The 60,948-nt window shown below is 38.1% G+C and overlaps 3 protein-coding genes across 4 annotated transcripts; 2 read left to right on the top strand and 1 right to left on the bottom strand.

The window, feature by feature from the left end:
• The first annotated feature begins 23,093 nt into the window (after nucleotides 1–23,093).
• chrna1 (cholinergic receptor, nicotinic, alpha 1 (muscle)) lies at nucleotides 23,094–33,861 on the top strand. The gene is made up of 10 exons (XM_026354591.1): nucleotides 23,094–23,292; nucleotides 27,487–27,629; nucleotides 29,649–29,693; nucleotides 29,936–30,045; nucleotides 30,163–30,358; nucleotides 30,564–30,801; nucleotides 31,108–31,331; nucleotides 31,427–31,541; nucleotides 31,838–31,962; nucleotides 32,424–33,861. The coding sequence occupies exons 1-10, from the start codon at nucleotides 23,241–23,243 to the stop codon at nucleotides 32,550–32,552; spliced, it is 1,377 nt and encodes a 458-aa protein (XP_026210376.1). The 5' UTR covers nucleotides 23,094–23,240; the 3' UTR covers nucleotides 32,553–33,861.
• A 258-nt stretch (nucleotides 33,862–34,119) lies between these two features.
• lnpk (lunapark, ER junction formation factor) lies at nucleotides 34,120–44,731 on the bottom strand. Of its 2 annotated transcripts, XM_026354592.1 has the most exons (16): nucleotides 44,608–44,731; nucleotides 43,546–43,614; nucleotides 42,954–42,995; nucleotides 42,456–42,506; nucleotides 42,226–42,362; nucleotides 41,942–42,000; nucleotides 41,635–41,675; nucleotides 41,251–41,334; nucleotides 41,091–41,139; nucleotides 40,819–40,935; nucleotides 40,484–40,576; nucleotides 40,087–40,192; nucleotides 39,866–39,936; nucleotides 39,525–39,695; nucleotides 38,080–38,169; nucleotides 34,120–36,964 (listed from the first exon to the last, which is right to left on the bottom strand). In XM_026354592.1, the coding sequence occupies exons 2-16, from the start codon at nucleotides 43,570–43,572 to the stop codon at nucleotides 36,789–36,791; spliced, it is 1,314 nt and encodes a 437-aa protein (XP_026210377.1). In that variant the 5' UTR covers nucleotides 43,573–43,614; nucleotides 44,608–44,731; the 3' UTR covers nucleotides 34,120–36,788. The 2 variants fall into 2 exon arrangements, with proteins under 2 accessions (XP_026210377.1, XP_026210378.1); XM_026354593.1 differs by lacking the exon at nucleotides 38,080–38,169.
• A 10,010-nt stretch (nucleotides 44,732–54,741) lies between these two features.
• LOC113158586 (homeobox protein Hox-D9b-like) lies at nucleotides 54,742–56,864 on the top strand. The gene is made up of 2 exons (XM_026354594.1): nucleotides 54,742–55,432; nucleotides 56,620–56,864. Exons 1-2 carry the CDS (start codon nucleotides 54,742–54,744, stop codon nucleotides 56,862–56,864), a joined length of 936 nt encoding a protein of 311 aa, XP_026210379.1.
• Nucleotides 56,865–60,948: the final 4,084 nt, after the last annotated feature.

Below are 60,948 nucleotides of genomic sequence, written 5' to 3'. Positions count from 1 at the left end.
TGATTGTTTTCAACCAAAATGTGTAATATGAAAGGGAGCTCTGTATTAAAACTGCTTGGTGGGAATGGTTGTGGGCTGTATTACACAAGATGGGAACATTGTTCATTATGATGAAACATGTTTGGTTCCAGACAGACCAGAAGCTGCTGAGCTGCTGGGGAAATAAAAAAAAACACAAGTCGTTTTTTTGTTTTGTTTTTTGTAAGACTTGTGACTCTTAAAAAATGCATCTTAAAAATTTAAATAATAGAGAATTGTAATAATAATTCCAGAAAACCTGGGGCTTTTTCTAAAGTGCTCGAACCTTTATTTATCCGGTAAGTACAAAAAAAAGATTTTCAGCTAATGAGCTTTGAGTTTGATGCCTCTTTAGAAATTGAATTTAGAATTGATACAGCATCACACATTACAATATTGTGACACTCAAGTGTATCAATATTTTCATACACCCTAAGTGAAAGGAGTGAGAATCCGTACGGTCCTGTGATGAATATATCCACATGGGGACAGAAAAACTGATGTCACTAAACACAGTTTACTGCTGCATCCAGATCAGAGGGAAGCCATACAGCAATGCTGTTCAAAAACTCAACAAGTTGTCAAATGCACAGAAAGTCAATGGAAACATGTCTTAGGGTCAGATGAGTCAACACTTGAACTTGTTTTCAGGAAATATGAACATCACGTTCTCTGTGACAAAGAAAAGAAAAACAACATCCAGACTGTTATCAGGGAACGGTGCAAAACCCATCCTCTGTGATGACATGGGGTGCATCAGTACCCACAGCATGGATGACTTGCATTTCTGTGAAGGTACCATGAACACAGAGGTCTATATTAGGATTTCAGTTAGGCATATGCTGCCATCATGGCAAAGACTTAGGAAGTCAATGGATATTTCATCAGGACAATGTCAGGCCTCATTCTGCATGTGCTACAACACCAAAGCTTCACAGAGACAGAATGTGTGTGACTGGACTGTCTGCAGCCCAGTCTTGTCTGCATCAATTCTGAAGAAGAGAATCAGACAGCAGTGACCACAAACTGTTGAACGGCCAAAGTCATGTATCCAGCAAGAATGGGCAAACATTGTATTCCACTTGCAATCCACCATTCCCAAGTAATTAAAAGGTGTAATTAGAAAAAATGTCCTAATCTTCCTTGGTGTGCAGCAGACATCAAACTCTAAAGTTGCTTAAACAGATAATATCATTACATTAAAATTAAGTTGGCCAGTGAAAACACTGAAAATCTTTCCCTGTATCAGGAAATTGAACAGTTTTGTGGAAATGGATTTTCTAGATTTTTATTAACAATATTAATCAAATCAGTTTGGGGAAAAAAAGTATTAATATTATTCATTTGTTGAATACATACAAGCATAGCAAAAGAGAGATTAAGTGACAAAGATATTTTGGTTACTTTTACCTAATTTAGTAGTTTGTGAGCTACAGAATAAATAATTAAATGTCTGGAAAAAAGTGACTGGTTACTGATTATTAAAATGACCAACGACTGCTGTGTGAAATTACTAAAGAGAATCGAATGAAAGCTGTGAATACAGGCGTAAAGTCGGTCCAGGAATATATCTGAGATGCTGAGCCTGAGCTGGAGTCGTTTGATGCATATTTGAAACAGTGTCAATGGATGTATTAAGATCTATAGCTAAAACAGCAGAGTCATTCATCACTTTAAGAAGAGCTGTCGCAGTGCGATCAAGAGCTGTGCAGCCAGACTAACTTTTCAAATGACTCAATTTACCTAACCACAAAGTCTTTGTGTTTTTTGATTTTGCCATTACTGGTGAATTCAGAGACATAGCCATATGTGTACATTTTGACCAGGTAATTTATCTTTCTCTGCCCTGCAAGCACTCTGAAACAAGGTTTTTATTTGGTGGCAGCCATCACTGATTTAATACAGATAAATGGCCATTTATTTATAACTTTGATTTTATTTTTACCCATTTGAATTTTCCACATTTAACTAATAATACATTTAAGGCAAAGCATTTTTAATCCAAATACAAAATAATATAAAATATGAGGCAAACGAAGACTGGACCTTGTTTCAGATCCAACATAGTAGCTTTACTGTGCTGTTCCTCTGTGCAATTTGAATAGTGAATTTGTTTATGATGGAATCGTAATTATTTTTACTAAACAGAGACACTGATTGCATGTTTCCATGTAATTCTAAATGTGATTAATGTTTTACAGTTCATGATAAACATGATTAATGCCTCAGGCACATTCAGTAACGGATTAGAACTGCGTTCTTAAACATATACAGCACAGAGATAAATGCAGTTTAATTTACTTTCACAAACATATACTATTCACAGGGGCTCATTTATATGCACATTGTATGCAATTTATCATTTCTCAGGACTTTCTCACATACAAGTTCAGAGCAAAGCTAGGTATAAAACTACAACAATATTAAATTACTAGTTGTGTAACTGGCAGCTGACATCACACTGTGGTCATAAAGTGGTGCCTGACTCCAACAGCAATTTATGAGGAGGTGTAAAATGTGAAAGATGTAAAGAGGTCACGATTGACAGTACTGACAAACTTCATATTTCTTCTCATGTGTTGCACAAATCTAAAAGAAACTGTAAACTGGCATCTCGTCCTGTTTTACATTTTCAAATGGGATTGTTACCCCTTTCTTCTCTCAAAGTCAACTTTGAGTAAATTTCATTATCAAACCAACATGCTCACTTTTAAATAAATACATAAGAATCCCTTTATGTCTTCTTCTTCTAGGAACAATCATCTGTCCATTAATATTAATAACAATTATATTACCAATTTCCAGCTGCTCAGGATACTCTCAATATTGTAAGGTACCACCATGGACAGTGGCTTCATAAAAAAAAAAAAAAAGGTGTAACTATAAAGTGGGAATGATGTGACATTTTCAGTGCACTTTTGGAAGTGAAATATTCACCCTTTAAACCATAAGTTACATAATGTGACCTTTTCTATTTGGCATAGAGTGCACTGAGTTTGTTGTTCTATCAATAACGAGAGCTGTCAGAGCTGTGTGCCTGTAAGCCTTCGCGGTACACTAATACTCTTCTGATAATGCCTGTCTTAGTCCCGTGGCCTGTCTTTTTATTTGTCTGCATCTGCTTTGTTGTTCTTCCTCTTTATCTTTCCATGCTCCCCTCTGCCTTCTGTTATAATTCAAGCCTCATGTTTGCCTCAGAAATAAATCTAAGTTTCCTAAATGAGCTTAGATGGCATTACATATGCAAACAAAAGTCTGATATTAAAAATCAGAAAGGGCTGGGGGAGGAACATTGTATTTATTTTTTAGCAATGCCCTGTTGATTCACATTTGAAAATACTGGATTTATATTTGGGGAAAATAAAGTACTTATGTTTTATGGTTCAAAATCTGAACAGATGCTCTAGTGCTGATACTCATCCTTTCAGTCCTCTGTATTCTATGCTGTTGTTCCTGATAAAAAAAAAACTTTAGGTAACTGATTGGTGGACATTTTAAATACAAAATATGATGATTACGTTCCTCCTTTACAATATAGAATTACAAAACAAGGTCTGTTATCATTTTGGTCAAAAAAAGAACATGTCTTTTCAGCATTAGGCCAATATTCTTACTCTTTATTTTTCCAAAATGAGGCAGAGCTCTGAAGCATGGCACAGGATGTTTTTTTATTGAAAACCTGTATCTATAAGAAACAACAAGTACATGATTTTTAGGACAAGGTCCTTCTCTATGCACCATTATTTCCAGCAAGGGACCTTGAAAACACTGTAACAGGCTTAAGAAATATGGCTGTAAATGAACTCTACTTTGTTTTAGGTCGGGATTCTGTGGATAAATTGTAACTTAAACCAAATTTTAAGGAATGTAGATTTGTTTCTCTAACAAATCTTACTTCATATATGGTAGAATACTGGCATATGGATTGGTAAATATGGTTCACGACTTAGTAATGAAACGCAACTCAACAGGAAATTGAATCCGAAGAAAGTAGCGCTTACCCCATTCTGATCTAGATTATGAGAAAGTGTGTGTGTGTGTGTGTGTGTGTGTGTGCACTACTGTGTGTATGTATTCATAAACTTGTGCGTGTGTGTCTAGCTGATTAGGTCTTAGTGCTAATGCATTTATAACCATTAGCCCGCGTGTTCATCGATTACAGCCAACATATGCAAAATTAACAGCAGCAGTAAGAAGAGCACGAGTGTGTGTGTGCCTGTGTATCTCCACACCAAAGTGTACAGTGTATACATGCCATGTTTGTGTGTTGTATTTTATGATTATACAGCATCAACAGCATCTCCTCTATTTCCCCCCCCCCAACACATCCGTTTGCTTGCCCATTACCTGTTTTGCTACTTTACACTGCTGGTTGTGTTTTGTGATAGATATTGTTTAGATTTTTTTGTTCTTTTTCTGGGGTCTGTCACTTTTTAAATGTCTGTCTTGTTTCACTCAGTGTCAACTGGATCAGCATTTGGTTTGGAAGGACATCACTCCAAGAAGGTTGTACAATTCTGTCCTTCACTGAGACATTATAATAATCCCTGCCTTACCAGTTGAAAACACTGCAGGCTGGCAAGTCTTTGGTAAGTCTTTTGGAAAACAGCTGCTGCTAAAATGTCAAATTCCCATCAGTTATCCACCAAAACCACCAAATTCACTTTCTGTATCAATTCGAGAAGAGTGCAGTATTCCCTGGGCAAATTACAAACACTTTGCAGCTGAACAGACTACAACACCCAGCATATCTAATATTGAGAGCTTGGAGCCTAAAGGACCAGCGGTATGAGTCTGCCTGTGTTGTGTCATTGAACAAACAGCCACTTTAGAGATTGCAACTATCAACACACAAAGCAGAAACAAAAATGTCCTTTCAGGCATTACTTAATATGGTTTACTTATTTGCACTGCTGCAATTAAATAAATAACTAAAGCAAAAAAAACATGAACACTAAAAAAAAGAAAAAAAAAAAACAATTCAATCGACAACATTTGTGACTTGAACTAAAATCGTCTTTGATGTCTTTGTATGGACAGTGTAATAAGTCCTTCTGGTTTATTCTTCTCTATTATCTTCACTGTCCTGTGATCGTCCTTTCCTCTGCCATGTGAGAATGGTCCCCTCAGTAATCTTTCTGACCAATCGTTTTAGCCACAAACAAACTCTCCACATCAGAACATAGATTACCTCAATAAGAACCAACGAAAAGCTCTGCGTCTTCTCTATCTGTCCAACAATCCTACCTAGGGCCGAGGGATTACTCAGTGAGGTATAGACAGCAGGTCAGATAAAGAAATGAAGAGAAAGAAAATTATGGCAGAAGAGGGGAGAGAGACAGAGACAGAGTGCAAATGGTACAGAGAAGACTAACAAGATATAAGACGCATGAACGGAGGGAAATCGAGTGACTGAGGGAAGAGGAAATCTGTAGAGGTAATCCCTAAGATTCAAGCCTTTGTGCTCTTCATCATGGTTGCATGGACAGGAGTATGGACAGAGGTCAAAGGATGGATGAATGGAGGATAAGTAATGGATGAGTAGAGGGAAAGAGAGAGTCGTAAAGGAAGACAGGGGCATAAAGGCAGACAGAAAAAAGGGGAATAATGTGAAAGATGGATGATACAGGTGGAGATAGGAGGTATTAAACAGTGCTTAGAGAAGTGGAGAGGGGCCAAAGGACCACTAACAGCTTTTGGTTCTCTTAAAGGATCTACTGTATCTGATGGCTCAGAGTCTGCCTTAATTCAACTTTTCTAAAAAGTTTTTCATTACCAGAGAAAGTTTGGGTCACCATATTGCAACGCTGGTTTCCTGATAGAACCCACTATTGTTTACATAGTTTCAAGACACTGTGCTATGTTTTACATGGTCTTTTTTGGTCCTCTCTAGGTTTTCTATTTAACAGTCTATAACAGTGACATATATATAATATCCACAACACTGAAAAATGTATATGTTTTTCCATTGATTAATAATGTATATTGGTTAATAATGTTACGATTACAACTTGAAAGCATGCATTGGTAACATAATAACATGTACTTTCAGTTCACGTTTATCCATGAGTCTGGTTTAGGAACATTTTTTCAAAGCCATGAATGTATGCAGCAGTAGATAAGCTGCTTTTGTTGGTATCTTCCCCTTAAACCAAGAACTTGTTTTATGCTCAACTAACCTGTTCAACACATCTATGCTGGTGAGGACAGAGAGACAACTATTTTGTATTTGCAGCTAATAAACACTTTTTCTCACATATTGTTTAAAAAAAAGAGCTCCAAAGTGGGTGCACTGCTCTGTTAGACAGCCCCAAAATTCACCTACTTGCTTTCTAAATTCTAAATTTGGTCCTGATGAATTGTGATGGGAAAACTGTGGAAAAAAAAATCTTCACAAATCTTCCCTGGCTCTCGTAACCTATTTGGACAGCCATAAAAAGACCTGATCTGAGCCACAAAGGGAGAAAAAAACTTGTTTTTTTTTCCTCTCCTAAACATAAATGCAAGCCTCGGAGCAGATGCATTTTCTCCCTTATACAAGGTGGTCTCCTGTGATTGTGATTAGCACTACTAGATGTCCCCTTTCTTGTTAGGGTTAAAATGATTTGTCCACTGGCAGATCTTTGCTCATTTACTTGTATTTGAAGTCATCCATCTATGGCTAATTAGATGGTCTCTCAGTGTGGCTGCTGCTGGAATTCCCATCAGAAGGAAAATCCCCACATAATAGGACAGAAAAGATGCTAAAAAGAGAGATTACCGGGAGGAGGAGAGGTTGTGTACACTGTGTGTGCATGCGTGCACTTGCACGGCTGAGTGTGTGGGTATGTGTGTTCTATGCCGAGGGAATTGATTCAGCTAAGCTTAGAAACCTATCCAGCTTTTGTGTGAGCGCAAGAGGGTATGTGTGTGTTTGTATGTGAAGACATCTGCAGCATGGGAGAGGAGTGAGCGACAGATTGATGGGGACAATGGAGAGAACAAATCCTGGGGAGAAGGAGGAAACAAGAGATGGGGATTCATACTGTGTTGATAAAAAGTTCACAAGAAAGAAGGACTGAATGTCTTTACTCATCTGGAGCCATCTCAGTGTAACCAGTTGCCAACTGCTCACTGTTGCATGCTGTGCCATTGCCAAGTTTTATACACATACACAGCATAGCTTAACTTTAGATTTTGTCTGGACAATCGTTGAATACCTAGAGATGGGAGTGGCGACTGACTAATTTAAGTAATTTAGATTTTTTACTTATAATTAATTAATTTGTGGTATTAAAAACTTACTTTTAAAAGATTAAATGCATTAAATACACAAAGACTGTGAGATACAGCCTAGGTGTATTAGTTAGAAACATACATCCAGCACGTGAGTGGTTGCAAGTGTGCGTGTGCAGCACGTAGGAATAAAGATGGCATGTCACTTGACAGAGTTAAAAAGTACCTAATTTGACAAGATTTCTGCAGAAAACTGGCAAACATCCCTGAAAAAGACATTTATTTAGCTGTTGACCTTGGGGATACAGCAAAGGCTTAGAGAGGCGGAAACAACATGATAAGAGCTTTTTATTCAGATAAGCCTTTCTCTCGCTGCCTGTCCTTTTCCTACTCTACATAACGTGATTTTTCAGCACTCCAATTGGAATAATAACGCTGCCTGCTTTTTGGTGAAAAACACCCCTAATTACCACAACCTTGCAGTGCAGGAAAAAGGGCAAACTACTTACTTTGACTATTTTCATGTTGAGTATCTCTTGACTTACAACAGTTGTGTGCATGAATCTGCATCCTTATATACTGAACTGATTCCCCAGGCTACAAACTGCATGTTGATCATTATAAGACTTCAGCAAGTACAAAAATGACACAGTTGGAGGTTTAGTACCTTTTGGTCATAGCAAGGTCCCTAAGATTTGATGGCTTTAATTGTGAATATTAAAATTAAGAGTAATTTAGCATTAACAGTAGCATTGGTGTTGTTCGATGATTGCCCTGCACTGCTGCATGAACAGAAACCATGCATGAGACACAGAAGTTGCAGTCTCCATCTTTACATATTGGTCTCTCCTGTGTCCACTCTCTCTTTTCTGTCCTTTATTTCTTTTCCTACTGCTGTCTGGGTCAACACACTCCACTGGTGCTAAATGATCCTCACCCCTACGGTGCGCTTCCATTGTCTGAAGCTTAGTAAAGCCTCATACTGTTCACATTGACAAGTTCAAAGCAAACCATGGCTTGAATAAACATTGACACACAATTAGCTCCCAAAGAGGCGGGATTTTTGGAAACACGATTCTGCCTAGTTTTAGAGGAACTTTGAACTGCACGTAATATCTTTTTTAATATGCAACTTGGTTGAAACAGGACTGACTTGAGTTCCTATGAGATGATCACGCTAAAACTGCATTTTGTTTCATTCACATGAGACAAAATAAGTGCTCCTGAGTTCAGACAAACTGTTCTAAACATGCCACCCACTGACTTGCTTTCTCTTCCTCCCCCTCTCTTTCTTTTTGTCTGTCTTTTCTCTGCTTGCTATCTCTCTGGATAATAATAACCTACCACACTGGGCTCATTACAGCATCAAAGAGGGTCTCCATGAAAACACTGATCACTGTGTTGGAAGCAGAGCACTCAGCTTTGATTCCTTCTAACAGCCGCATGAAAAGAAACAGCTGAGAAAAACAAGAAAGCAAGAAAAAAGAAACGTTCAGAGACTATCCTTTAACAGGATATTTGTGCTGTCTTTGAACGTGACAAATATTCGGCAAAGAACACTAATGCTAGTTTGGTTAATATGAATAAGCAACTGATTTTGATTGTTGTTTGTGATCTTTCCCCATCCTTCAGAAATACTGCACTTTGTTCTCCTCGTGCTGTGATTACAGTTTCTGCTATTTCAAGTTATTTTACTCTAATACACGGTCACAGGATCCATAGTGGAAGCTACATTAAATTGTAAAAGTGCACTGACATGTATGTTTGCATGCCAATTAATATTTTTTAAGCTTTGGAAACCCTTATCTAGACTTTTATTTCTATGTATTTATTTCCATGTTTTGTCTTCATATTACCATGTGTATCAAAATTTGGACAAAAAAAAAAAAAAGGTGTGCGATACTGGCACTAAACTGGCAATAAAACAGAAACTGTCTCTGAGAAAATGAACTGTGCCAACAAAACTGAACTCCAGAGGACCTGGAAAACCTGAAAACTAAAGGACTGAACACCACTGGCTACAGGGCATGCCTAAAAGATTAGTAAATTAGAAGAATAAATAACAGAAAAATAGACTGATTAACTTCATTCACATGGACTGATTAAAGACTGAACATTGCAGAGATAAGTTGACAAACTGTGCCTGCAAGGGAGGCAAAATGGATGACCTCCAAAGTATGGTGGACCGTGATAAACCAAGACCCGCAAAAAGTTAGTCCCAGAAAAATTAAATCATCATCATCATCTTCATCATCAAGTAACCGATTTTAACTTGTTGTCAATTCTGGCAATGCAGCCTGTAACTGAAAGGACGGACACACAATCAAGATAATAGTCTCTTAAGTTTACATGCATCTATCTTTTTGCCCTTCTAGTTCTTTCTATAACTTAGTCATATGGAGGCCCTTGATGTTAAAGAACAGCTATATTGAAATTCAGGCAGACAAGTGGAAATCAGTCTGAGTCTGAGGGTTGCAATTATCAGACTGAAATGGTTGTGAGGACAAGGACAGTAGCGTCTGGCATTGCATGCAGACACAAACAGCTAAACTGTTCTGATTGGAAAATACACATTCACCAGCATTTCCACACACACAAATAATTCAAAGTAGCTGACTAATGTATGTTTGACTTAAACCTAAACACACAAACAAAGAAAGACTAGTCTGCATCTCTGACAAAACATTTCTACACACACGTTAATTATGGCCATCTGTACCGAGAGATGAACAGTTCATGAACCTCTTTCTCTGCATGTCAAGCCTAAAACAGTCTGTGACATTTTAACCACAGGTTAACAATCGTCATAGAAAAACTGGAAGGCTGATCGTGAGCTTACCATAACATAGCTTCTTTATTATTAGCTTTGTGTAGTGAGTCAATGTGTGGCTAGACAAGTCAAATTCTGTGTGGAGGTGCTATACTCTGAAACTATTCTGAAAGACTTTCAGTAATGTTCAATTTACACTTTCTGTGTATTTACACTTTCTGTTTTTGCATTGCTAAGAACAAAGCCATTTGACTTATAGGCTTATTTGCCATTAATGTTTTTTTGGACAACAACTTCAGCACTAGGAAATGCACAAATAAGAAAATCAAAGCATAAAGAAATTACTAATCATGTTAGGAGAAGGTTGGCTTATGTCCTTACTGTAGCTCTGGATAAAAGCATCACGTAAACACCTGAAATGTCAAATGGAAATATCTGCAGCACATAACTGATTGCCCAGGCAACTAGCTATCTCCATGTCTGCATTATTATTACACCACAGGACTGTTCTATTATGCATGAGAGTGATTATACTTTAGCAGATTACAAGCTGACCCCATTGCCTTTGCTTTACCTGAAGTGTAATTTGGATTCAAGAGAGACGGGAAGGAATGTTTGTACTATCAATCTCTGTGATGTCAGGGGATTGAATGCAATAGAATGGAATAGAATGGGTCGGCTCTTAATGACGTGCTGATATCATTTTAAAAACAGAATAGGACAACAACATGATGAAAATGCTTATTTCCCTTGCTGACAACAAAACCAGTACAAATGGTACCTCCCCCCCACACACACACCATTTCATCCACATACACACCCAACAATGTTTCCAGTGGAAATGGAGTCAGCATGTGTGTGTACACTGTAGTATGATCAATTCTGAAGCTGATGTGAAAGGAATGGATTCCTACTGACTGAGTGTATCAATTGGATATGGAAATAACCACTGGTGTATCTCTCTGAACAGTCTTATATCTTTGGCCTTTGGCTTGCTCTATTCTGTGTCTTTAAAACACAAAAAGAGACCATCCAGTTTGAAATTCTTGATAAAAAGGTTGCTAGTCTGAATCTCTAGTCTTATTAGGGAAATTTAAGCCAATTATTCTGTGTTTATAAGCAAAAACAATGGCTTACGGTCTTTATTTCTGATTATATGTAGTTCGTATTGTTCATATGCTGCCTATCCTGAAGCTCAGTTGAATATGTATGCAAGTGCAATTATTGTCCACAAATTTCCTGTCCTCTTTGTGGTTCTCTTGTTCCCCAACTCTTTGGCTTTTTCTCTGTAAAATTATAGGGTGACTTATTTTTCCTCATTTGCACTTTTCCCACTTAAGCAGTCTTGAGGCTCTCAATACTCTCTTCTTGTGGTAGCCTATGCCACACAGACACTCTTTCTTTCTGTCTCTCTTCATCCAAGGTTAGGATCAAAAGGCCAGTTTCTACCTGTCCTTTTTCTCTCTCAAGTGCATCACTTTAATGTGGAATAGCCAGAGCAGCAAACACACATGCACAGAGGCACACTCACGCGCGCACAGGGCAATCAGATCAAAGGTCTGATGTCCAGCCTGCTCTCTTTGTCTGATCCAGCTTCAAACAGTCACATGTTGACAGAACAAGGCTGGGTTAGAATGTTAATCAGATATTAAAGGATGGCAACACTGCTTAATAACTTCTAAATTAAGTCAATGCAAACATGCTTACAGCAGTAGAAAATTAATCTACAGTCAATCGTATTGTGTGTGTGTAGCTGAATGTGGATGGCTATTTGTCATATCCATGACTTCTTTTCCTTTATATTCACCAATAAAGCTTCTAATAAGAGATGATGTAGTCTTTAAAACTTTTAGAACAGTCTGCACCATGTTATGCAGTTTAGTTCAGAATATACAAGCACTTTAAAAGAATTAAAATGGAAGCATTTTAAGATAGGGTATGTGTTGATTGGCAAAAGTTTAATGATCAAAGCTCAAGGGCAGATAAAGAGGTCTCACCTCACACCAGCACACTGACACAGGAGATGATAGCAGGACTGTGAGAATTATTCATCTCCCTCTTCATCTGAGGCTGGGAGATATATAAGCTGTTTAAGGTTTGTTGATATATTTTAAAACAATATATAGGAAGAGACAATGTGTATATCGATATACTTTCACACAATGCAAATGCACACTGCCAAAGGAATAGAATAGAATAGCCTTTATTGTCATTGTACATCATGTATACAAGGAAATTGGTTGTATTTGTTTTGTAAAAAGAAAATTTGTTTCGCCTGCCATGAAACCCAGTTAAATCGACTGTTCAATTTGTTTATCTACCATTAAAATAAAACAACAGCCAAAACTAAATATGAAAATACAGCAGCATGCCAACATTACTGAAAAAGTGATATAGTTCAACATTTAGTGCAGTTGATAAGAATAGAATGTTATGTAGCAGATATCTAATGTGTTGCTATCAAATATGTATGATTTGTTTTGTCCCACCCTACCTTCAGCAATACTTTCTGGTTAAACCACATTATAATTCATAGGCTCTTAACCATGGTAATGGTTTTTGCCGGTTTGCCTGGATTTAGTACAATTCACTGTTGATTCTGTTTTCCTATCTATGTTAGTTATGGAGGTACGTTGATGTACCTTCGCTTCTATGCTTTGGGGTTATGTTATATTAAGCTCATAGGTTTGTTTTGTTTTCGGTTTTTACTATCATCAACCCTGACGTCTATTGTCGGGTCTATCGAACATTTTTAAACACTTTGTTATTAAATAGTTGCAATTCAATAATCTGTGTTTCTGGATGCTTGGATCTAGAAGTTGAGTCATTTTCATGTTATGTCTAGGCATGGCCAGGACAGGGTCTAAAACATATCTCTAAAGGGCTATGAATATGCGTACTAAAGTCTGATCAGTAAACAGTGAAGCTCTCTTGAAACATGTTGGATGAACAGATGACCTGACAATCAACTGCTATCTACAGGCCTCTGTCACTGCTGATAAAAAGACCAGTCAAAAGCTGCAATTAAATATAGAATATTGATATGCTTAAAAAAAGTCACAGGTCACTATCAAGTTGTCAAATGTCCCCTAGTAATTCGGGAGTGAGAAGAGACATAATGCACAGTCATGGAAACTCCTAGTATTTCTACAACCTCTGTGTGAATGTCTGGCTAGGTGCCAGTTGTCAGGATGGCCTTGTCCACCACAGCCTGGTGTCCCCTGTCTCCCAACTAATTGTCAGGGACAGCCTGGTAATTCAGAAGGTAATGGCAGAGCAGACCCTTGCTAATGGATTCCTGCTCAGGAAATGAGACTTTGGAACCGCCATGACAATATGACTGACAGCTAGATTAGAGCACAGACAGTGAGAGGATGGGGGAGTGAGAGAGAAGAGTATGCAAACAGAGAATGTGAGAGGACAAGAGAAGGGACGGAAGAGCACAAGAAACTGCAGAAAGCTTAACTTAAAACATTTAAGTTAAAATAAAATGCTATTCTACCAGTACTCTTATGTTTTATTAACACTGAGTTGGGGAAAAAAGTGCAAGAAAGAATCACTAGGAAGTTCCAGTCAAAGTATTTGATGGGAGTGGTGGAGCAGAGGGTTGTGTAGTAAATAATGATGATTTAATGGTTGACAATGTTATGTACAGCCCTTGTAATTAATAAGGTATAATTAATTTAGAAAAACAGCTGTGAATGTCTTTAAACAAACTCATAACATTGTATTTAGTCACCACTGAAAGATTAAAACATAAGGACAAACTACACAATGAATGTTACTTACTTTATAAATGACTCTTCAATATTTCTTTTTATTTAAGGAACCACTCTGTCCATCTTAAGACACCTTAATGTGCTATGCTTTAAACTTTATCGTCGGTGCACACTTACCTCTAAAAGCTGTTTCACCGTAGCTCATATGCTTTCCACCCTAATGAGACATTTGTTTGGAACTTGTCATCGTTCCTCCTTTATAAGAGGCTTTAAGCAAACATGTTTTTTTTCCATTCTTAATATCTATGCTGACAGTCTCTGAAAGGCTGAATGCCAGTCAAATAGTTTAACTCAGCCTTCAAAGGTGAAGGTTATTAACATTCTGACATTATTTGACAACTTCAATTCCTTTGCATGGGAAGATTATTCCAGGGTTTGGATTCAGAACTACACAAAGCAGCTTCCAAGCTTTAGTCTAGGCCTGTCTCTTAATCTTTTGCATAGTGACCACCAGAATCTTCTAGTAATGACTTAGTATGACTTTATTTCAATTTACTGGTTGCACTAACCCTTTTTGGAGGAAGATTTTGAGTTAAACTTATCCCTATTCTATACTGTGACAAGATGGTATTGGATGTCATTTTGTGTGCTCCCTGCTTTAGTTCCATGTTCCTGTTTTTGATCCAAGTTGATAGCACACAGTGCAAATACATCATAGAGGATGAAAGAAAAACATGAAACACACTTTTCTTTCAGTCCTCATTGTGTTCAGTTATTATTATAAAAATATAATAACGATATGTTCATGTTTGTTAATTTAGTTTGAAGTTCCCATGACCCAGCAGATAACCTTATAACAGCCTTATAACTAATGAGAGGTATATATTCCAAACCCCCAATGAAAAAAAGGGGATTTTCTGAGGATTGCTTCACTGGGCAAACACTATTATTTCTTGGACATCATTTGAACCCAACAGATGGAATAAGCATTACAGTAAGTCACACTACAGGGGTTGAATGGTTGTAAGCCTGATTGGGGCTTGATTGCTTTCTTTCCCACAACAAAGGAAATGACATCTAGAAGCAGTTGTACATTGTACAAGGAAATAAAATACGGTTGCTGAAATCGAGGATGAAATCCTCCTTGTACAAAACCTGGGTTTTCAGGAATTTAGAAATAAACATGATCATGCACTGATTGACCATCGCCTTCTGGGTAAGCAGGATTGGTTTTGTCAATGTTACAGCCTTCACAAAGCCAGTGTAACAACCACCATGAGAAAATAATCTAGTTTTTAATTATTTGGAACATGTATCTGAATTTGTCCTCTCTATGCTCAGAATGTCTCATCTCTTTACGCATTTTCTGCATTTTTCTCTTTCCTCTTCTTCTTCTTTGCCTGCTGTCTACCCTATTTGCACCTCCTTTGCAGAACACAGGAATGAATCACGGATGAGACAAGTTTGTTGTTCTACTGTTTCTCTTTCATGCACCTTCTGGTTTTCTGCCTTTTTCCCCTCTGTTTTCTCTCCTCTCTTGTTTTCACTTTTGAAGCTCTGATAAAATTTCGTCTGTTATGGTCTTCACTCAGTTTCTGTCTCTGTCCGACTGTTGCTTTTTTAGCAATTTCTTTTTTATGACTCATTTGTCTTACTGTTTCTCTATTTTTTTCTCATCACTCCTTCATACCTTCAACGTTGTTTTTCCCTGTTCATCCCATGTTGTCTTTTATCTTGTCCTTTTCCTTCCCTCAATGTGTTTGGTGTTGCCTGTTTTCTCCCTCACTCTTTCACTTTTTCTATGCTAAGATGAAAAGATCACTCTTGTCTGCCGTTTGTTGTCTTCTCTCTCAGAGTTTTTCCTTTGGTTCTTCGCCACATGCTGCTAGTCTGACGGCTTGGGTCAAACGAACTGACCCACTGTGCATTGCTAATGTGCTCCGGGGGAATCAGTTAAATTATGCTCACTGCGGGGGTGAAGACATACATAACACTGGCATCGAACTCCTCAAGGTTATGCAGTATTTAGCCCTACAGCTTCCAGCTGTTTACAGAATATCAGGCATGTTTTGCCAAACTGACATGCACATGTCCTACGGTTTGCCTGTGTTGGCCGAGAGACTGAGTGAAGGTGAACAACACGGTTGTTAGCCTACATTGGCCTCCAGTGGTCTTAAGAAAGACACAAGATGACAGTTTGTTGGCAGGCACTGCTACAGACCTCGAAAAGGCAATTTAACACTCTGACCAGATCTAAGCCACATTCAACGAACGTACTGCATACCTGACAAGATGTCATTGTTATGTGCAATTTAGATCTGACACAGCTCAGGGATTTTGACTCTCAACAGGATGATTTTAGAAAAAACTGATGTTACTTCTTTTAATTTATTTATACACCCCTAAGGACACAGTCTAAAATAGGCAGTTATTATATAACATATTGATTCAAATACCATTTTCCTTTTGAGTATGTGAATTAGGAATCAATGACATACAAACAGAGCTTTATCAGTATTTGTAATTGTTTCTGAGCTCTGGTCGAAAAGGAAAGGTTTGATCAGCTTTCTGATCATTGCCCATAAAACTGTTGATACTTTGGTCACATGCTGACCTTGTAAATCTTACCTTTCAGACACTACAGACAGACAGACAAGAGAACTGCCAAAAGAACAGGAATAGATCAACAGACCGATAGAGGAGAGCAGACATGTGAAGCCCTTGGGAGATGTTGTGTCTAGGTGAGGTTTTACAATGTGGAACATCACAAGACATCCAAATCAACCATAAACAACACTTCTACAATTCTACCATTCTTCAGCGAAAATCTTTCTGCAACCACTCCCTGTCAGCAACCTTTTGTTTCACTGTCAGGTCTGTCTCTTTAGGGGGGAAAGGAAATGACAAGTAAAAGTTTATTTTCTAATGAATATGTGAAAAAAATGCTCAAAAACACCAAACCACACATTTTATATTTATGTTTAATTCAGTCCAAAGGGCTTTGTGCCATTATAGCCATCTTTGATGGTAATGACATTTTATATTTAGTTTCTCACTCTTAGTATTTAAATTTGGATTTTTTGAAGAATGTATGCCAATAAAACCATTTCCAAAAACTTTGCCTATGGTTTTCTGACCTTTAGTGAGGCAAGATGGAAGAGGATACCCTCCCCACTGCTCAGCTTCTGGCACCGAGGGACTTTCGAAGAGGTTGAGAATGAATGCTTTTGGTGTTTCGGTAATTGCAGAAATCAATGACTCATGTGGTACTTAGAACATTATGTCTCTCTTTTTGTCCTCTATTCCCCCGATCTCTCCTTTGACAGCATGTTAATGCCTTTGCCAAAACAGAGGTCACTACAAGGCCAGATAGGGGTATACAGTGGTTAGACTGTGTGTAGTACAGAGTTAGACTATGATACAAGCCAGATAAACCTTTCTGTTCATGCATGTAGAGTTAAACTTAAATATGTATGTAAAATATAACTTGATTTAAACTGGTTTTCTGAACTAGTAAAACCATCTTTGGGTGATCACAACCAGTTAGGTAGAAAAGCACTATATAAGTGCAGACCATTTACCATTGGTGTTTAGTTTGTTAACTGTGTTGTTGTTGTTCTGGTGATTTTAGTTCATACAAAAGTATACTAAATAAAATAGTCCAACTCCAACAATGAAAAGATGACTATGGTAATGAAAGTCAGTTAAATCAAGCCATAACTACAGATTTGAAAAAACAAATACATCCCTGATGACAGTGACACATAATATTACAGAGGTAATGAATCAGTAAATTTGTGTAATGGCTAGATAACACAACCATAACACCCAATCTCAAACACCTATCCATTCATCTTTCTACAATATTTCTCCATCTGTAGCATAAATTCTGAAGAGAAATCAGCACGTCTATGAATTAGGAATTCAATCCGTAATTGAGCTGCTTTGCTGCTGTATTTGGAGATGGAGGCCAGGCTTTAAATTCAGGGATTCTTGTTCCCTTTCACTTGCACATACATGTTTAAGAGACACTAGATACTCATTTTGTTTTTCTGTTCTTAGGTGCCATGTTTTGGTAATTCAAGGTTCGGGGTTCAAACCCCGTCACAGACATCAGGTGTGTCCTTGAGCAGACACTCCCTGCTAGCTCCCCGGGCGCTGTATGTAGCTGCCCACTGCTCCCCCAGGGGATGGGTTAAATGCAGAGGACAAATTTCATTGTAAAATGTGACATATGACAATTAAAGGCATTCTTCTTTTTGACTTAGATAATCAGTTTAAACTGGATTTGCCCATTTTCTTTTCATTGATTTAAGGTTGCACCCTTTTGGCCCTTTATGTTTCTTCAATGACCGTCTCTCATTTGCACTGTTCATATCTTCCTCTTCATATTAGTACCGCCTTATTTTGCTTAACACCTCCTTGCCCAATTGCTAATAATAAATTGTACAGATGAACCAATTACATCTAGTTGTTTATGTTGCTTCCCCATCCCACTACCAAACAGGATAGTATAAATGGTCTATTCAAAAGTTACCTCTATAAGATGTCTGCTATTTGGACATTACCAGCTAGGATTAGGCAATGCCTAACAAACTAGTGTGATTAGGAGGATCATACAGCTATTACCAGGTATATGTTACAGCGTATAATAGCAAGAATAGTTATCTACACACACCAGATATCTTATGCTCAAAAGACTACTGGTATATAAACCAAGTTCAGTGTTTCTGTATGTGTGTGATTTTTTTTTTTTTTTTAACATGTCAATGTCACAATGATGGACTCATCATGTAGGCAGTCAAACTGAATATTTATTTGTGCAAGTATGCAATCCTTGTGTTTGTGAGGATGTGTGTGTGACAGAGTGAAACAGAGACCAAAAAGTGAACAAGAGAGAGAGTGCAATCCTGTCAGGTGTACTAAGCTCAGGGCCCAATGATGAGTTCTCTACGGTGGCTGAAGAGGTCACGACCCCATTATATACAGGTCACACGCTGATGCTGAGAGTTTATGGGAGTATACGGCCTGTTGAGGTCTGATTGTGTACTGTGGATTACGTCCACTCCGTCTGTGTGTGTGTGTATGTGCGCAAGAAAACATTTTACATTCTTCTAGTCATAGTAACCGTATGAGTTGACTGAAATTATTCTGAGAATAATCTGTTCTTACAGCTGTATTACCGGTTGTTGTTCATATAGGGGCTATAATTTTACAAGCAGGAAATAAATTCCCTCTGATATGTAGCCTAAACCTTGTTTTGGTAGTTGGTGTATCGCAACTAGTTTGCTGATAAAAACCTACTGACATCAATGAGATAACCAAAACTCTAACAGTTGGTTGATAATTCTATATAGGAGTAATTTACAAGGCAGAAAGTGACCTCTTTTACACTTACAACTAGATAAGAAGTAAAACTTGCCTTCTGTGCTTCCTGGGACCCAGCCATATTACCTGTTGTTCATCAGGGAGTAAAACTTAGTAAATGTAGGTAAATTAAAAATACAATGTTCTCATCTTGATGTGAGTAAATATAGTATCTGAAGAAGAAGAAGAATCCAGGCTAATTAAAATACAAGGACTCTTATCATGTGGGGACTAAGTAATCATCTCTCACCTGGGGCTTGTTCAAGGGGACATTTGTGCTTTGAATTCCCTTCACTGAGACAATTTCTTTTAAACAGAAGTCCAGGTTTGAGTTTTGCCGCTTCAAAAAATCATCAGAGATCCCGCAGAGGAAAGGGAAGACGACAGGGTTGAAACAAATTAAATCTCTCTCCCTGTCTCTCTTCTATGTGACTCTTTCTACTTTCAAACTTTGCTGCAGTCAACAACATCATGCTGCGGAATCATCGGGTTACTGAATACGTGTTCAACAAACTCAGTTTGGTTCACTGTACTAGAATACACATAGAGATCAACAACAAACACATTCTCAGGTTCGTAACGGGTCAAGCCCCTTTAATCTGGATATATCTCTTTGTATATATCGCCACGAAGAAACCTCCCCTGACAAGTCAACCAGACTTAAATAAGAGATGTTTTGTCATGGCAAAGGCTGCAGTTCTCTTCCAGATTCATCACCGAGCTGGTCACATCTTATTTCTAAATATGTACTTGACTTGAAGGAGGGATGACATAAAGATCACAGCGCAAATCAATTCCAAATACATGTGGTTTAGTACGTCTCTCATCCAATAAACTAAGCAGAAAGCATTTGGAAGTAGTTAAGACACATTGGTAAGCAATGATACCAGACAAAAAAATGCAAGAATAAGTAAAAAAAAAAAAAAAAAAACTTTCTCTGATCATTTCCCTCCCTCAGTGAGTCCACCATGATGAAGTGTTTCTTAGCTTTCTTCTGACTTTATAGGTACTGCTCTATTGTCAAGAGTTGTTCAAGATGGAACATAATTCAGTGGAATGTGAACTCAGCCAGCTGGAGAATCCTGCTTCTTCTAATCTATAGGCATTCAGAGTTTATCTGTGAGCATCTTGAACAGGTGAAATATTACACTCACTCCTCTCAAGTATTTGAGTCATGAGAACATCTCTACCTCTGCTTCAAAAAATATAAAGAGAAAGAGCAAATGGTACAGATGGTGCAAAGACGTCTTTGCAATATATGATTATTATAACTTCATATGTAAAAGCTGTACAAAAAACAACTCCTGGTCATTTAATTCAACACAATTTAATAGTGTGAAAGACTGTAGCCTCAAAAATGATCATATAGTTTAGTCAACATATATATGGACGTTGAGTCATGGCAACTGAACTTCAGTCCAGCTACCATGACTCAACTTCCAGTTGACTTCACCTGGACTACTGAGAATCTTCGTCAACATATATTGTATAAAACTCTTACGACAAGAACTGAATACTGTAAACCTCATGAAGTAAGGGTTATGCATACAATCAAATCTCTGCCTTACTTACAAGAGCCTAAAGTTAATACTGTTGTTCTCCTAAACTCTTTCATACACTCGAAGCGAATGTGCCTCTTTGAGAAAAAAGTAAGCGATCTTTACATGCAGTACATGTGCAGTGAGAGGCAGACAAACACCCTCTCACAGCAAAAGTAAATTAATCCATTGTGATTAACTAACACCAGCTTCCCCCACTTACAATCTTGCCTTTGCCAAGTAGAGTACAGAGTAAAAATCTAAATCAGTGTTTGATTCTCCAATGAAATACTTTTAAATAAACCAGCCACATATTAGATTACAGCTGTTCAATTGCAAGTAGGTTGAGGTTGAGGATAAACACGGGCAATACAGTAAGTCTTACCTACAGTAAATTAAATGGATGAAAATCGGGTGAATAAGCAACAAGGTGCCTTTAACTACAAAATGAGGACGTACTGTGAAGAAACTGACTAATCCAAGAAATTAAGATTTTGAAAGGGTGTTTGGTGATGGAAGGTCTCAGTGCACGGGATTATCTTTACATATAAAAGATATGCAGACAAACTTTCTATATGTTATTACATTCTGAGATATGATGTTCCTGTCAGAGTCATCTCAAAGTATGTCTTCCAAACACAAACAGAGACAGCGAGATACTAAAGAAAGAAAACAAGCGGAGGCAGATGAGAAGTGTGAGACATACAGAAAGGAAGACAGAGACATAGAAAGGGAAACCAGCTGGTGGCAAATGTACACACTGCCAGAGAGAAATATACCTTGGAGTGTCAGACAGATGGAAAATATGCGAGCAGATTGAAGCACACACACACACACACACAAACACACACAAAATCACGTTTACACATCTACAGTACCCTATAGTGTGGACAATAATATAATCAAGCCCTGTGCTATGGTTTCTCAGTCTTGTACTGCCATCTAATGGTGAGAAAAGTTGATTCAATTGCATTTGTGTTTATTATATTTAAATACCTGCATTGACTGAGTCCCTTACTATGATCTTATCAAATTATAAAATGTACCTCTCTCTGAATCCCATGAGGTAAACTTTAATATGAAAGTGACATACTGATAAGAACCTGCAAACAGCTACCACAGAAAACATTAGATAGAACTACAACCCATAGCCGAAACTGATTGTGTGTATAAGCACATTCCTAAGTCAGGCCCACAGTATCTTCAGTTTAATGTCAAGGGAAAAAAGAAAGAAAGTCAAAGTTCTCCGACACAAAGTTCAAGTAATGATCACATCAGCCACTTTACTCAGAAAGTTTAAACTGTACAGTTTTATTAAGCGTAATACAGCATGAAGTTGGGAGCGCAGTAAAAATAAATTAAATGAAAGCTCCAGCAGTCCTCTTGGCAGGTGTACAAGTGAAAGAATTAGATTGTAGTCCACAATACTCACCACTAACACCTTTGTCGTGACCACTTTTGGTTTTGGTTTACAACCTCTAGTGGTTATGTGTTTCCATGCACTCAAGTAACCAGGGTACAGTCAGTTTTCTTGAGTAAGCTTTTTTCTTAACTGTCATGTAAACAGAAAACCTGGTTTCTGTAATCGGAGGTTAGATCCGTGGTTTTGAACTGATTTAAATTAACTTAGCCTGCTGGCTTTTATTTACAAGTTCTGATTGGACAAACCAAAGAAATCACCATTATTCTTGACTGCTCTTTTGAGTCATCAATCAATACAAATCGCCATGATGACAAATGTTTACACCAGTCCGCTAACAATCATGTATTTGTGTAGTCATTTTTATAACATTGATGAAAATCATTCTCCAAACCTGAAATAACGTGTCCAGCAGTGCAACGACTATTTAACACAATAAAATGGCACCTTAAAATGCAGTGAAACCTAACACCTTTGTTGACTTTGTAACATTTATAACTGGTCAGTTGTTCAGTCTAACACACAATGTTAAGTTCCCTGTCATGGCATGCATGCTTAAAGAGTGGGCACTATGCGTGTGTGTGTGTATGCGTGTGTGTGTGTGTGTGTGTGTGTGTGTGGCAGCATGTGTGTACATGCTTTTCATTCCAACAATGACAGCTCTCAGCTGTCTTCCTGTCTGCCTCCCTGTCTCTATCTCTCTTCCTGTCCCTACACTTTGCCCATCTCTAGTTCATTTCCCTGTACCCATTAATCCCTATATGTCTCTAATTTCTGTCCATCTATTGATATAAGATACTATACTGAAGTTGTCCCTGCAAGAAAAGGGACGAGGAGTGATGCTAGTGTTGATTTGCGTATATTCAACACACACACACACACACACACACACACACACACACACAGCTGTCTGCTTTGCCTTGAAATGTACTGAGAGGTTGGGAGGTTGCTGGGTGGGGGAGGTTGAATGGAGCTTGCCATGAGAAACCAGAGCTCAGAGTTCACATACTGGCCAATTTGTCTTCCCACTACTTACTTGACTCCAACATGACTGCTGCAGCTGTAGTGTATGTGTCCGTTTGTGAGTAAATTCAGTTTATATGCTAGCTTGAAGCCTGTTAACTGGTTAATAACACATTGATAAACAGATGCTGTAGTTCTGTAGACAATTTTTATAAAGGTTTGGTGGCAACATGAACCTTCTAAGGGGTCAGATCTTGCTGGCATGGATTGTTGGCGTACTTGGTAAGTTTTCCTTGTGTGTTTGTGTGGGGGTGCAGTGGGATACTTACACATCCTGAAAATGTAATCTTGTTCCACCTGAACAAGATTAAATTCCATCTTTGTATCTACAAATGTAAAATAATTCTCATCAATGTCAACTACTTAAAAAACCTTAGTCTATATATTCAACAAAGATTGTGTTATATATATTTAAGCATAGTGATATGCTTATTGTTTAACTGTTCTGTTTGGGGTGCCTAGTGATCTCTACAGAGACTGCAGTAGTGGATGTGCTCTGAATCAGAAAATGTTCTGAAACATGAGTTTGCAAGTAGAAAAGCTATAATACACATTCATATGTAAATTATATCTTCTATAAGGTGGAATTTTATACACTATCATCATTACTACATTTCTGAAGTAACAATGTAATATACCTTGTTGCTTGTCGTGAAATGCACTGCCAGATATTATGAGCATTATTAGCACTTGTCCTTCAGGTACCCTAAAAAAGACAGCTCAGCATTGTTAGCATTCCTTGCTGCATACATATTTAAGGTATTTACTGAAGCTGATCCTTTAAAAGTGATTTACAATCAGTGAGAATGTATGGATTAGTATCTTTGTTCAAGGACACTTCAACAGGGTACATGCTTGTTGATGTACAGACTGTCTCTTGAGGGAATTCAACTTGTGACCTTTTCAGGTACTGTCCAGTCTAACACCTAAGACCCATTCAACTCCCTCTGAATGTGGAGCACCTTAAAGAAGCAATAGATCCAAAATTATTTTTTGTACTGTATACATAATTACATAGAGGTTTGTCAGCAGACAATACTCACATGCGATTATTCCAGAAAAATTCATAGTGTGTAAAAAGTTTTGTTAAGCAAAAACCTCTGGTCCTGCTTAAATGTTGGTGAGACAGGACTGTTTTTAGGGACTATTTCATATGTGGTGGCAACCATAAAAAACTTTGTCAGGGAGGCTAATAGGATATTTTTTTAATAAGATCATTTAAAAGACCATTGGTGACAGATTTCACCTTGTTTACCAACAGTAGCTTTCTACATTTTCCTGACATCTCTCATTCTGCTGATGCGCCTGTCTGGACTATCCCATAATCCTCCACACACCACTCCACCCTCCCAGAGCTGCTGCCGTGGTGTGCACACAATTGTCGCTCTGCTCCTCACATCACGTTTTTTAAATACTTTGGATACCACAGTCAGGTGGAATGCTAGGGTGTAGTGCCCCTTTAAGGTCTCTACATTGCAAATCATCCATGATAGATGAAAACCTCTTGAACAATTTTCTAGATAATTTACAAATATGTGTGGCTAAGAAATACATGATCACGTTGTCCTCATCCACTGATCCCTACAAATTCCTGCACTACACATTAATTAAATGCCCATATCTATGTATTTTACAGACACTGCTCTGAATGTAATTACAGCATTATGTGACTGGTTTAACTGGGAAGCAGTAAAAAGCAGATGAAGAAACCTTGGTAAATTCTACTTAGCACAAAATTACAACATCAAGTCATACCTGCCGTGAACTACTACACGGCATGTTTTAGCAATGAGCACATGTCAATTAAGTAGAATCACTCCCAGTAGTCCTTACTATTAAGAGTTAAAAGCCTTAAAGGCTTATCTTTACAAAGACATTTAATATATGCAAGATTAATAACCACTCTGAAAATGTTTAAAGGGTGTGTGATATTCATGGAAAAAGACAGGCGCAGCATTTGGTTACAGTGACTTCCCTGTTAGCATTTTCTATAACATAATAGTTATCAAAGTATATGGCAAATATTTATGATCCATTAAAATCACTTACCATTGTTATTTAATAACCATCAGTACCGACTTTATATTTGAGCACTGTATATGAATATATAGAAACACACTATGTCATAGAAATGGTGCCATTTAACATGATACATTAACATGAAAGAGTAAATATTTGTGATGCTCAAACATAACAGAATTCCATAAAAGGCCAGAGTGAAACAACTTATAAGATACTTTTACTTTTTGCTGAACTTACTACATGTTCTGTTGCCTGAGCTTTATTTCCATGATTGGATAGTTAGATACAAATGGATATTTCACATTAAGATGCCAAATATACTTACAATACAGTGCACAACATTTTAAATGAGATTGTGTATTTGTTCCCTTCCTTTAGAATATTTCCTAATCTGTCACACAGCTCAGACTAGTGACATTTGGTCATTATCTTGCTTCACACCCACTATATGATCATGGACTAAAAACAAAAGTCAAAATTAGCTTAACACCCACTCTTTTGTTACTTTTTAGTTAGTATTTGGCAGAAAAGAGCCTTAGATGTTTTATTTTGCGGTGGCAGTTTAGTATCTTACAGAAACGGGATCATAGAGTAGGCAATGATTGACAGCTACAAGTGGCTTCTCTGTCCTGCCTCCTTCTATTTTTGTATGTGTCCAGATCAAAGTGTGCTAGCAGGACAACAAACAGGGAAAAAGTAGCCAGCAACATACAGAGATGGTGGCAGATGGTCAGGAAAGTGAACATATGCACTACACACTGACACCCAAAATAGATCTTTCAAAAAGATCCCAAAAGAAGCATTGAGAACAAGCTAAAAACGTGTCTGAGTCGTCTTCTCCTGCTGGCTAAATGAAACTGGATCCTAGCCCTCTCCATGCAGGCTGAGTGTGGATCACCAGCAAATGCCAGAAATAACATGCAAAGGATGTAATGTGGGTCCTAACTGGCTAGCAGCACTGTGTTAATCTACTAGATCAAATTATAAAAACAGGAGACGTTTACTGTAATTACATGAATAAAGGTGCAGCAGTACCCCACTTTACTACATTAACGGTGCCTCCACATGCATAAGAACAGGAAAAAGATGCATCCCACTCAAGTAAGTATGAGGCAGTGCTGGCATCACAGTTTCTGTTAATCAACTTGATGGATAATCTGCAATAATGTGCGGTAATTTTACAGCAGATATTAACTAATAATATAATAATTATGTCAGCAAATATTCAGAAAGAAATTGTAGTCACAAACTAATAAACACATTTGAAGGCAGATGTCACATGTGTTATGTACAGATTTTACTTTCAGACTATGTTGTTATTTACAGATATAACGTTTCGAGAAAGGTCAACACCTTTTTAGCTCTTGTTTCTTGCAGCTAGTAAGATGCATTGTACTATTGCAATAAACATCTCAACAGCACAAATATAATGGAAGGTTTAAAGCTAAAGCTGCATAATCTGAATTATCTAACATGTTTTATGAAAGCTCCCTACAGCGGTCAGTGGAACTGACAGATCAATGTGCCTCATAACCTGTGAAGTCAAGCAGAGTCACAATGAACTGGAATATAATTATTGTTATTAACCAACAAATTAAGCTGGAATACACTATACACATATGTTTATGATGCATGTCTCATAGGCAAAGCATAATTTATGGCCTCATAAAGATGTGGCCTGAAAAATTATCTGTCTTTTAGCCGGAAACACCTTTTGTATTAAGAGGTGTTAAGCGCAGGTTAATTGTTCGGAAACCCAGCTGAGCCAGACTTAATGTCAAATGGATTGGCCAGGGCTGGTATTCCCATACATCCAACTCTTAGAATAGATTTGCTCCAAAGACTTGTACCGAAAAAGACTTGATCACAGTGCATAGACAGCTAATGGGACATACACTGCAAAGGCTTTTCACCAATATGGAATGCCAGTCACTTGACTGCTGTTGCTGTTTATCCGTCTGCATCAGTATGTCCCTGCCACTCTCTCATCTGATAATCCCTTTCTCTTCCTGCCTTTCTCTCTTCCTATGCATCATCTCTCCAACTCTCTGAGTCAGACTGAAGGGTGTAAGATTGCTGGTAATAAACCAGGGAAATGTTTGGTGGGTGAATCACGTTTTAATACAAACTGTTGTCTTCCTTATCACTGTAGTTGGGATTTCAGCTCTGATTTCAATTCATAATGAATGTGTGAACCAGAGTCTGTATACTGCTGAAATCAAACATTTATGACATTGATTCCAAGAAACATTTTAAGGTCTTTAAGTTCCTCCACACCACTTATCACATAGCTCAAGTTTGTATTATCCTAATATCCTCCCAGTCTGACTGATCTCTGAGCTGTGCTTTAAGTCATAAAATGTCTGACTGCCTGGCTGAATTTGTGTGCACTAGGTCCAGTATTCTGTTCAGAGGATGAGACTCGTCTGGTGAAAAACCTGTTTACTGGTTACAACAAGGTGGTTCGTCCTGTTAACCACTTCAGTGAAGCTGTAGTAGTCACCGTGGGACTGCAGCTAATACAACTCATCAGTGTGGTAAGCGAGGGAGAAATAGTTTGTATTGGAGTAAGTTGTTGTAAGTGTTTTCATACAGAGACAGAAACCAATGACTGATTTCTTGTCTCTTCTACAATTTTATGGTTTAACATATAATTGCAGTTTTGGAAACCACATGAAGATCCTGAAGTTAAACTATGCTGCCATTAATTTTAATGGGAAATATAAGTTATGCTCAAATTAATTTACGGTAAAAACATAATCAAAATGCAAACTGTCTCATTCATTCTAGAAAATGTCAAAACAATCAGGGAATTACAAACAGTAGAGTTATTTCACTGCCCTTGGTTCTGAAATAAACAAAGCTAAACTAACAACCTTGTCAGAAAGTACAGAAAGAATGACAATTATGCTATGGGCAAGTGATGGCAAACTACAAAACATTCTGTTTCACCTCTAATCATATTAATATGCCACCTACAGACACAGAAGCACTTCCACCAAGTGATGGCACGACAGCCAGTATGATAAGCAAACGTAATGTAAAAAGAAAAACTTGAGCATCTTAGACAAAATGAAAAGACCAGGGCTATTTTTTCACATGAAACCAACCACACTCTGTTAATGAGACCATAATTCAGCAAGATGCCAATAATCTAAACATTAGCATGCTGTCACCTTAATGTTAGGCAGTGTTACAAAAATCATACAGGTTCAGTGACGACACGGCAGCCACATAAAACAAGCAGAATGTAAGTTAGTTATCTTTACCTTTACTGGTTCCCCTCTTGTGCCTTTTACCAGTCTGTTAAGATGATGATCAGGGCTGAAATTAATTCTTGACAAGTCTATCTACAACACTTATGACCTATTTTTTTAAAGCTAGAAAAGAAATCTCCCATTCTCTGATGAGAACAAAACTCACAGCAACCAATAGATCACAAAAAACATGGCAGATCTAATAACCTTAGCAGAAAGGCCAACATTGAAGCACTCACCAAATGATGTAAAAACCAATAAATAAATAAAAAAAGGCTCCTCAGGCATTTCTTCTAAATGACTCAATCTGCAATTGAGTCGCGAAACAATGGCACCCAAACAGAAAATCTGAATTCTCACCATGATGATGGCAAAATATATTACAAACATAATGCAAAAAGAGTTTGGGCTCAGACCAAGGACACGTTTCATGTGACAACCACACATTATATTTTGGCTTAATGAAATCAATGCCTCTGCAGAGTATCCCACCTGTACTATAACATGGTCAACCATAATGCAAATGCACTGCGTTTCTTCCACTGTTCCACTAGATCTTCTTTAGTAAATAAAGAGGTGACCAAGGAGCTGGTGACCTAAACAACATCAGGCTGTGACCTTAAGGTCCTGAATTGGCTCGGCGGCCACAAAACACGTGTAAATGAACCAGGTCTTTGCTCTTACTGTTGATGCTCTCCTTCTGAAGTTCGTTCCCTACAGTCCGCAGACCACACCTCGCAGGTGCCGAGGAACGGTTCTCACCTCCTCCCCTCGGATGTTGATGTTGATATTCCGTTTTCCCTCAAGCTGTGGCCAGTGGACAACATGAGTAAATAGTAAATTCAACATGTCGATGTCAGAGAACAGCGTTATTAGAGTTATAAACTTTAGCTAGCGTCACGGAGATTCCAAATAAAGTTTGAACAAACCTTTCACTGTGGTCATTTGGTCCAAGTCCAGAAACCTTTGTCTTTCAGTCTATTTACATTTTACAGCCACACAATGAAACAAAAAACCTACGAAACTATTTTAATGTCGTGTTCGAAAACCTAACAGGTAAACATGACCAGGTGATGTGTTTGACCGTTAACCTTTACATTTAGGATCACAGAGCGCATGCGTACGCGCAATCGCACTGCCGTCCCACAGAAATGGAGGGAAACAGTTTTCTGAAGATTTGACAGTTTGTTTGTTTTATTTTTAATTAGATCTAATATGTCGTTAAGACGACTTAAAATAAATAGATTCATCTGTAAACAATAGATGTTTAACACTGTTTTCTGTTTCTGCATCTCTCAGGATGAAGTTAACCAGATTGTGACCAGTAATGTTCGTCTCAGACAGGTATGAACCAAGTAACCAACCCAAACCTAAAATAATTCAAACATACTCCATATTTATCACTGTATTTTCTTCATTTAAGTGTCAGTGGTGCACAGTATTATTATACAGTATTCGTAATATGTAGCTGTCAAATAAATAAAGTGGAGTAAACTGTGCACTCTTTTCATTTAGAGTTATGGAGGGTGTCACAGAAGTGTACTTCAGTACTTTAATAGATGTACTTAATGTCTTTGTCACCCCAGGAATGGATAGACGTCAACTTGAAGTGGAATCCAGATGATTACGGCGGCATCAGAAAAATCCGAATACCTTCAACTGACATATGGAAACCTGATCTGGTGCTGTACAACAAGTAAATGCACATCGTCGGCCTTTTTGTTACAGCATCAAACACATATATCTAGCCCTGCTTCCATCAAACATCTCACTGCCCCCTCTTCTTCTCTTGTCTTTTCTTTTTCCTTTGCAGTGCTGATGGAGATTTCGCCATCATCCATGAAACCAAAGTACTTCTGGAGCACACAGGAAAGATAACATGGAATCCTCCGGCCATCTTTAAGAGTTACTGTGAGATCATTGTCCTCCATTTCCCGTTTGACCTGCAGAACTGTAGCATGAAACTGGGAACCTGGACGTATGATGGACTGCTGGTCGTCATCAACCCAGTGCGTGCAGCATATTCATTTTGTAGGGTTAAACTGACAATTAGCATAAAAAGTTATGATAAACACATAACACATAAAGGCTCCTATAGTAACATTGGATGAGCTGTATATCTATACATGTAACCCCTACTACCCTAATAACCCTCTGGTAATAGCCTAATACAGTCTATTGAGGTACATGTATTCCTCTTCCCCTGTCTTTTAGGACAGTGATCGACCAGACCTCAGTAACTTCATGGAGTCAGGTGAATGGGTGCTAAAGGACTACAGGAGCTGGAAACACTGGGTTTATTACACCTGCTGTCCTGACACACCTTACCTAGACATCACCTATCATTTCCTGATGTTACGGCTGCCTCTGTATTTCATCGTCAACGTCATAATTCCCTGCATGCTGTTCTCTTTCCTCACTGGACTGGTCTTCTATCTGCCTACTGACTCTGGTACGTAGATCTTGGTGTGTATTAAAACTTAAATAAATGAATCTGACCAAGCCACAATTCCACCAGTTCTGTATGTAAGTAATATACAATTTCAACATGATATGATGTTTACATGTGTATGACTATTGGAATGTGCTTGTATTAGATGAGTCTGGTCTGATTATGTAACACTATATGTTAGAGAAACCTTGAATTGATGTTGAAGCTTTTTCTATTTCTTTTTAAAACTCTCATATTGTTAGAAATTTAAGGCTGGACCTGAATACCTCCCTAATTGTATATTTGTGGGGTTCCATCTGTCTCCAGGTGAAAAGATGACTCTCTCCATCTCTGTCCTTCTGTCTCTGACTGTCTTCCTGCTGGTTATTGTGGAGCTGATCCCCTCCACTTCAAGTGCTGTTCCTCTCATAGGGAAATACATGCTGTTCACAATGGTGTTTGTCATCGCCTCCATCATCATCACTGTCATTGTTATCAACACACATCACCGCTCACCCAGTACGCACACCATGCCACCATGGATCCGCAAGGTTCTTTTTTTATCTTCTATTCATAACAATTTCAGAAATGCCATAAAAATATTTGAAACTAAAATAACCAATGCCCACGATTGTCTGTGTCTCAGGTCTTCATCGAAACCATTCCCAACATGATGTTCTTCTCAACAATGAAGCGTCCCAGTCAGGAGATCCAGCAGAAACGGTTGTTTCCTACTGACATGGACATCTCTGACATCTCAGGTAAGGCTGCCACTAGATGATAGATTCTCAGAACATCTTGGTGTATAGGACAAGTGTTAAAGATAGGACATAAAGGCAGATTTTTACACTGCGGTTATGCTAATGCGTCTTAAGAAGGTGTTGAGCCGCCACATGATGCCCGTACAGCTTCAATGAGTCTAGACATTGATTCCCTTATATCTACAAAATGATGTTAACTGCTCAGTTGTACCATGCAGCGCAGCACTAATGCCCAGGATCCAGTATTTTTCTGTTTTCTCCCACAACTACAACCTTTCCATGCCTTTCATTTGCAGGAAACCCCACCCCAACCAGTGTCACCTACCAGTCTCCCATTGTGAAAAACCCTGATGTTCGCAGTGCCATTGAAGGAGTGAAATACATCGCTGAGACCATGAAATCAGACGAGGAATCTAACAATGTAAGTCAACCTGTGCATCAATAATGAATACAGGTGTTCATAAGGAGTTCATAAAACAGCCTGAGATACAGCTGTTCAACCATGAACGTTCTCAAAGAAACTGGTGAACATTAACAGTAATTTTGTGTAATTGTAATTGGCAGAGAAACAAATCTATAATTATAGAACCAGTGGCTAATATTTGCAAAAAAATAGCTACTGTAAAAATATTATCAGACAGGCCAGTTTCCCAAAAGAATGTATTTTTGTTTTTGCTTAATTTGTGTTTCTTTTGTGTCTCTGGTGTACAAAGCAAATTTGTAAGTAATTATTATATAAAGTAGAAATTTCACATGGGGTATCATTAATGTATTATCATTGAGTAAAAGCCCAAATTACAGACGTCCAGACTAATCTAAAAAACCCCAAATAACCGAATTCACTAAACGGCCACTCTCTCTTCTTCACCTTTTTCGCTCCAGGCTGCAGAGGAGTGGAAGTTTGTTGCCATGGTTCTCGACCATATCCTGCTGTGTGTGTTCATGGCTGTGTGCATCATTGGGACGCTTGCCGTCTTTGCCGGGAGACTCATTGAGCTCAACATGCTGTAGAGACCTGACCCATTAGGGAGGTTGTATATTGTCAGAATAGACGCCTCTTTCTGCCTCTGTCTCTCTCACACACACACACACTCACATGTGTGATCTGTGTATTTACTGATACTGAGTAGAGTGCAGTTCAAGGCAAATCCAGGCATTTTAAAGGGTCTCATGATCTAAAGGGATCATACTTGAAGGTACTTTTGACAGAAACAGTTTTTCTATTGTTTGTGTTGTTTTTCTACAGTGTTTCATTGCTGCCATCACTCTGACGGGCGCCATGGTTTATTATATAAATTATATGTAAGGACTCACTGAAACTGGATGTTATTAGTAAATACTGTATATGTGCTTTGGAGTGAACAGAAAATTTGTCCCATTACTGTAAGTCAGTCAAATTCTTCAGCTTGGAGCAAATGTAGAAACTCGACTTGTATACTAAGTTACAGGAAAAAGGATGAGAACGTTTTCAGTTTAATTGAGGTGCATTTCAGTCATGTTTTATTGCCAGTGGTCTGGACTGAGTCTGGCGGATGACACTGATGTGGTCTTTGAGTGTCGGTAAGCTATTTCCTCTCTTTGGAAGTTTTATTGTTTTGTTTTGCCTAACACTCAGTGGACTTCTAAATCGTGTTTAAAGTTACGGAATTCAGATCAGACTTTAATTATCCATGGATTAGTGGCGTTACTTACGCAGGTATGTTCATCTTACATCTGTTGTACAGTTTGTTTTGTGTTTATCATAAATGTTTTGATAAATAATACAGAAGTGGTTTGATTTTTAACAACATTTAAGGACTGTGCGTTAAAATATGTTTAATCTGTAAATACAGAGAACATCATGTAGTCATTATCCAAACACAAAAAGGTATAGTTTGAATATTTGTCAGTTTGAAGTAACATTTGGAATGCAGGACTTTTAATTGTAATGAAGTATGTTTCATGCTACTTCTACTTTGGTAAAAGACTTCGGTACTGTAAACACTGTTTTATGAAGTTTAGCTTTGTCACTTCTTGGAGGTTTTCCACCAGTGACCAGACATCAAACAGTAATTTCTCATTTAGGAATCATGGGCTAAAAGGTGATAATAATTGTGTATTTTGTGCAGTTTTAATTATGACGTAGCAAAGGACGAAGTGAAGAATTCCATGAAGTGAAGTGTCATCACTGCTGTACTTTTTCTGCCTGTATTTAATGTGACTGGCTGAAGGCAACTTGATTTATTTTGCAGCTGTGGTTTCTTAGGCCGAGAAACAAGACCATCAACTTCAGTTCAATAATACAGTCGAGCTCTATAATATATCAAACTACCTTTTTGGAAATGAGTGAAAAATAAAAGTCAATCATTTAATTTGTGCCTTTTTGTTTTTTTTAAATTGTATTACATCATTCAAAACTCCCACTTCACTGAATCTAGCATAAAACACACATAACTCCTATTAAAATTCCCCATCGCACACACATTGGTCTCATTCACCTGACAAATGATCACAACCACCCACACCACAATAAATAATGATCTTGTTTGCCTCTAATGACACCTGGAAAGCATGAAAGAACTTCAAGAGCAAACAGCAGTTGTTGCTGAAAAACTTTATTAGGCGTGTCATGCACACACTTAATGTCAACCAGCATTAGCAAAAATATTCCTGATGAATCTAGCTGAGCAAAAAAAAGAAAAGAAAAAGATTACAAATACAAAGTCAACAGGTATTACAGGTCAGTGTGTGAGACAACTTGAGGATCTGAAAGGTTTTTTTAAATATTAAAGTGACAGCTTCATATACTGAATTTTTAACCACATTTTGATCACTAACACATATTATTGAGGATAAAAAGCCTGTTAGGTCTGGCAGCCTTCAGCTAACTACAAACTGGTGAGCTGGTACAGGTACCATGACGCAACATTTTGCAACTTTTGGACAGAACCGCCTGATGCGAGGAAATAATGGGACAAAATCAGGGAGTCAAGCTGTGGAGTCTGGGGACTTTCTGTTCCCAGAGTGGTCTCTCCTCAACAGTCAGCAAAGGTTTTGTCCAAAGACACATTTGCTGCATGTACAAAAGGCTGGTCCAAACCTTAACAGGTTTTATCAAATGGTTAAGAGCTACAAGGTTTTGAAGAGATCAACGGGTAATTAGATACAGAATGAGTGAACAAATCTCAAACTAAACACATTAAAAGTAATTTCATGTTGTGTCTCTGCTCCACAAGAATATTTCATCCACTTTTGACTCAGCTGATGCAGCATATTTACATTTGCATAGACACTCACTGTTTCTTCTGGTTCCATTTTAATAACAGAATAGATTGTAAACACTATCTACTAGTGCTAACCAAATGAACCATGAACCTCCTTCATTTGATGTTGCTACATTAGCTAAGCATGGTGCAGATTACACTGTAAACTAAAACATAATCAGCAGCAACCAAGGCACACAGTATGATGGCACCAGGTGCCTAGTGAGAGTGCAGTGCACATGTTTAAAACACTTAAAATTAATGTAAGCAAAAAAGAAAACATTTCTAAAACAAACATTTTACAAAAAATATCAGTACCATGGCAGTTACAGGTTATACATCTTAAAGGTGTAAAACGATGCAGCAAGACATGGACTAGAGAATAAAACACAATATGGCCAAATAAATACAAAGAAACTCAGTGCAAATGAAGTCAGAAGATTCAGATAAAACAACAGTGCATTTGGCAAAGAATCCTTCTGAGAACTAAGACTGGCAATAACCAGATACTGAATTGGCAGTTTTAGCTCTGGCCTGACAAATGTCTAGAAGTTGGGTTTATTAAATAGACTGCTTCTTTATTAGCATTACTCATCAACACTAATACAGACATCCCACCTCTCCCAGGTCCAGGAGTCTCCTGCATATTAAGATTGTCACACTGACATATCATTATTTGGCTTTGGTTGGCAGGTCCCGTGTCGAAGACAGATTTTAGTTCAGTTTAGTGAGGACTCATTTCCAGAGTCCATATGTTCTAGAGAAAGCAAAAAGTTGATGTTTGAGAGCTTCTACCAAACAGGGTGGAGCACAGTGTTCAGCACACAGAGAGCGGGGCAGCTGCAGTAGTGACTGAAATAAAATAATTTGCAGTGTGCCTCAAAAGACTGAATGGTGATTTGAATAGTTTTTCTCTGGTTAATGTCATTCCAGTTTTCCTTTAGTGGACTTTTATTTATCTTGGTGTTTCCTCTATTTAGATCTAAAACTTTTTTTTGTTCCTTACAACTCCGCAAACAATCATGCAAGTATCACCAGTAAATCATTAGCTGTATTCAAAAGCAAAAACTGTAGTTTTCTGGGTAACTACTCACATCCTATACACTGACAGTCAGAGACAAGCTGCAAACAGCATCAAAGGGGAGAGTCTTACCAGTGTTTGGTAAAATATAAACTGTGTCTGTATAAGGCTAAAAGCTTGTATCTAGTAGAGGGAAAAAGCCACAGGAGAACCCTCAAACCTAAAGTTACATGTGTATAAATATACTGTAAACACAGTTGAGCATGTCCTGATACACAGCAGGTTTGTCTTAAGATGCACTTTGTTGGATCTTTTACATATGACGTTTTTTTATACTGCCCACAATTACCAACTACACTTAAATTTGCATTATAATAAATTATAAATAATAGACACACAAGACTGAGAGAAAAAAAATTTGTGAATTTAGAGTCAGCAAAAGAATTAAGTTCTCAGTGTACGTTTGTTTTTGCATCTGAGGACAAACCATTAGTGAACCAGCAGTTGTATCTTGTGTATCTTAAACCATAACACTTTTCTTCCATAAATCAACCAGCAGCCAAGTGCTTAGAACCTAAAAGAAACTTACTGTTTTAAAACATAAAATATTAAACTAAGTCAGTTTGTCATTCACCACATATCGAGCAATAACAGCAGTCAACTACTCTATGGAGACACAGCCTTAGGATTAAAACTACAATCATGAATCTGACATGTTTTCAGTCAACTATTGAACCAGCCAAGATCTCCTGGTATCATTTTAGGCAATACTGTTGGACAACGTTCAATTAAATCCTTATACTGCATTATGTTTTTATTGAGTTGATGGTTGCAAGAAAACTGATATCATTTAGTTGTTGGTGGTGACAATCCTTATCTGCCCATGTTGCTTTAAAATGGCACCCTTCTGTCATGGCTAATACCAACACCTTATGTCTGGACAGAGTAATCGTACGTCCTGGTCGTTTCCTGGACTCTCTGTAACTATGACGGCTGAGAGTCTGTCTCACAGTGGGCACTAGGACTCTCCCCTGGCTCCTTCTCTGCCTCCTGCTCAGGAACCAGTTCTTCCACGTCCTCCTGCTGTGGCTGCTCTTCTGATTTGCTCTCACACTCTATTTCTTTAGTGGCTCCTTCTTCTTCTCCCATTTCTTTCTCATCTAAGAAGAAGACAAGTAAGTAAGACGTCCATGTAATCAGCACGCGAAGAGACGGAACAGCAGGGAAGTGTGAGAGACACAATAAATGATTGTTGGGAATTCATATCAGTAACAAATCAAAGACATAAGAGACTTTACAGACATCCCCTAAAATCTCCCTCTTTCATGCATTACCACAGCCTCAGAAGGATAATTACAACTGAAGGATGTTTAACACAAGCAAAAACCCTTTCTGCATCAAAATCAGTGCCAGAGACTCAGATACATGTGATGAGGGCATAATTATATTTTTAGAATTATGGCTTTTTACTAAAATGATTAGTATGTTTAAGTGATTGGTCATCAAAATCAAGTTAGATTCATGTTAGGTAGATCTACATGCAACAAGCATTAAAATTCACCACATTAGATTAGAAATGATCAGCATGTGGCTAAAACAAGACACGAACCCGTTTGAATGGGATCAATATTCCTGGGGGAGACCAGAAGTAATTATAGTCTTATTAAATATAGTATTAAAATCACCTCATCTCCCGTCTATATCCCATTCAAATGGGGTGATACAATGGCCTGACACAAATAAACCTTCGTGCACAAAACATTTGACAAACTGTGTGTAATATTTGCTCAAGTGATTTAACCAGATGCAAACTGAGGGATGTTAGATCCATTGGACTAAAGAGCAAATCAATCACACAGCAAGAGGACTTAAATATTTTGTACACTCAGTGGGGACCAGATCTGGGTCAAACAAGTCAGATTATTATAATAAATTATTTGATAACTCCATCAATATTAATTTAGTTGTTAAAAGAAGTTGAATATTTTCAAAATTTGCTGAGATTTAAAAAAGATTTGCAGGATTAATCTTAATTCTCTCAGCAGGATTCAACGTATTTCTAAACTATTTGACCCAATTCTGGAGTAGACAGCCAGGACTCCTAAAACCCATCATTGCTTTACTGTGATTAGAGCGTGTCATTTTGAAATAGGCACTGGGCTGCGTTCTACAACGTTATGTATTGTGCAGCAATGAAAACTGGCCCATTCTTCAAATCAATCTATGAAATCAGTTCAAATTAATGCAGATTAGACAGTGCAGGGGCTGGGGAAACCTGGACTCTGCAGAGGTCGGTTCTGAGGGTTCTTTGGACTTTTCTGGATCTGGAAACTGTGGACCAAACTCCACGGTGCTGGAGCCTTGGCTAGAGGCAAGATCACACTGTTAAACCCACTGGTCGCTGTAATGCTGGAAACGTGCTGTGGAACTTCAATGAAAGGAGAGTTTGATGGATGCAGACTGAATTAAAGTACGAGCTTTACTGATACTGCTTAAATCAAGTATTTAAAGAATGGTCAGCTACCATACAACGCATTTCTTCCAACTAGTTTTATTGCTAGTTGGATATTGTTGCAGCACCATGGTACCAAACAAGAAAGCTGTCAGCACCAGACAAAAGGTCTGCACCAGGAGTCATTTAAATTAGTGCTGCACAATTAATCTAATTGCTACTGTGATGTCAGCAAATGTGATTACATAACCTCAAATGACTGCTGTTTTTATTATATATTTATGTATATTATGCTAATGTATATTTTATTATATGTTTTTTGTATGTTTGAGTTGAGAAATACACTTATTTTCCTTATTAACTAAGCTAGTAGACCAAACTTGTTCATTATATCACAAACTGAAATATTGTCCACAATAATTGTGATTTACTTTTTCACTAAATCCTCATTAAAATTCTAATCAATTCTTAAAACACTCTGTTGCATCCTGTAGCAAATTTTTAAAGGTGGTTGTGTTCTGTGTCTGCTGGCTCCTTGCTCACTACCAACCACAAAAAGGGCAAAAGTTGGCATCATTAAAGATGGGAAAAGAATCAAATAAACTAATGAAAAAGGTTGACTGAGCCACGGGACTAAGAAGCGTTTAACTGGGTGGTTAGAGGTGAGTAACATAAGAAATGCACAGATTGGTGTGAGTAAGAGTGTGTGTGCATGTGCAGGTCTTTCTCAGGGGTACAACAGCACATGTTTAGCAGCTTATTCTCAAATAAACCTTCTTAGTTCCATTCTTGTTTCAGATCCAGATACTTATTTTCGTGTTTTGGTCTAAAGTCTCAATTAACTTTCTCACTTTTGTCACACATTCAAACCTAATTCACTTTGATTTCACATTCAAACAATGTCTGACCAGGACAGATGCTGTATCTGTTCATAGTTTTAGCATTAGTCTTAATTAGTGCTTGCCTAGTGCATTGCTCTGGACTTTAACTCAAATCTCTGCTTTCTGAATTCAGACCAGTGGAGATATGTTCTTGCTTCCATATTTCCCATGCTTTCTAGTGTGGTGTGGAAGTGGATCGAGTGAGGAGGCACACTCGCTCACTGTGAATTCTTTAGATGATTACCTGCTGTATTCACAAATGGGCTGAATCAGACATTACCCGGACTTTGGACTATGTCTGAGCCAACAGACTTGGCACTTGACATCTGCATTCTCACTGTTTGGCTGAAAGTGGTTTTATTTTATGTTATCTAAATTTTTAAGTACCTCCAGAAGGGGGCGCACTCTCCTCTGTGTCTGTCCCAGAACGTGGTCTTGTTCCAGGGGAGCGAGATTCTGCTCGCAGCCGCCTCTCATAGCTGAACTCTGGAAGTCTGGGAGCTTGAGGGCGAGTCTTCCTGGCTGGATTCAGGAAGTAACAATAGGCACAACGAAACGCTGTAGGGGAGGCAGACAGAAACAGGACAGTGACACATCAAGACACAGAATTACAATAGTGTATAATTTTACCCAGTTAATAAACCTAACTGGAGATTTGATCTCAAAACCTCCACTTAAAATTTTGTTAACACAAGTGGTCCACGATAAATACAGTGGTGTGTTCTTACCCAGGTATTCAAACTCTTCTTTCAGTGCCATGCCGTTATGAGAAAAACACTGCTGACAGATCAGTGCATATCTGTGGGAAATTCAAGAGAGAAAAATTCAAGAAATATGACGTGTTAAAAGTTTAGAGGGCTACAGATAAAATATGCTTCTGCTAATATTTCCCAATTCTATAGATAGTAAAGTGAAATATCTGACTTATCATTCTAAAAAAGGTCTTCACCTGTTCTGTGGTCCATCTCCTACAAGGTACTCGATGACTCGATCCACAGCTCCCCGATCTTTAGGCAGAATAGGTCTTGCTAATGGAGGGCCTGGAGGGTGCATGCCTACAAAAACAATCCATACTGTTTTTAAAACCTCATGCACAGAGTCATATTGTGGCTATATTGTGTGATTCTGAAGATTTAGGGTTTTACATCTTATTTTATTTTCATCCTGGCTTGCCTCAATACAGAAACCACCAGGTAGATTTAATTCTGTAGCTGCTCAGTGGACATTTTACTGGCAGTGCCTAAATCAGGTAAATGGGTGCTAAAACCCCAAATTCAAATGACAGAATCCAGCTACAAACATACTAGAATACACACTGAGATGGACCCAGTAGCAGCTCAACCTACCTACACCTGGTATAGGCGAGCAGGGAGTCCTGGAAACTGCACCATGGAGGGCTGGGGTAGACAGAGCAGACCTCTCCGGTGGTCCCCCTGGAGCTGAGAAAGGAACAGGTTTTGTAAGAAGAGCAACATTGGATACAGACACAGACTGGTGTCTACAAGAACTGAGTCAAAGGCAACTGGACTGGTTGTTCATTCCAGTTACCTCAGACTTAGTATTTCGACTGTGACCTGGATTTTCCTTGTTTCTTGGGAGAAGTACCACAACACCAATACACAACAGTTTATTGTGATGGTTCATCATACTTAATGTTAAGTCTTGCTGTGTCTCTCCTTACCCACAGGTGTGGCCCCTGGTCCCAGTGGGGGCTGTGCTCCAGGTTGCGGGGTCATTGCCATGGCAATGGGGGTGCCCGCTGGCATGGGCCTCATTGCCACCCCTCTCTGTCGAATCTCTTCATACATACAGAACAAAAGTTTATTAAAGTTTATTTGTACTTCTTCTAACTCCTCTCTCAGTGACCCACTAAACCCCGTCAACTGCCATCACACAAAATTAGAATGCGATGCTTTACTATATGTTTCTGTTGTGCACTGATATGTTTAATACCCTGTCCCGGCCTGGGGGTCTGTGGACGAACTGGAGTCAATTCCAATTCCTACAAGATAACCACAAACAAAATTAACAAAAAGGTTTTTAAAAACACTGAATAAAATATTTAATTAAATAAATATGCAATTAAAACAAAAAACTAGACAACAGCACTCACAGCTTTTTTCTTAGATTCGGGATCAAAGCGTTCCAGAATGAGTTTAGCATTTTTGTATGTCTCTGTTTCCATCACTTCCTCCAACTGAAAAAACAACGAGGGACAACTTTAGTTTTAACATGCAAATTACTTTGTGGTCTATTGGTTAGAACACACAGTAATACTGGTAACAAATAAAGGCCAAAATGATTCTTAAAAGCTTTGTCAAACTTAAACGCTGAGAAGGGCGCTACATGCAGTAATAAAGAAAAACTAAATTACATATTGTTTAAAAAAGAACAAAAATCTGCATTTTGAATTTCCCGTAATACTGTCCAAACCTCTAAAGAAATCAATAAAAAAAAATCCTAAACAAAAAAAATTAACAGTAAAAAAGAGACTTACAATCTTTTTCTTGGCAGCCTTTAATTCTTCTAATTTATCATCTGAAATCAAAAAGGTAGAACAACTTTTGTTAGCTCACTTTATCTTGAATGGACAGCATTTTCATACACTTTCCATCTCTGGTGTATACTTCATATATAATTAAGCTAATAGGTTTATGTTGCATACACAGTATTAGTTTATTACTGTAAATATAACAGTTATGACAATAATAACTGTGTTGAGTCAGCAACAGGGACAAATTCTGTATTTTGGAAAGTACCAAAATGAACAACTGAAAAAGGGTCTTTGAGGGGAAACAACCTACTGTTTCTCTCAGTGCGTTTCGAAAATAGGAAGATCAACAACCTCCTGATGAACCACACCCTGTTGTAGAGAAAGAAGAAGGTCAAGACAGAGATGTTCAGTAGTTGTTCTTTAAAATCAATTCCAAAGTCGAGCTGGAAATCTAATTAAATTCCTAGAAAATAATAAAATAAAATACCACAACATTCACCTTTACACACAGAACAGGGTATTAAGACAATGTTCCACAGCTAGAGCTGCTGCACACTAAAAGGTCTGTGCACCACAAAACATATAGGCACTCACAGCACAGGGTATATGAAGAAAGGCAGGGCCATGGCTATTCTGTGCAACCATTGCTCAGGTAGATATAGACAGTACACGATCAGAGAGGTCAGCAGGTAAAGGACAGACGAGTAGAAAAGCAGCCGGCCGACCCACAGCTGTAGACAGATATACACAAACACACCAATGAGAAAAGAGAAACTTCAATTTCAATATATCAATGCATGTTGTTGATGTTTTGCCAACTTCACCTTTTGCAGACGCTGGTTTTTGGCTCTAAACTCCTCCAGCTCTTTAATCTCCTACAAGGGACACATAGAGGTGAAAGGTTATTTAAACAGTGAAAAGAATATCAAACAATCAGATGTTAAGTCTCAGAGTTCACCACCGTAAAATCCAGGAAAGGAATTTGTCTAACTTCAAGTTATTTTCTACTAGTTTGCTGTTTTCATTTGGGTTACTCATGTTTGAATTCAGGTTGGTGAAGTAAATGCCACATCCCATTTCAGTCAAGTAATGACTTCTCTCATGAATCAGTATTGATGGTATTAGCTTTAATAGAAGGCAAAACATACAATTGCCTGGTGTTGTGCTTTATGGCCATCCCTTATTTCACTAATCCTGATTTCTAGCTTCCCAGTTAATCCACATTATAAAAAACAAGTGGCCAAACCAGACTTTTCACCATAACATTGCCTGAGCTTTAAGAAGTCTCTGACTACATGGAATCCAATATCTTTAATCAGTACCTTGTCCAGGTTCTCCAGCTGCTCAACTGTGGTTGGTTTTGCCTGATATAGAGGTAAAGATCAGAAAATCATCTTCAGGTTGACCAGAATAGTTAACATTTATCAAGAACTGATTGATTTGTCTGTAAACAAACAACCCTGTCCCTTAACAGACTTGGTTAAATGTAACTTATCAAGCTGATTGCTGAATATCTCAACAATGTGTAAATAGAATCAAATCACACACTTCTCTACAACTGTACCTATGAACATCCTTCTGTTTATACTATTCTAAATTAAATTAAAGACAATCTGGAAACAGGGACACTTTCTATTTCTCAACCTAATTTCCTTACTCACTGTCTGTCTCTAGCTCTCTTTCACTTTGACTTGTCTAGTATGTCTAAAAATAGTGTATGAATTTCATCTAGCTTGAGTGCAGGGTCAAGTGTTGATGGCTATCACACCTAAATTATCTCAAGTACTGTCACCACTTAAGTAGAACACAAGAATAAATCTTCTATGAATCAGTGTCCAAAAATAACTTTTAAGCAAACTGCTCAGGGCATGTGAAGTAAATTAATTCAGGACTCGCGTTTTATCACTCACTCACCTTCCATCGGGATATCAGAGCCCCCATATCTGTAAATTACAGTAGTCTTCTATTTGATTCTTTAGTTCACTGTGGAAGAGAAAAGTACATATTTTAAGTGAAACATAATCCTCAGTGTTACAGGCATGTTAATCTCCACAGTTAAGCCACATGCTATTTAGCAAACTGCTTACCCTGTACCTGCACACAAAAAGGTACTATTGATTTATCATGTTATGTACCTATAGAATGAATATTGGCTTTTAAGTATTAACAAATATCGGATGTGGTTCACATGGAATAACATATTTATTGTCACATATTCAACACTGAAGAGAGAGAGAGTCCAGTCTACTTGGCCAATACCAACCTGCTAAAATAGGTCTTGCTTTATCTCTATGAATAAAGGGCAACTTATACTTGCAGGGTGTGATAACATCCTGGACTAGTTAACATTTGACTAGATATGTCCTATCAGACCATGGCAACATACTTTTTGCACATGATTTAAGTCCACTGGTAGCTGCTGTTGTCATGTTGCTGCTGTCATCCCAGCAGTGTTTAACTTAAACTGTCATGAGTTTGGCAATGAGCAAGAAGACAGAGGAAGAACAGTTTACTCTACATCCTGGACAGCATTTATTAACAGTAAAGTGGTGTACAGCTTCTAAAAGGGAGCAGATGTACATATGTAATATTTTAAAGCTAAAATACGTCCCATGGTGGTCAACATACATACATAATGCTTTTTGTTAGCTAAACATTAACCAAAGCTAACGGAGCTAACGTTAGCTGCTCCATCCATCCAATACACTGGACATTTTTCAGCGCTGTTAGCAACACTCACGTTATATAACGATCGTTGTACCAGACAGAAAGACCGTCAGCTATCAAGGGTTTAACTTTTACCTTTGTTCCAATTAAAAAACGTCACATCTTATGTTCAGTTAGTTACATATCTTAGCTAGCTGGTGTCGGCTAACGGTACCCAGCTAGCTACAGCAACAATAACAGGCTGAGTAAACCGATCCATTTCAGAACGTCACGTCAACTTTTTGTTATATAGGTTAAATAAATACTTACATCCGGTGGTGTTTAAGTGTTCCTGTCAGTCGATAATGTAGTTATATTAACGTAGAACCACACAGACAGCACACTTCGGCTGTTACCTGAACTGACATCACAACTGCCAACCGAGAGTTTGGCGCGGCGCACAGACGTAATGGACGTAACTCGTAGATGACGTCACCCGGTGTTTTTTCCCAGAGCTCTTTGCGTTGTAGTCTTTTTGATTCTGTGGCCAAGCACATGTGTTTTTAATCTTATACCAGTCTTTACGGCTCTGTTTATAATATCCTAACCATTTCTCGCTATCACTATGTATAGCTTCACTACAATTAGCTATGATATTAAAACAGGTTATGTGTTTAAGTGGATTGTTGGTGTTTAGTACACTTTTAAATGTGATGTTTTTTATCAGTGGCTGAGAATTAATGGTATTGATAGCCCACTTTTACTTTAGTAAATCCAAATAAGAATACTGAAAGTAAAATATATGTTTCCTGTAAAAAAACATCGTGTTCATTCTGCTCAAACACTTCAGTCATCTTCGCAATGCATTAATTCGACTTTTATATTAGTAAAACTAATGTCGGTGTCCAGCAATAAAAGCTCAAACAGCTGAAATAATAAATAACCAAGACAATTAAAATCGATAATCATATGTGTGAATACATTCTCGGCAAATGATGAAAAGCCTGACATCAGTTTTTTAAAAATGTGCTTAAGGTTGTAGTTATTTAAAGGCCAACATGACAAATAATAAAAGGTCAGCAGTCAAATAAAAATGTAGAGAATAAAGTTCAAGCACCTCCGCACAAAAATAAAACACAATAACAAACGCTTTTTAATTTTAACAGTCATGGTCATAATTTGACCACTAGATGTCACAAATTCTTTATTTCATGAGGTTCTTTGCTGATCAGTAGGACAATAATGAAATGATCACACAGCTTTCGTCTTCAAGTGTGACGTGTTGCTATTTATTTATGACCACACTATAATCGATTTAATGCTTTTTGTAATATTATAACTTTAAACCACGGACTAACTGCAAAGACCCATCCACAGCAGAACCTCGTTCTCCCTCAGTATTAAAAAGTTGTTAAATGTTGCTCCGACAGTTCAGCTCCTCAGACACACAGATTCAGAATCTCTCTAACATCCAGCAGCATATTCTCATTCCCAGCTGAGCTGTTTCAGATTAGGCTGCAGTGTGCAGAGCTGTGGCCTTCAGCTTTAATGCTTACAGCTTCCTCTGGAGTCTGAAGAGTTATGGGTCTAATAAAACTCTCTCTCTCTCTCTCTCTCTCTCTCTCTCTCTCTCTCTCTCTCTCTCACACACACACACACACACACACACACACACACACACACACACACACACACACACACACACACACACTATGCTGTTGATGTATATTATAGGCCGAGCTGATTAGTAATCCTGATGCTGATGTTATTTCCGATTCATTAACCTGTAATAAATTAAACAGCGTAAGAAAGTGAACAGCAGAGACTTTTCCAACTCTCCTTATGCTGCTCACACAAAGTAAACACACAGATCCACACCAGTTTGTTAATATGTAGGGAAAACTGATGGTTGCACATTGTCAGAACATTAAGTAGTAATCACATCATGTATGAAAATACAACAACATATAAATTAAATATTATTCGTGTGCATGAAATAAATGAGTAAATATGTGCATGTGTTTTAATGTTTAAGTGATTTTAAAAGTCACAGTGTTTACTCTGGTCTGAATCTCTACAGGTGAAACGAAATGCATAACTGAAATTTCAGCAGTTTTTGTCAAATACAAAATTCTCCAAGGACCAAAGAAATGAAAATTAGGAAGTCAGTCTGTCGGCTACTCGCACAAAGGAATGAAATTCAGAGCACATGTGTGCTGCAGTTGTTATTTGATTTTATAACATGCTTTTGTTGTTCTACTCAACTGTTGCGATTATAAAACTCACACTTTTATATGTGTGTGTCCATGAATATGGAAACCGAGGCTAACGCACGGTGGAGACTGGAGAGGCCTGCACGCCTCCATTTACTGTCTGCATCTCTTTTATTGAGCGCACATTCCGAGTTGGCTGCACATGGTTCAAAGACACTTCAGTTTGAGGGAGTAGACCATTTATTGGACTTGACAGTCAGTGTCTGTCTGTCCAAAAAACGACTCTAGGTCCTGCTTAAAGCGCAGATGTGGCTGTTGACGCACAGCCAGTGTTTAGGTCTGGGTATGCTGCTGCTCGGCCTTCACTCGCTCGGCCAAGGTAAGCCTTCACTATTCTGCTGAATTCAAGTAGCCTGTTCCTAGAATTATTTGCACTTCCTTAACGCAGTAGATTTCATTTTAATATGCAAAATGTTTTTCTGCAGAATTTAAATCAACAAAACTGTCGACTAGAAATAATTCATGTTATTATAATTTTTATCCAGGACTATAAAACACATTACAACAGCATAACACCAGTAAGGTTTAAAAACAACACTAAATTCAATAAAAATAATACATAAAATGTTAATTATTTGTACATGAACTCATATTTAGTCTGTTCATTTCTAGGTTTAGCTGGAGCGCGGATACGTTAATAATTAATAGGATTGTTTTCCTTTTTGAACGGAACCATCTGTTCAGTTAGTGTCCTAACTACTACAAGCCCATAATAATACTTCTAACTATAATAATAATGAGTTCTGTAATTTCTCTCAATACGTCTTAGGTCTAAATCTCTTTCTTTCATCACCGACCTGAGTTTAGTTGGATGGACTTTATTTATTTATCCCCCCTTGCTGCTGTCGTGTGTCCTTGTGCACAAAGCACAAAGTAAAGGAGAGTTTTTCCATTCTGCGTTGCCTTTTAATTGATACCGATATGTTATTCATTAAGAAATCTAATAAAACCTATGTAACACATGGAGATGACAGCTCATGCGCTGCATACTCTGTGACCAGCAGCATGTTTACTGGAGGCCATCACGTGTGTTCTGAGATGATAACAACAGTGCTTCAGTAATTAACAGCAGGCGATAACGTGATGACTATAATAAAATCAGATACAAGCCAGGTTGTTTAAATGGCCTTTCTAGGACAGTGTTGTTATCAGATAGCCCAAGTCTTTTAATTGGACTGTCTCCATCCTCATTCATAGCTTCGTCACCTCCCGTGTTCCCTTCAGCCTCCCCCATACATCCCTCCATCAGCTCCAACTAGTTCAACATTCAGCCGCTCGCACCATCACCAAAACATTCTCATCACATCACCTCTACCCTGCAGCAACTTCACTGGCACTTACTTGTAAATAAAATGTATTATTATTATTATTATTACATATATATATTATTATATATATATTACAGTCGTCTTATTTCTGGTGTAGCTCTGGCAGCAGCTTGTTTTGTGCTTAGCTATAGAAACATCCTTATTTTCTTCCACAACACTGGTCATGTACCAGAAACATATAAGAGGTAATTAAAAAATTACAAATAACTGCGTTAACGTCCCTTAACACATTATATTTTACATAAAGGTGCTTATATGTAACGTGATATCAGTGCTTATAACAGATTCTGAAAACAAAACTGGAGTTTGCCACTGCCCCTAATGACCAGCCACAATATTTCAGCAAGAAAGATAAAAAGCAAAACAACTTTCTATTCTTTCATAGGCACAATGAATAATTACTGAGAATAAAAACCTTTAAATTACTCTTTTTGAATTGTAAGGCGCCCTCATAAATCTCCAAATGGGCTTTGAAGTCCAGCTTCCTGCAGGATTGTGTGTGCTCCCTTTTTTCCATCTAAAAATGTGCTTTAGACAACAGGTGTCAAAAATATCCAAAGTCTTAATGACATGCACACACCCATAGAAATCAATAGGCATGAAAGAGATCTTTATTTTAGCCTATATAGGAAATATAAATAGCACCCTAAAGAGTTTGTTCCTGTATTATTAAAATCTGGATTTCATCTCTTATGCTTGATACCTACCACTTACTAAGTAGACTTAAATAAATTACTGTGTATAGACTAATGTGTGTGTTTCACCAGGCTTGGATTCCACATAACCTACAAAAACATGCAGCCTCAGCCTGTAGTTTTGCTTCATTGCCCTCTGCAGACCCAGTTTGGACAGGCTCAAGGTCAAAGACGTTGTTTTCCTCATTTGAGGACACAAAGAAGGTTTCATTATTTGCTGAGTAGATGTGGAGATGAGCTTTTTACTATAATTTCAGGGCTTGTTCCGTTGGGCAGCTCAGGCTACATAAAGTTTATATTTAAATTTAACTGTGCATGTTTTTATCAAGTTGCACTTATCAGTAATAGTATGACTTTGACTCCATCTCGTCCCCGGAGTACAGCACCTCTCTGTTGGGTCGGTACCGGAGCCACTTCTACAATGAGCCTCGACAGCAGTATCCTCCCCGGGTCAAATGGACTCTGTACCCCGTCACCTCCACCATCCTGCTCGAACTTGTTGTTTAAAGCTGTTTCTCGCGACCATCAGGGCTTAACGTCACCGTCTGAGGTGGTGTACTCCTTCCGTACGGCGCCATTCATCCCTGCGCACTTTCCACGGGAGACGCACGAACCAGATTCACGGCTCCTTTTTTCAACAGACAGAAAAAGAATCCTGCCGCCGGTTTTTGACCATTTTAATTAATGTGAAGAGAAAATAGCGGGACAGAAAACGGGTATTACAACTGGGAACTAACAAACGAGGCGAGGAGAGGTGAGGGTTAGAGGCTCCAGGCTGGGAACGAGGCCCCGTTATCCACGACGATGGAGGAGGCTGCAGTCATGTATTAGAAATATAAAACAAATAATGTGATGTAAAAAAGTAGCAGCGTAGTTTAATTCCTAAATAAAACCCTGTTACATCACGATGAGGCCATTTCTAAGTTAATAAGCTACTTTTAGTGGTCCAGTATAACGACATCTGAACAGACTGTTAGCCACACAGCAACTTACTGCTTTGACTTAGACCTTGACATTCACCTTAAATGACAAATTTAAATTAACATTAAACAGTTCTACTATTATATTAGTAAAGTTTATGTTTTTTTTTATTTCACCGTTTCTCCAGCATGTTTGCGCGTGGACAGGAGGAAACGTGGTCCGTGCTCCAAGCAGCAGGCCAGAGAGCTGGAGAGTTTCTATCCAACACTTCCATCGACGAGGAGAGACGCACGCAGCTGTTCCGGGGTGTGTGCACGATGCAATATTGTCTTAATTAGGATTTCTTTAATGAAAGGTTTTCTATTAGCTTGTAAAATGATTATGCATGGCTGCAAGTTCAAACATGCAGAGGAGCTGTGCTCCAGTCAGGTTTAGATCAGGTTTGTACCAGGGGGACAAGAGTTATTCATCCTACAAACTTCTGACTGCAGCTCTGATGTTTGGTTCCATAGGAGCATGAAATATTAATATTGTGCTTTTTTCTGTTGGTTTTAATGTCAAAGCAAATTGCATGTTTTTGAATCTTTAAATAGAAAATATCTAAAAATATAAATTAATCTTACTGATATTATTAAGTGATGCTGAACAGATTAGATTATTAATTTATTAGCTCATTAACTGACAATGTTTGGTTGGTTATTTAATTATGTTTGAAGAAGCTAAATATTCTGTAGTTTCAGCTTCTCTCTAATAATTTTTTCTGTTTTATAACTATAACTAAATATTGAATATTGTTGGGATATGAGCAGCTGATTCATTGACCCCATTAACTCCTGTTCTTTAGAAAATAATTTGCAGATTCATTGATAAAGAATTTAATACTTAAAACCAACATTCATATAGTGTAGTTTGAATTTAAGGTGAATATTCCTCTTTATACTCCTCAAACTGAAACACTGGGTAGGTTTGGTGAAAGGATAATATTAATTACTGATAACAGACAACTTCAGGCTTTAAAGGTTCAGTGTCACGTCCTGACACACTCAAAGGAAGTCAAACCAGGAGCTCAGAAAATGTTGGTGATCGACATCATACAGTTAAAAGTCCTCTGAATATTCTGTCTCATATGTTGAAGCAAAAAGCGGAAGTATTTACATTTAACAGATGCTTTTGTTCAAAGCGACTTACAAGGTACAAGGCAGGATAAGTGTAAGGAGGTCTTTTCAAAGGACCCCTGTGGGATTTGAACGCCGCTCTGCAGCATGGAGGGCGGCGATGTTACCACCACACAATCCATATTTTGCACAAACCACTTTCCTGGTGCAGAATAACTGGGACTCATTGTGACTCCTTTCTCTTTCTGCATGCTCGTGATTTTAAGTTGAGCAGCACAGAGAAGTCATATTTCTACTTTCTTCTTTGCTGATGTAGACAGATGAAAATCTGGAGAACAGAAGAACGGAAGCGAAGAAACTGGACAGAAAGAGACTGAACCGTTCTGCTGGACGGGAGAGGGGAGAAGGACGTAAAAAACTGTCTTTGTCTTAGTGTTTTGTACAAACTGTGTAACTGACTGTGTAACAGTGCATATTCCAGTCATGATCTTTAGGTTCAGGCTCCATGTTCTTCTACTGTTCAAATACTCGGTGTTGCTCCTTTTGTTTGTTCACCAAGAAAACTGTGAATTCTCCTCTTGTCTTACTTGACTCCTCTCTCAAGTCATGTGAAGACATTAACCCTCTCTTTGCCACAAGCCTCAAGAAATTATGACATTCTTCTTTTTTTAAATAAATACTGGGGATTTTTGCCTCTTTGTGTATTTCCCCGGTTTTTATGATGTTGTGATGTTGAATGCACTGCTGACTATCTAATACTGTGCGATAGAGTGAACAGATAGGGCTCTGTCCGCTGGTCATGTGATGTTTCCTTTTTTAAAGAACATGTCAAGGTTAATAATTAATTCCATAAATTCTACATTTAAGCCATTTTAAGCAAACAAAGACAATGAATACTGATATTTGTGACATTTATCATTGGTACTGTTACACTTTAGTAAAGTGATTACTTAACTGTCGAATCCAATAACATAATCAATGGATCATTGTATGGAAGGAAATTTCTGCCAGTAGAACAAAAAATAAAGAAGATAAGTTTGTTATGATGAAAGAAAAGCAATTCTAAGTCTAAATTAATAGATAAAAAGTGAAATACCTTGACTTGCTAAGTCAAAAATAAGATTAAAAATAAAAAATGTCGACTATTTCTCTCATAATTTTTATAGTTTATAATTATTTATTCCTTTTTTTTCTGTGAAGTGTGTGATTTGACATTTTCCCTGCATTTATTGCAACAATTTGAATTTCAATATTTATTATAATTCAATATGTGATGGAATATAATGTATTTAAATGTATATATTATAATATATAACAGCCAACAAGTGTGCAATGTTTCATTTTAAGAAAATCTTGGAAGAACATTTCAGCCGTGGAAATACTGTGATTTTCTAGCTGTGAGTGCATTTTCATTTGTTTCAATAATAAAAATAAATAAATACAAGAAAAACTAAATATAACAAAACATTAGTCTGATTGTGAACTGTAAATACACAAATAAAGAATGACTATGCACAGGATGTTTTAAGGTAATAAAATGACCTGCAAAAAAAAAAGAGTATGAGGAGGCAAAATTAATCCTCTCACTAAATTATAAACAACTCAACGCACTAAAACGCAGGTGATTAACCTGCTAGTTACTCTGCTTATATTACAACACAAAACAGAAGCAAATAAGTAAAAGTAGAAAACAGTTTTGTGTTCGTCCTACTCTGGGGTCCCGACCCAGACTTTGAACAACACAGGGCCAGACAGCAGAAACACACAGTGAGTCCAAGGCTGCTAATGAACCTTGAACCAACCACAACACTCGGCATCGTCACAGCCACCATTTCCTCAACAACTCGGTGACTTTTATTGGGGCAATACAGACGGTCTGCTGTCACTCTGGCTTTTTCTCACACATTCACTCAGTCTGTGTGTGTGTGTGTGTATGTGTGTGTGTGTGTGTGTGTGTGTGTGTGTGTGTGTGTGTGTGTGTGTGTGTGTGTGTAAAAAGAAAAATAAGGAGTTGAAAGGAGAGATTGTGTTTAAGGCATTCAAACTAACAGCCCACTATAAAGTCAGCTAAACCTGCTGAGACCTTTTTAACCAACACAGACAAGTTTGTCACTGCTGAGTTTTATCATTTAAGTATCTTATAGAAATGAATACTGCAATAACTGTTACTGAATACTGCAATAACTGTTATATGTAGTAGAAAGTACAATAGGCCTGGTAGTAATAGAACCAGAAGCAGTATAGAAGTGGAAGAAGACGTAATGGGTTAATAGTTATAGTAGTAATAGTAACAACAGTTACAGTAAGTACCACATCAAAGACTTGACTTGACAAGCTGATGTTTTACTACATCCTCTCACATCTACACTAGTACACAAGTACAAACAGCACTGACTTGAATACTGTTCACAGTACACATTTAGAAGTATTTTTAAATGTCCTTATAGCTCATTATTCTACTCTGCGTCTATAAATACTGGACAACAACAGAAATAAGGTGTTGCCAGCTGCTTCATGTGTTTCTTCACTTTAGCGTTCAGTAAAACGACAATGTGCTGAATAAAAACACATTAAATTGTTCTGCATGCTGAGACAGGACTGACAGAATAAAGATCAAACTGTTTTTTAAGTTTCTGCTGGATCGTCTTACAAAACGGTTTGTCAGCTGTATTTTATTTGACTGCAGCCTCCAAAACTGATCTGAAATGATCAGTGGTAGAAGAAGGAGCCTTCAGTAAAAGTTAAATAAAAGTACTGGGAGTAGAATGTACTAATTTGAGTATTACAAGTACACGTTATACAGACAAATGCACTATACACTTGTTTTTCATTGAACACATATAATATTACTGCTTCTGTTTCCAAAGTACGTTGGATGTTGTCTTGATTTGTCTGTTTGATGAATTTATGGGGGAAATAAAGTTTTTATTGAATAATACTGATTGATTGAAGTAAGTGTTGCTGCTAAAAAATAAAAAGTACGATGTTTGTATTCGTAATATAGTGGAATAAAGTAAGAGAGCAGCTCGTTGTTGCTCCTCTGTGTGATACTTTTGGGAATCCCCCGCGCAGTCTTCAACTCAGCCGGACAGCAGGTGGCGCTGAGGGTGCACACGAAACGTGGATCGGTGTCTGTTTCCAGACTTAGAGGATCCACGGCTCCCTCCCTCCGTGCTGTCGTCTTTTCCAGACAGCGAAACACGCACATGAAGAGTGTGAAGAGAGAAAGTTGAAGCCGAAGATGTTCGTTCTTTATTTCAAACATTTCATAAGAAGTAACTGCAGCCTATGCACTGATGGTTAAAGTGAAGTAGAAACCATAACGACCAGAGTATTTATTTGATTTAAAATGTATTAACTCAGACAATACTTTAGTGTTAGTTTCTTTTACAATAAAAAATGTTTGGACCGTGACGCATCTTGAACTAGTGATCAAATTTAAAGTGTTAAACCGCTGCGTCTTTGCGCACAGAGCCGGTTGTGTTTTATTAGATGTTAGCAGCCTCAGTAAATAAAGGAATTAATAAATTAAGATAAATGTCATATTTAAAAAATCAGACGTACTTTGGAGTAAAGAAAAAGCTTCCAAACTTCCAAAGCGAGTTTCCGTCTAAACTTTCTACGACAGGGACAATATTTCCAGTGGCACACTGACAGGTGAACAGTGGAATCATCTTTACTGTCACAGTCTAACCAGGTGTATTTACTGATTACTAATTTAGTATTAAACAAGTGGTTTGACAGAAACTCAAGCAGTCTCACTCCCGACGCGCGCACACACTTCAAACAAGCTTGTAAACGTCTCACTGCTACTTTTTATTCCTCTTGTAAAAGTGTGGTTCAAGTCCACAGCTTAAAAAAACCCTCTGTGCTACATTCAGGCCCCTCTGGCAGCAGACTACAGGCCTACTATCACATTTCTGAGCACAAAAGAATGGTTTGATTTATCTCCTATGCTGGGTAAATACAGTCCAACCATGTGATCCACAGTGTAACCAATGGGGAGCGGAGAAGAAGGTACGGGCAGGAAAATTACTACCATTTTAGGGGAGGATGTAAGCCACTATACCAGCCCATCTAACGTTTTACATTCGCACTTAAGTGTATTTTTTATTGAAATAATAAAATAAACATGTCGCTAACGAATTATTATTCCATGATGGGGCTCCATTCCGAAGAGCCTTACGGTGCACATTTCATCCCGGGAGGCTTTCAGGGTTCGACGGCCGGCTGCGCAAAGCCATCCCGGGGAGCGGAGGAGGAGGAGGAGGGCACCCCCGGCTCTCACATTCCGGATTTTTCTAATTTCTCCACTAAACAAACGAGCTTAAATGGTTTTTCTCCTTGGACAAACACCTCCACGTCCTCTTCGTCCTCTTCCCCGCAGCTGCAGCCCGCCCCCGGTGCCTCCATCCCCGGACTTTTTCATCCACATCACCTTCTGAGCCACCACCATCCCTACTACGGCCCGCAGACCCACGCGGAGCACTTCGCATCCACGGCTGCTTCGGAGAGCAGGTTCGTGCGCTGTTGGGAGGGGGCGACGTCCACATCGGACACCGCTCTGTCTCAAGCCTCGGTGGGTTTTCCCGGGTGTCTCCCCGCTCAGGGGGACCTCTCTAATCCCAGTCCGAGGTATGAGGCGGTAAAACCCGAGAATTCACCGCCATCGCGCGAAAGCCCCGAAGACTCCAGCTTTACCAGCCCGACGGAGGTGGTCCTGGAACGGCTTGGGACCGTGGAAGACCTGGGGAGAAAGTCTGAGCCCAAGAAAGAGGACGAGGAGAAAACAACACAACAACAGCAGCAGCAGCGTGATCCAGGTACAGAGAGAAACACTCAGGAATGTTTATTAGTGTTTAAGAAGTGGCAACACACAGGTGTGTGTGTGTGTGTGTGTGTGTGTGTGTGAAGACGGAGAGAAAGTGGCCTGCGTGTGAGTGTGTGTGACTTTTATAGCCCTATAAATGTCTTGTAAACGGCAAAATATAAAACTTTATTGTCCATTAAAATAATTAAGGTGCTATTTATGTTATTTACCAATTTGTCACTCTGGGGACGACGCAGGTAGGTTTGTCTGCATCTCTGTGATCACATCAGTGCAGACTCACGCCTTTTGGTGTTTCCCCTGAAATAAATGCTCCTACTTTATTTTTCAAAAAGTCAATATAGCCAATATGTTGTATTATCAGTATTACAATATTTACATGAAGCACTGAGGAGCTTTTACTGTTCATAACCTGCATAAAATTTATTTAAAGATCACGCAACATGCCTCAAACGCGACTCTCTTTGTTGGCTTTTACTAAATATAACAAACACATATTTTAATAATACGAAATAACAATAATAATAAATGTATTCTGGACATTTTATATATGTTCTGCATATTTGCTACATTTATTTTTTCCTGATATTAAGTTAAAACTTCTATTATTTTTATAAAATAAAAAATTAAATTTGTTTCTGCAGAAACGTTCAATATAGTTTAAATAGCTGGGATTGATTGAAGACGTCTATTTAACATTCATCTTTCCAGTCTATCACGTAAATAATTCAAACACTGAAGCAAAGTGAGCAAAGGTGTCCTCTATATTGCAAAGTGACGTCAGTGTACATTATCAAATCAAAGTTAAATTATGATCACTTGTTCTCTTGCTGGATGGAGCTCTAACTGGAATTTCACAGCACGACTGCTTTACTTTTTTAAATTGGGCAATAAAACAGTCAAATCAGTTGAATGTTCATCCCTGACAGTATCAACACTTCTTTATTATTATATTCTTCTATTCAAAAAACTACAACGTGTGGAGCTCAGCGTTCAGCATGTGGAATTGTTTCTTTTTCTAATGAGCCAAACGTTGTGGGCTCATAAAGTTAGTTCCAGAGAATGTTTTCTTTGGCGCAGACACACACCAACATGCATGAAGTCTATTTACTTTCTGCAGGGTTGGTTGCTTTCTGTTTGGTTTAAGTAAAACGCTTTGCCACTCTGCTTCCTCTTGTGCAGAAAATCCATCAGCCAGTTGGATTCACGCCAAGTCAACCCGGAAGAAGAGGTGTCCCTACACCAAGCACCAGACCCTTGAGCTGGAGAAGGAGTTTCTATACAACATGTACCTGACCAGGGACCGACGCCTGGAGGTGGCAGGACTCTTAAATCTGACAGAGAGACAGGTCAAAATCTGGTTCCAGAACAGGCGGATGAAGATGAAGAAGCTGATGATCCGGGAGAGGAGGAGTATGAATGAATGATGGATTTTTTCCTAGAATAGGCGGTGGTGAGGTTACAGCTGAGAAAAGGAGACGCAGTGCTCCAACATCTTTAACATCAGCTGGCAACTGTGGACCTAACATGGCTGCCCTGGAAAACTGCAGTGGTGCAACTCTGCAGGGGAGACCAGGATGTGTTGCAACACACACACACACACACACACACACACACACGCACACAATTGATGACTTTTGACCTTTTCATGTTGCACGTTGGGTCTTTTAAACTCTGGTGCTGAATGTTTTTACACAGTCCAACAGTAACGTGGAGACGTTGGAGATAATAAGTAAACTGCTAACGCATACGGGGAGATCTGTAAAACGAATCCGAAACACACTCATCAAAAGACTTTGCTCATCTCAAAACACATCTGCTTTTGATAAGGTTGTATATCTCACACTTCCAAATCTGGAAACACCTGACACGTACTTCACATAAATTCTTGGAGCTTTCTGCCAAAATGCGAATGGTGTTTTGTGATTTAGTGCTAAAACTACCATCCTCATAAAATCTGATTTCAGTGTGCCAGCAAAATGAAACTGTACAACAAATAGGAATCCCAGGAGTGAAGGACCGAGCACCTGTTTGTTATGGCTTGGATACAGTCACTGAGCACTTATTTAAAAGTAAAATGAAACTACAAACGTGGAGAGAAGGGAAGACTTTTAGTGAAAACAAATGGAAATATAGATTTTTGGCTTCAATTCAAAGGTGAAATCTGATAAAATGTAGTTTTAGAAGACTGAAATTGGAAATAAAAATATATAATTGATTGTTATTTAACCTTAAAACTTACTGTAGCTGGATTTAATGTCTGTGCTACTATTCTGCAGCATCATGATTAATAATCCCATTATTCAAACATACTTTGCAAGTTACTGCGACCTTCATTTAAAACATATTTGAACACTTTGGTGCATAACTGACAATAATAAGTTATTGAAGATGGACATAATGCAGGTTACAACCCGTTGAAATATGTGTTACGTCCATCCACATCTTAGTGGCTGTTACACAGCTTGCGGCTGCATAGTCAGTGTGAGCGATGAACCCAGTAACCCATCATTTGTTCTGCATCTGCTGTGTGCGGCTGCAGCGATTAAATAATCTGTGTTTGTCCCAGTGTGTTTCAGATGTGTACAGCTGAGTCATGTTATCTCTGAGGCCTGTAGACTAATAATCATGTCAGTTTTACTGAGCGTTCAGTGAGACACGTGTCACAACCAAGCCTGGTCTCCCCTGAAACAGTATTGTTTTTAAACCTGTGCATGTACAGTAGCCTTATATTTGTTGTTATTGTTGTCGTTGCTGTTGTTGTCATTGTTGCTATGTATATATGTTGTTACTGTGAGTTTAATATGCAAATATGGTCACGCCTGTATTCTTCTACACACTCTCACACACCAGTCATGGCTAAGCTATGATGAGACAGCGGTATGATGGTTATTTTTTCTCTGTTACCTCCTGCAAGAATAAACAGCGACAGTTCACAAGCGTGCAGAAACACCACAGAACCTAATTTCATTGTAGAATGTAACGGATGATAACATCAGCTATTGTAGTGATATCGAAGTTATTTCAGTGTTTTTGTGTTTTTATGATGATGAGATGAGACGGAGACAACACATCAGCAGGCGTGTGCTGGAGTCGAGGCCTTCGTCTGCTCATTCAGTCTAAATATGCTGCTCGTGGTCATCTTTTGTTTTTTTTTTATCAAAATAAAATATAGATTACATCATTTATAAACTACTGTGTTGTTTTCTTTCTCTTTTTAGTCAGTTTGTACGAAGGACTCGTTTATTTTACACAATATCTTCATATTTCTCTCAGCATATAAGCCACAAGCAGGCAGTGATAATACAACCTGACTCCTGCAAACTGACTGCGATGCAGCCATTCCTGGAAAAGTTTAACTCGAGGCTCATGCCTAAAAAAAACGTGTTTCATTGTGAACCTCATCCGAGTCACACAGGAGACTCTTTCTGTCGTCTCTGAGGAACTGAATGAAACCATAAAACATCCAAAGGCCTGATGTTATCTTGTTAATAACAACCACAAAAACAGTCCGGTGCACTACGGGGCCACTTATTTCTGTAAACCACACACAGAGAATAACTGGACTAATTATTTTGCCCACTGATAATTATTTTAGCACATATGCTGCAGCATGTCACTCTTTCACTCCACGTGGCTCCTTTTCTACAGCCTATCAGCACATAGCCACAGTTTTGGGGACATTTTTTACACCCAGCTCCATTTTGCACCTTTTTTGTGCAGAATAACTCCAAAACACAGACTCTAGACTTTGCAGATTTTCATGTATGTTATGACCAAAATCTTTACAAAGCTTCAATACACAAAATACTACTAGTACTGCTCCCAGACCCCAACCAACAGATTCTACTACAACTATCACTCTACTTTATGAATGCAGAGGTATTTTTACAGATTTACATGTGCAGTAAAAAGAAAACACACCACAATGATAAACAATAGAAATACATTAAAATTAAATCCATTAAGCTGCTGACTCACATCTGATTCTACTTATTTGACAAAATAGTATTTTATAATGTAACTACTGGAATTTTTTTGCACAATACAGGAGTATTTTACAAAATTATTGTTGCCTTTTAGGGCAAACTCTATATTTTATTATTCAATCAGTGTCTTTTTTTTCATTTTGTTTGCAGCTGTACTGTTATTTAATTAGTAGTAATGTTAATGCAGTCGTACTTCTACACAAAATACTACCACTACTGCAGTAGCATTGCTGCTACTAAGAATAAATAATAATAAAACGCCTGTTCTCTACATTATTATGTTATAATCTAACAGGAATCTGTGCCGTGTGCCGCGTTTGCTGTTTTTTTATTGGATTATATGTTTTATTATGTTTATTTTTTTATGATTGTAGTATTCCAACGTCAAGGTGTCTCACTGCTCTCAGGTACGTAGCGTGAGTTTCAGTCCACAGAGAGACATTTCTGCCTCTTTGTTTTATCAAAGTCAGTGCAGCGCCTCGGAGCTTCCCTCATTTATTGCGGCCATATAATCCGCTCAGAGCTCATCCTACTGCAGGGTCATAAACCAACAGCATGCATTTGGAGAATAAACGTGACTTTCCCCCCACTCAAGACGCAGACACGCACACACACACGCACGGAGAGAGGTGCCATAAAGTAATTTAGCCCAGACAGTCATCGTGACTATATGGTTTTATTGGACACCCTTTCCTGCCTTGGAGCCTCAACTGTCCTTCTTAATGTTAAAGTCATTGTCTGCAGATGAGACCAGACAGCCTCAGTCACATTTCTACAGAGCAGGAGATTTAATCAGGCATGGAATTACCAAAACATCCTAGATCCTTAGTGCCACAGACCTTCAATCACATTGTTTGCTATAATGCCATTTCTTTTTTTTTCAGTTTTCTTCTTTTTGTTGCAGAAAATAAAAAAAATGACAAAGAATTTCAATTTCTACATAAAAACGTAGGCTGGTGTTTACGCAGTGTGTAGTATTTAAAGATGGTGAGTGAATCCTGATTTATAATAGTTTATCATTAATAAGAAAATAGAAGGAAGCATGCAAGAAAAATCTTAAATATATAAATAAATACGATGCACTGAAATGTGCAGCCGAAAGGCAAAAATGACAAACAGGACTAACAACAATTAAAAGCACTAACTAACAGATGCCATAAAATAAAATGAATAACAGCCGCATTAACAGTCAATTACAACAAAGGGAACAATTAGTGTGCTGCAGAAATTAAATAGGAAGAAAAGTAATGTTCAGATTATTGCTCCTGATTAAATGTTGATCCCGAATCCCGATTTCTGCAACAACACAGACGAGTGTACTAATAATACTGCATTATAACAACAAGTCAGGGTTAAATGCATCATGCAGATCGAGTTATAGTTTCCCATGCAGTGTTAGGATATTTTACCTGTAGTAATAAGAGTGAACCTGTACAGGCAAACACAGCGGGGAACTTAATAAATACCATGAAACCCATTTTACATCCACAATATTGTGCAGAATCCGGGTCCGAGTACATGT

Source organism: Anabas testudineus, chromosome 15 (assembly GCF_900324465.2).
Source record: "Anabas testudineus chromosome 15, fAnaTes1.2, whole genome shotgun sequence".
NCBI classification, from domain to species: Eukaryota; Metazoa; Chordata; class Actinopteri; order Anabantiformes; family Anabantidae; genus Anabas; species Anabas testudineus.
This window is presented reverse-complemented; position numbering and strand designations above follow the sequence as displayed.

Bases quoted from the DNA above. Each gene is read 5' to 3' on its own strand.
- chrna1 (XM_026354591.1), top strand. From the start codon at position 23,241: ATGAACCTTCTAAGGGGTCAGATCTTGCTGGCATGGATTGTTGGCGTA. The intron at 31,332-31,426 runs GTTCTTTTTTTA...TCTGTGTCTCAG, and splicing joins TGCCACCATGGATCCGCAAG to GTCTTCATCGAAACCATTCC. The intron at 31,963-32,423 runs GTAAGTCAACCT...TTTTCGCTCCAG, and splicing joins CAGACGAGGAATCTAACAAT to GCTGCAGAGGAGTGGAAGTT.
- lnpk (XM_026354592.1), bottom strand. From the start codon at position 43,572: ATGGGGGCTCTGATATCCCGATGGAAG. The intron at 42,507-42,953 runs GTACTGATTAAA...TGTCCCTTGTAG, and splicing joins AGCTGGAGAACCTGGACAAG to GAGATTAAAGAGCTGGAGGA. The intron at 39,937-40,086 runs GTGAAGACCTTT...AATTTCCCACAG, and splicing joins GGAGATGGACCACAGAACAG to ATATGCACTGATCTGTCAGC.
- LOC113158586 (XM_026354594.1), top strand. From the start codon at position 54,742: ATGTCGCTAACGAATTATTATTCCATGATGGGGCTCCATTCCGAAGAG. The intron at 55,433-56,619 runs GTACAGAGAGAA...CCTCTTGTGCAG, and splicing joins GCAGCAGCAGCGTGATCCAG to AAAATCCATCAGCCAGTTGG.